The sequence below is a fragment of the Solanum verrucosum genome, unplaced genomic scaffold, assembly GCF_900185275.1.
Source record: "Solanum verrucosum unplaced genomic scaffold, falcon-dt-bn FXZP01000281.1, whole genome shotgun sequence".
Taxonomy (NCBI): domain Eukaryota; kingdom Viridiplantae; phylum Streptophyta; class Magnoliopsida; order Solanales; family Solanaceae; genus Solanum; species Solanum verrucosum.
The window spans coordinates 1782801-1854889 of record NW_026020554.1 but is presented as its reverse complement, the minus strand read 5'-3'; the positions used below and the strand labels follow the sequence as shown (position 1 = coordinate 1854889).

Here is a 72089-nt window from a genome sequence, read left to right as displayed (position 1 = left end):
AAGAAAGTGAGTTTTGGCCATTTTCAAACGGCCATAACTCCTAGCTCAGGAGAAGTTAGGAGCACCTCTTGATATGGTTGGAAAGCCCTTGGATAGATCTTTCCAACGCCGCTGAGTTTGTGCGATTTCAACATTGTATGAGTGAGTTATGCCTTTCGGAAGTTGGGTTGTTGGATTGAGGAAAGTCCCAATCCGGATTTAGGGAAGGGCAAAGTAGTCTTTTCTCTAATTTATTTCCTAATTCGTTTTTAGGGGTTTATTAGGGTAAAAACAGAACCTAAATCAATTTTGGAGAATTAAAGAACACTTAGGGCTTGGAGAAAAGAGAAAGGAAGAAAGAAAGAGAGAAAAGCTAAAATTTCGCCAAGAACGTCAAGCGTTTAGAGTGGAATTCATCGGGGGTGATACCTATTAAGGTATGTGAGATTTCTTTCGTGTTGGGTTAGTTCACCCACACACTAACTTGTTTTAATTCAGCGAAATTGGAGTTGTTTGAATGTTAAGAAAGTGAAGTTCTTGAAGAACATTGTTGAATTCTTGTTGGTTGAATTGCTAATGCTTGGAGGTTGATTTGATTCATGTTTCGGGGCTGTTTTTCGAGTTAGATTGATGGTGTATTGAGGGTACAATTGATCCTAAGTGTTTGGGGAAAGAACTAGGGAAGATTGGAAGGTTTAGAGATGAAAACGAAGAAGAAAATCGGGGATTTTCTGTGCAAGGGCTTGGGGCGTCGCGCCTGCCAGGCGCCACAAAAGTTCCTCTGAACTTTGGCCTCTGGCGCGTCGCGCCATCCAGAGTCCTCTGAAGTTTGAGGGCTGGCGCCCCGCGCCTCTCAGAGCGCCAGGGACGCCAGTTCTCCCCATTCGTTTCCCACCTTTTCGTACTTGTTCCTAAGCGATGTACCTATGTTTTCTAGTTGAATCACACTAGATACACTCTAGATACACGTATTTGTATGTATCTAGTGTGATTTGCATGTATCTGGAATACCAAGTACATAGGAAAGTGGCGAGCGAGATGTTTCATCCAAGGTAAAAGAAATGAAAAATTATATTATATGGTTTTTATATTGTGGCCTATGGGCTAACAAAAAGGGTTCTTCCTATAATAACATAAAGAAACTTCAAGCACAAAAACAATGATGTCATTAGAAAATATTAACATCACAAACTTCTTGGATACTTGTAAGCAAAAATCATATATATTGCAATTATGGGTTCTATCTTCTTCACGTGAAATATTTCCCCTTGAATCGTCCAATACTTATTAAATCATGTTACTTGTGTCTAAATTTATGATACTTTCTATTTAATTGATCTAAGAATAGTAATATTTTCTTTTATATTTTATTTTTAATAAGATAACTTATCGCTTTGGAATATTTTATGACTTTTTAAAAATCATGTATTTTAGTTTTTTTTTTTAACTTCATGCTCAATCAAACACCTTCAAATAAATTGGGACAAAGAAAATATTTCTGTAAAAAATTGTAATGATCTATCCCGGTGTTTTGAGTATTAGAACTATTTTTCCTTAAATAGGCCTTCTTAATAGTATGTAGTTATGACTTATGGAGACGAATAACACGATTTTTAATAAATTCTTGAACAAAAAAAGTATTCCAAAAAAAAAAGGGGTTGATAAAAGAAAAAGTAAAACCTATATAAAAAAAAATATGGTAGAAAAGAAAAATATTAGCAACAAAAATCAAAAGGATAGCCCAATAAGTCAAAGAAACAATTGTGTAGTAATACAATTTGAAGAATAATACAGTACTATAATAATAATGATAATGAGAAGTACAAGAGGGAGCATATAGGATGTTCTAAAGCTAGAATTGCTCTCCCATAGGAAAGAGAAAATCGCCCGATTATCGACTAACACTCTATTCTAATTCTTATCTTTCATACTTTTCTATCTAGGATCATGCCTTTGGTGAGGTCATGTCTTTGGTGAGCTGGAGATGAGTCATGTGCAATCACCTTTGTCAGTCTACATCTACCTCTCTTTAAACCTATCACTGTCAACCTCTCGCACCTATTCATTAGTGTATATGTCTCCCCTCTTTAGATGTTTGAATCATCTCAGTCTCACTTCCCGCAACTTTTTAACCATTGAGGTTACTCTCACCTTACCCCCTTTATATCTTCTTTTTCCGGGACTCCATCTTATATCTCCTAAGATTTCAACATATCCATCGATTTAAGCATCTTCATCTCCCCTATAATACTCATCTTTTGAATGTGTGAATTCTTAACTGATCAATACTATGTCCTATACAATATAATCGATCGAACAACTACTCTATAAAATTTACCTTTAAACCTCGATAACACCTTCTTAACATATTATACACCTGATACAAGCCTCCGCTTATTCACCCAATTTAAAATCCTTAACAATCTTCCCATTCCTTTTAATTATTTACTGAAAATACTTAAAATTTCCTTTCATAAATATAACGTGTGTATTAATCCTTACTTTCACATTCGCCTAATATGATACGTCACTAAACTTGCATATGTATTAACACCCCTACATAGAAGGGAAGGACAATAAATGCAAAACAAGGTAGTCGTCGTTTATGACTTCACCATTTGTTTCCTACTTCCCTTTGAAGGCCCAAGGAAAAGGACAATAGGTTCCCACCATTATTTCCGAAAAAATGATGTCTAATGCAGTTAGTAGGTCAAGTCTTTCTCTTGTTGTGTACCTCAAACATCATCACAATTTTAGGCGAAGGGTGATTCAGTATACATTTTATATCGGAGAATTATATGGCGTATAGATGTTAACTACTAATAGTACTAGCTAATATAAATGTATGTGTAGTTTTGCATGTCCTTAACATAATCAAAAAAGAAAATTTACGCATATTTCATCATATTCCTGGCTTTGCCTCTATTCATACATGTAAGTATCGACGACGGAAATTTAAAACATATGAATTTGTTACTATTTTTGAAAATAGTATTTCTACCTCTATAAAGTAAGGGTAAGATTTGTTATACTCTATTTTCTCTATATCTTACCTAAGAGATTATATTGGGTATGTCGTTGTCGATTTTGTCACTATTAATATGTTTTACATGTTCTGTTTATTACTACCAAACACCAGGAAAAAAAAGTAAAAATGTTAATTTATTATGTAAAAAATGTGTTTCTTTGTTCGAAACACATCTTAAGGGATGGTTGGAACGCGAAATGAGATAATTAAAAATATTTCATGAGATTATTTTATTGCACCTTCTACATGAGATAATAATTCATTATTTTTTAGTATAAATATAAGTTAAAAAAATTAAAATTAGCTAATACCTCAAATTAAATATGAAATAAATTGAATTATAAATTATATTCTAAAATTATTATCTTTATCCCACTGTAGACGATCTAAATAAATAAATAAAAAGAGCAGCAAAACCATATGAGGAGGTGCAACATGAGAATATACACTAGTTCACCGCGTCGCTTTACACCTCGTTTGGATGGTTGTTGTCCGTTGTATTGTATTGTAAGTTTAAATACAATATTTATTTTGATTATTATCTTAAATTTTATTGTATTGTATATTTAAATTCATCGTTAGATAACAACGAAAATATCTATTTTATTTATCAATTGGTCTGATGTGATCACATTACCTTCATATTTTCTTCTCATTTTATCTTTACTTATTATTTAATAATTTTATTTTTCATTTACTTTACCTTTTCATAGTAGCTTTATTCATATAATCATTTTATCTTATAAATTTATCATTCAAATTACAACATTATATAGTGACAGAGAACAATATAATCAATAATATATTCAAATATTATATTTATTACAATATAATACGATACATTGTGAAATAACACTTAACAAAAAGTTCGTAAAGGTGAAGTCCCCATTTTATGTTCTTTCTCTTTGCTCATGTTTCCTCGTCCTTTTCTTGCTAAATCTCTCTTCATTCATAAACCCCCCTTTATTTTGCCCCCTTTTTTGTTTACGTTAGTTGAGATTTGGGAGGATGAACACTCAATTCTCATTTTTCCCCCTATTTTTACATTAATATTTTTGTTTTTCAAATCTTAGAGATACTTTTAGAGAGAACCAAAATCATGGTTAGCTATCACGTTGTTAATAAGAAGCAATTTTCAGTGATTTTTGTAAAATTTTCTGTATGTTTTCTGTTGATGGGTCTTGCTTATCGTATCTTCTCCTCCACCTCTATACAATTTTCTCCTCTTGAGTTTTTTCACAAAGGTTTTCTACCGGAAAACACATTGCCGCCGGCGCTGGAATCTGGTAATCTTACGGCGAAGGTGATGGACCAAAGTTCACGAAATGGTTTGTTCATTAATCTTAAATACCACCAAAAAAGTTTGATTTGGGTTTTGTTGTAATCGTGCCACGATTATATTTCTTTTGAGCTGAATGTTTATCGGAAATAGAAATAAATATAGAAATAGCCTTTGTAGCTTACAAAGTTAGGGGTAAGGTCTATTCTCACGAAACCCCACTTGTGAGATTATACTATCGATTTGTTCTTGTTATTGTTATAGATATCTTGTGAGTCGATGATCTTACAAAGAACAATCTTTCAGAGGCGTATCCAAGGGGGGTCACCGGGTTCACGTGAACCCATGCTCCCCCTCTGAGATCGTGTATAGTAGTCTGTATTTTTTTAAAATGATTGAAATATAGATGTGTGAATTCACACTCGGAGTATCATATAATGCGACGATGACTAGATGCACCTTTCTACGTGAGGTTAAAAATTTGAATTATAATTTATCTTGTTTTATTTTTCTTTCTAAAATTAGATAACATCTCTAAGTGGTTATTGATAGCACTTTTGGCATTTTAACTAATTCATATATATATATATATATATATATATATATATAAGAATTAATTTCGGACCTATAATATTAAAATTTTAACGTTTTCTTTTATAATAATAACCTAAATTTTGTAGCTGATAGGATTCATTTGATCCTTCACAGGATATATTTTCATATTGGATTGAAGATATATTCGCTGACAGTGTGAAGAATTTGTATACTATAAGTGTGATTTAACTGATTATAGCAGGTTTCTATTACAATCTTTAACAGGTTACTATGCTAGGATGCTATGAATAGTTATTGACTTGATAGTGTCTATATTTTTGCAGGAAAATGTGATTTATATATAGGAGATTGGGTACCAGATACCACTGGTCCATTTTACACTAATCACACTTGCTATTCCATTGAAGCTCATCAAAATTGTATGAGAAATGGGAGGCCTGATACTGGCTATCTTTACTGGAGATGGAAGCCAAGAGATTGTGAGCTACCTAAGTTCAATCCCAAGAGGTTTCTTGATATGACGCGACACAAATCATTAGCCTTCATTGGTGATTCAATTATGCGCAAGCATGTGCAGTCATTGCTCTGTATTCTCTCTCAGGTACATTTCTAGCTTCGACCATCAGAATGACACAGTTGTACTTGAACTAGCTGCTATACTTTTACTTGTGTGGCGATTTTTCTGTTTTTTTTAGTCTATTTCTAGTTTGGGGTGAGTTTGTACTCTGTAGTGAGTTCTTGATTGCATAGGTTTTATGTGTACTAGAAGCGGTTGTGCTGTGTGTGGGTTGTGGGGTGGACAGCAAGGGAAGCTCAAAGAGAAGCTAAACACGTTCTTGATTGATCCATTGGTTAATTGGTCGATCCAAAAAAATTCACATAACTAGAGCTTTGAAAGTGAACTCAAGAAAGTAAACCAGACTAGATGAAATGAATCCATCAGGATGATCTCAAGCTAGATGAGAAGGAAGCTAACCCTCAAAGAAAAGGGTTATGCACAATTTAGACTGTTTTGTGTCTAAATGATGACGTCGTTAATAGAACAAGAAAGTGTCGTATGAGATAGAAGAAGGGTGGTGCTGACTTTGCAGCCATAGCTATTTTGGCTCTTTTAGGAGGACATCAAATAGACTGCTTTCCTTTACTTTGAGACACAACCAAACCCTCATTGTGCGTCACAAGGAAATTGATTGCTTTCCTAGTGCCCCAAGCGCCCGATCACATTGTTTATACTTATAAAAGTATGCAAGATATTTTGTTTCCTATTAAGTTCTCTTAATTTTCTTTAACTTTTAATATATTATCTACATTTTTGTGTTTTTATGCTATTTTATTAAAGTAAAAATTGAAACACTAAAGATTCATGGAACTTATACCCCATATCTCGAGGCTTGCACCTCGCCTTCATACTAAAACAAGTGAATGAAATACCTCCTACCCCAATTCTAAAACGCTATTCTTTCCTTTACAGCTTTTGTTCCGCTTAAGTCATTCTTCAAATGATGGTAAAGTCCAAAATTTGCTAGCTGGTGGAACTGTCATCGTCATGGTTTAGATGTTCTCCTTGAACTGCTTATTAACATCAATAATTGCTCTTAAATGGGTCAATATACATCTCAAAAAGGAAAAAAACAAGATTTTTGTCGCTATTAATTGTACATGCTAAAATTTGTTGGACAGTCTTGTTTCATAAGTTGGTGGTTGTGTCTCTCAGATCATAAATTCGGGGCTTTCTTAGGAGATAAGCAAACCATCTCATATTTGGTTATTGGCTCTCACTGCTTTTGTAAGTAATGACATTTCAAGTTGTTCATCAGTTAACAACCATCTTTCATACCAAACTAGTCCAACCATTCTAAATACTGCTCAAAATTTCATTGTTCCATCAGATGTCCTTTGACCGAGAAAGCCGAGGAGTTTTTGTTATTATTCTGAGTAATCTACACTTAATTCATTTACACTGATGTGATAATATAGTTTTGTGACTTAATGTGACAAACAATATTTTGTGACCATACGTGAAATTGACTCGAAAAGGTGAATTGCTATGACACTTCTTTGGTTTTAGAGAAGATTGTAATTCCATGTTGCTGATAAATCGAGTAGCTCTCTAACCCACAGAAGCAACTGCTATTTTCAGAAGTTGTTCTTTGCTTTCTTATTGTGTTGAAATTTTTGGACTATTCACGTTCTAGTTAAGCAACAGTATCTGGATTCATGTTTAAGACGTCGTGCAGGAGGAAAAAGGTGTAGAGGTTTACCATGACAAGCAATACAAAAGCAGAAGATGGTATTTTCCAGTTCATGACTTAACTCTTTCAGTTGTCTGGTCACCTTTTCTTGTAAAAGCCACTATATTTTAAGATGACAATGGAGTTTCAACGGATATAATCAAGCTCCATCTTGATAAACTTGACGATGTTTGGACTCAACAGTTTGACAATTTTGATTTTGTAGTTATTGCTGGAGGGAAATGGTACTTGAAAACTGCAGTTTACTATGAGAACAGTAAGATTGTTGGTTGCCACAACTGCAAAGGTAAGAACATAACTGAGGTGGGATTTGAATATGCATATCACAAAGCACTGAACTCGATTCTGAAACACATCACAAGATCGAAGCACAAGACATTTACTTTCTTTAGGACCACAACACCAGATCATTTCGAGAATGGTGAATGGAACAATGGAGGTTATTGTAATAGAACAGGACCCTTCAAAAAAGGTGAGATAGACATGAGAGACATCAATGAGGCAATGCGTAAAATTGAGTTGGATGAATTTGAGAGAGCATTGAGAATAAGTTCAGAAGTTGGGTTGACAGTAAAACTATTAGACACTACTTTCCTTTCGCTGCTTCGGCCAGACAGTCACCCAGGAGTCTACAGACAATACCAGCCATTTGCTGGAGGAAACAGACACAGAAAAGTTCAAAATGATTGTCTACATTGGTGCTTGCCTGGTCCAATAGACTCTTGGAATGATCTAATGATGGAAACTTTGGTCAGCAGTTGATAATATAACAGTTTTGTTCCATGTAAATATCGACGGTCCCCCAACCTGGCTCGAGTTGCCTTGATACTCGTTTGGCCTGGACACCACGGTTATACATATACGGCCCCTCATGGCTGCACATAAATTAGAGTCGACTCAATAAATCATCGCTACTTCATGTATAACGTCCCCTCTTCTCTTTTGAGATTTTTGAAAATATATTGTATACTGCAAAGTTCCCTTTTTATTTCAGGGTTCATGAAGAATGAAATATATTACAGTTGATAATTTACCATATTCTTTTTTTTTTCTTTCAGTTTGCAAACATTTTAGCCTTGTTTGTACTAATAAATTCTCAAAAGATCAAAACAGCAGGGAACAACAGACCTACAGGCAGTTATTGCAACCTCCTCATACACATCATTTCTTAATATTTTTTTAAGACTCTAGTATATATAATTTAATTTATATAGATTTCATACACAAAGTGTACCACAAATATCTCAAATCATATTTTGAGAGAAAATCACGCGTAGAAAACTAGATGTATGTATATTATTGTAACGATCCTCAAGGTTGTTTTGTGATTTTCATGTTTTTTTTCTTGTTTGACCCTCTTCATAGCGTTGGTTAAGTATTTATGACTTGCTGAAATGGGCAACATGATTTTTAAGGTGGTTGGATATTTATTATCAAATACAATTGTATCAAGTACTATATTTATTCCTTGTGTGTTCACTAAGTATGTGAGTGTATCTTCAACTGACTATAAATTTATATCACTGTAATTAATTTTATTTTGTCCTTGATATACATTTATGTCATGTGGTTTGTACTCTTTTAGAATACAATTGATACAATACTATATCTCTCTCTTGTTCAAGCATATTGAGAGTCTAAATATGAAATCAAAGAGAAAAAGAGGAAGAAGTTGTCTTCTTTGAGAAAAATATTTTATATATTGTTTCTAATCTGTTTCTGATTTTATTTTCTCTACTGGTTTTAATTTTCTAGTTTTGAAATACTCTTTAAACTTTGTTGTTTCTTATCAAGTTCTTCAAAGTTTTTGTTCTAAGTATCGTAGGAATATAGGATGAACAACATTATTAGTAATATCCCATTTGAACTCTCAGGTCCTTTGTTTCTTATTGAATTTTAATTCAAGTGAGAGATAAAGAAGGAGGAAACGATACAGAGAGTAGAAAGGAGAGCGAGAGGAGAAATTTGTTATAAAACTTTAAAATATAATTATACAATTTAATTCTTTTGAATTATAGTAATAGTCTATAATAAATACATAAAACATGATCGCTTTATTATGTAATTTTTCCATTTATTTTTAGCAACTTATTTGGCGAGTTGTAGACTCCATAAATTTCTTCCAAGTTGACCATTAATGTAGGCGCCTGCAATATTACTCAACTCTAATTTTCTTTATGTTTTTATTTTTTAGCATCACATAAATAAACTATATGAACTCCCACTCGTTTTGTGTAATATTATAACGTACGATAGAAAATAGTATAACCATTGATTTTAATATTAATGATGATCTCCAAGACTTGATGAATAAATGAAGTTATGATCAAAATATGAGAGTATTCCTCATCAATGTCTTCCAGTCGATCATAATAGAATAAATACATGATTTGCAAAACAAACTAATAGATAGCATGTCCTTATCAGTATTGACTAAGGACTTGTTTGAACTTTGATAATAGAAATTATTTACTTTTAAAAAATATAATTTTCTACTTTATTTGAAAAATTATATTTGACTATGAAAATTTTAAATTTTAAATTGAGGTTGAATTTAAAATTTGGAAATAGCTTATAGCTTGTCTTTTATTTCACTTTTTTACTTTTGGTCGTTTAGTATGAATAATATAAAGTTATTTTATGTGATTAGTTATTAATTCCTCATATATATGAGATAATTGTGGAATAAGTAATTTAAGGATTAACTAATATCCCTAATCAAATGCATAATAATCCTACATTTTATTCTGAAATTTATCTCTTCACTTTTGTACCTAACAAAATTCATTGAAGTTGTATTTAGTGCATTTGAATATGAACTTCATTCCAAATATTATTTTTTTGCAAAAAACATAACCAAACACAACATTATTTTTACCTCCAACTCCAATTCTAATTCTATTAATTTCAAATAAAGTAAAAAAAAACGCCGACGGAAACAAACATAAATTTAGACATTTTTTTATTCTTATTTTATCCGGTATTCAATATCCACATTAAAGTTCGATTAAGTTCGAAATATTCATAACAGAAAGTCTCACATTGATGGGTAAAACACTTTCTAACAAAAACTACTCTTTGTCCAGAGAAACTCCAACTCAAAACATCTAATTAAAGATGAAAGAATACTTACAACTCTACCACAACGGATTCGATACATAAATTTAGACATTTCATGACATCATTGTATACTATTTTATTATGTGAAGCAAGGCACAACTACCAAGAGTTTTCTAATCTTAGTTATCCGTTAAAACAACGGTCACCTTCAAGAAAAACTTTCACCAATATTATTGGCATTTATCAGTACAAATATGACCAATATTTCAGTTTATTATTTAATTCACCTAACTAAAATTAGAACATGATATCATGTATATTTCATATTTGCATAAACTTTTACTAAATTTCTCAAAATATTTTACTGTTTAAAAGGTGATGAGTTAAAATATAATCATAATAGAGATATTCTACTATTTACAGTAGTGTAAAATAAATTAAACAAAGATAGATTAAAATCACATAAATGAAAAGATATTAATTAAGAAGTGAATCTACTAAGATTAAATTCAGAAGTTGAGATTTTCAACGTTAATTATGTGTTTGCTTGTAGCTCTTTCAATCAAATTGGTCCAAGATGAAATATTTTATGCTATATTATTTTTAGGGATAAGGGTTTGAAAAATACCTCAATTTTGGTCGGATTTTCTATTGCGATACTAAACTTTCATGAGGACCTATTACCTCCCTAGACTATTTAATACCGTATTTTAAACATATATATTTGCCCACATGGACATAAAAAATAATGCAAAATTATAAATAGTAATGTGTCCACGTGGGCACATATATACCTTTAAAATACATTATTAAATAGTTCAGGGGGTAAAAAATACGGTATTAAATAGTCTAGGGAGGTAATAGGTACTCCTTATGAAAGTTTAGTATCGCAACAACAAATCCGACCAAAGTTGAGGTATTTTTCAAACTCTTATCCCTTATTTTTATATTTAATATATAAATATATTTTCAAGACAATTACATTTCAATCATTTGGGACAAAATGATAGTCTGAACCTAATTACTTGTCAACTTTTGAATTGACACACATATTAAGAAAACAATTATTAATATAGTAAGTTTACCATTTTACCCTTATTAATTATGAAGTGAATGAATTAAAAATTTAAAATTTTCAAAAAGTTCTACATTTTTCAAAATAATTAATTGAGGATATAATAGGTAAGAAAAAATTTGTCCTTTCTCAATTTGTCAAAATAGACAAGTAATTAAGGACAATAAAAAAATTAACAAATAATTAAGACAGATAAAGTATTAAAAATGATATGATTCATGTTTTACTTTCTTATCTAATAATTGGGTCCACTTTCTATGTGAATTGAAACTTATTTGTCATCTATTAGTTAGTCCATTAATTACACTTTAGTCTCTATCAATTGGGGCAATACTGCTACTAATAAAATGGGTTAATAGTTTACTTTCGTACCTAATTTGACCCCACTTTTTTTTTTAATTGTAGATTGAGATTTAGAATTCGTTTGAATTATCTTTATGGCATATGTATGATTTAAAAATAAATGTTTATAAATATTTTCTTATTTTATTCAAATCATATAATACTACAAAAACAAATTATTTTGGCTTAAAACATCTAAAACAAGTCAATTCAAAAGAAGCTCTTAATTACTTTTCATCTATTAATCCAACAACTCAAAAATCGATATCTTCACACTACTAAAACAATGGAACAAAACCAACTGAGTGTTTTTTTTATTTATACTCTTCAACTGTAATTTTAATTTGCACTTTAAAAACTGACCATGCCTTTCAGTTTTTGTAAATAATTTCTTTTTGAAGAACTGTGTCAATTTTCTTTTAAAAAATTAAAATACACATAAAAAAAAACTGACGGATACCCGTTGGTTTTCTATTAAAAATAAATAAATTGACGGACGATTTTCCCTGGATTTTTTGGACCGAGAGTCTATCTTTTTTTGTATTTTTTTTAGTAGTGTCTGTAGGTCTTATTTATTCCAAGGCATAGGATTCTTATAATGTTTTTGAATTGCACAAACCCCATCCTCTTTGTTTAGCAACAAGACAAAGTTCCACAGGTCTTTTCTATAATTTAGCCAAAAAAACTTCTGTCAATTGTCTTATTGTCTTTCATTTGGAGAATTTATTTTTTTTAATACCTTTTAGGGCTGCTAATTGATATGACCGAAATAATTAGGTGTCATGCGAAAGTTGACAAAACTTGGATAGACCCTGAGTAAGAACACAAACGAGAAATATATCTAAAGACACAAACATTTAACTTGGTTCAGTCAACCAACCTACATCCACAAAAGGAGATGATCAGTATAAAAATATGAGAGTAGAAAATATCGAGAAAAATAACCTCACACAACTCACCCTACCGTACTTGTCTTGTCTATATATATATTCTCATTACTACAAGTTCCTTCATCTCTTCAACAATGGCAAATACTCAAACCCTAGCACAATCACAAAATCCCCATATAGTCATGCTACCAACACCCGGCATGGGTCACTTAATCCCTCTCGTTGAATTCGCCAAACAACTCATTTTACAACACGACTTCTCTATAACACTCATCCTCCCTACTGATGGCCCCATCTCGAAATCTCAAAACACTTTCCTCAACACCCTTCCCTCAGGCATCAATTATCTCCTTCTCCCTCCTGTTAACTTCGATGATTTATCAGATGATGTTCTTATGGAAACGCGTATTTCCCTTACTATAACTCGTTCTCTTTCATCTCTACGTGAGGTTTTTAAGTCTGTAGTCGAATCTCACAGAGTAGTGGCCTTTGTGGTTGATTTATTTGGTACTGATGCATTTGATTTAGCAAATGAGCTCAATGTGTCACCTTATATGTTCTACACTACCACGGCTACGATGTTGTCTCTAGATTTGTTTTTTCCGGAGCTTGATGAAATTGTTTGTTGTGAGTATAAAGATTTACAAGAGCCTGTTCGTATTCCAGGTCAGAGACGAATCTAAATTTTTAATTTTAGTTTGTTGTTTTGATATGATACATCCTTTTAACCTGTTAATAGAAAAAAACAGTATTTTTATAACTCTTTAATATTCACTCTATTTCATTTTAGTCATAAAAAAACTTTTTTTTTAAAAAAGATTTTATGTCTAGTGAAACAATATCATATAAAGGGAAAGGAAGGAAGTATCAAACACAATATTTATTTTAGGGAAAAAGCTCAAATATACCATCGAACTTTGAGAAAGACTCGTTTAGGTCATCTGTTTTAAGTTTGATTCATCTATGTCATTTTCGTTTGAGAAAAATGCTCATAATTCATGCCATTTTTCTGATGGGCCTAAAATCAGCAAGCCCAATCCATAGAAATGGCATAACATGCTAGCTTTTATATTCGTAAGTATTATACTCTGTTACAATTTACATGACACATTTCGTATTTCGAGATTTAAACAAGTCTCTCTTTGACCGCAGGATGCAGACCTATACATGGGAAGGATCTTCCGGACCCACTTCACAATAGAAAAGATGATGCATACAAATGGGTTCTTCACCATACTAAGAGGTTCAAAATGGCTCATGGCATTATCTTAAACAGCTTCATTGATTTGGAACCTGAAACAATTAAATATCTACAAGAGGCATATAACAATAAGCCAAAAATTTACTCAATTGGACCACTTATATTAATGGATAAAAAAATTGATGATGACGTGTCACAATGTTTGACATGGCTTGATAAGCAGCCACGTGGATCAGTAATCTACATTTCATTTGGGAGTGGTGGGACCCTCTCACATGAACAAATAATTGAACTGGCAATAGGATTAGAAATGAGTGGACAAAGATTTTTATTGGTAATTAGATGTCCAAATGATAGAATTCCAAATGGCACTTATTTCAATAACCAAAATTCAACTAACCCTCTTGATTTTTTACCTATTGGGTTCTTCGAAAGAACCAAAGGGTTAGGTCTTGTGTTGCCTAATTGGGCACCACAAGTTCAAGTTCTTAGCCATGTGTCGGTTGGTGGATTTCTGACTCATTGTGGGTGGAACTCGATTCTGGAGAGTGTGGTTTGTGGCGTTCCACTTATTGCTTGGCCTCTCTTTGCAGAACAAAGAACGAACGCGGTGATGTTAACTGAGGATTTAAAAGTTGCCTAAGGCCGAAAATTCGTGACAATGGTATCGTTGGGCGATCGGAAATTAGTGAAGTGGTGAAAGAATTGATGGAAGGTGAAGAGGGAAAAGAAGTGTGTATTAGAATGAAAGAGCTAAAAGATGCAGCAAAAAAGGTGTTGAGTGAAGATGGCTCTTCAACTAAAGCACTAGATGAACTTGCTTTTGAGTTGAAAAAATGTGTCACATGATTAATTAGATCACTGATTATATTATCCCTAAATTATTACGAGTGTTTTAGTTCTAGTTCTTGAGACATTTGTTGGAAAACTGAAGTCATAATTTTCTATTATATGAGTATATGTAAGTTGAAATCAAAAGAACTATCCCATGGGATAAGTTATCTCGCGATTTTATCCCAACCAAACATGAGATAAGTTCATCTTAAAATTTATCCCGAAATTGTTATTCTACCCTCAATGTGAATGAAAATAACACTACAATTTCGAAATAAATTATCTCACAGTTTTATTCCATTTAAACACGAAATAAGTTCATCCTAAAATTAATCTCAAAATAAATTATCATTTATCCGTCGCACCAAACTAGCCCTATATGTATGTGGTATAAAACAACATTTAACTTATAAACTTTATGTTTAACTTTTTTTTTTTAAATGACTACTCCTAAATCCTAGTTGATAAAACCTTGACAATACATTATAGTGTCATTGATTGAACAGTCATCTATGGCAATTTCACACAAGGCAAAATGTCTACAAATAGACACAATCAAGGGGAAAAAAGAGTTGAGAGTCTGTCAGACAGCCATTAGACCATCCCAGCACCATAGTTGGAGCTGAGAACGATCCTCTACAGCTCCATGACCCATTGAGCCACGAAGATTGCTAATCACGCTCTAGTCTAATGGCCACATCTCATCAACCAGACTTGGTTTCCTGTCTCCTTAGAAATCAAGAATACAGTGGTACGAGCCTATAGAACAGATCCTGTTCAAGTAAGGTCGTGATATTATATCTCCATACTCAACATTAAGAACAGTTCCTCACTGCAGTGTCTAACCGATGTGGGATAAACGGACAGCATAGTTGTTTTTAAAGAATTAATTTGCGCCCATGGAGAAAACTAAGCACAAAATTAAATAAGAGAAAAATCTTTATTTGAATTCAACTCTTAAATGTTGTACCGTAAAAATTGCACTTTTATTTTCTCTTTGCAAATCCATATTTTTGTCGAAAAATTATCCTATATAGTTAATAATTTAATTTTATGTATATATGCAATAGGTTGACTCCCCTAATTTTTTGTTTTACTCGTATCTTTCTTTTAATTAATATTTTGATGCGTCCTTCATGATGAAAAGATTTGAGAGGGAAGAAAGTTTGTGTTAAATGAGTTGTCGAAACTGCAGACCAGCTGTTTGATAAAACGCCCAACAGAACAATATTTTTTCTCCTATGATGCCTGTATTTTTCATTTTGGTTTCTGCTTGGTACTTGTTGCTCGATGGGAGGTGATAAATATTCCTAGATATTAGTCAAGGTACTCGCAAGATAGCCCGGACACTACACTTACACTGAGTTTGATGGTAAATATTTTTCACCGGACAACAAATTTTTAGACACATTCTCAAGAAAAAACATTTTCTGTTGCTTAACTTAAGCCAATGAGGAAGCTCATTCTGTGTCAGCAATAAAAGTACAGTGTACTGCAAATGAAGCAAAAGTTGAAGTGGGTAGCACTGAAAAATGTAGAGTTCCATAAAAGATTTCCTTTGGCAATTCTTGGCCACTCAAAAATGCCAAATCACACACACAAAAAAAGCTATTCATCTACAAAATTGGCCCACTTAATCATCAGCCCCATGATCCTTCCACATATCTACAACTTTTCACTAGGGGATATCAAGATTTTGCTAAAATTTCAAAAAAAAGTCCTCTTGCTATGGAGGCTCTCAATGCAGCAAGATTAAACCCTGTTTCAGTTTTTTCTGATAGAAGAAATGAACCCAAAAAAATCCCATCTTTCCAATTCAAGAACCTTCAAAATTCATCCAATTTTAGCACCAACTTGTCAAGATCAGTAGAGGGTATATCAAGAAATGTTCAAGGGGGTTTAGTTTTACTTTCCTCTGTTTTCACTACAGGTTTAGCTAAAGCATTGACATACGAGGAAGCACTTCAGCAATCAACTACTAGTACTAGTACTAATGATTTTGATGCAAATGCATTTGTTGAAACCTTAACCGATTTCGTATCAGATAATCCTTTAGTTATAGCTGGTGGTTTTGCTGTTTTGGGTTTACCATTTATTGTGTCTCAGGTGTTTGGTAAAATGCCTAAGCCATCTTGGGGTGTTGAGTCTGCTAAGAAAGCTTATGCAAAATTGGCAGATGATGTGAGTTCAGAGTTAGTTGATATAAGAGCCACTGTTGAATTGAAGCAAGAGGGGAGTCCAGATATAAGTGGTTTCAAGAAGAAGCCAGTTACAATTGTATATAAAGGTGAAGATAAGACAGGGTTCTTGAATAAGCTAGCTTTGAAGTTTAAGGAGCCAGAGAATACCACATTGTTCATTCTAGACAAGTAAGATTTCAAAATTATTCTAATGTTGATTGTGTACATAGAGTTTTGTGTTTTTGAAGGCATAATTAAGTAAATAAAAGTGTGTGCTCTCTGACAACTTAAACTTTTAGTTAGAGTGATCACACACTTCAACATGGTTTCATAGCAAAAAGAGGTCCTTTGTTCAAGTCTCACTATACCCATTATCAAAAAAAAAAAAAAAAAAAAAATGAAAGACAAGGAATTTGGTCTAAGAAAGAGAGTAACACCCGCACGTGAAGGGGCGTGTTGAAGATGTAATTAAGTAACTAAAGGTGTGATCATTCTAACCGTTTAGGTTTTTAGATGAGATGGTCGCACACTTCAACATATGTTTATCTTTTTGGAATCTTAGTGAAACCTGGCGCATATTGTCCCTTAAACTGAACTAGACAAAGAATCACGTGCTTACATTCTTTAACCAATCAGGGGTCGTTTGGTAGAGTGTATAAGGATAGTGATGGTGTATTAGTAATGCTGGTATTAGTTATGCTTGCATTAGTTTTACTGAGATTATTTCTTATGTAGTGTTTAGTGTGGTATATTAAAAATAACATGCATTGCATAATTTCTAAAAAAAATAATTTGTTTACAAAAATAGCCTCCACAAATATGCTTGTATCGGCCAACTAGTTGAACAAATTAACTCTAATCCTTTTTCTTTCTGGATTGTAATGAAGCCAGATTTGATGGAAACTCTGAACTGGTTGCAGAGCTTGTCACAGCAAATGGTTTTAAATCTGCATATGCAATTAAAGATGGTGCTGAAGGTCCCCGAGGATGGAAGGTTATACTCAAAAATATTGTTATCTTTCTGAATTTCCTAGAATGTTGGTGGCGTGAAGCATACTGAATTCCAATTTCTGCAGAATAGTGGCCTCCCTTGGATACTTCCTAAGAAAACATTTAGTCTTGATCTGGGCCTGTCTGATGCTCTTGATGGTCTTTTTGGGGTATGTTTTTCTCTCTTAAAGCACTGTTACTTTGCATTTGACCTCCCAAATACAGATATGGTTATGCCATTTGAGTCCAAGAAGTTTATGGGGTTTCTGCAACTGCAAATTGGTAAAATGTAATGTTTGTAGTCTATAAACTCATCGAAGGAAAAGGCATGGTAAATATGCATGCAATAGGAGTGACGTTGATTTAGGATGTCACGGCAGAATTTAATGAGTTGATATCTCACTTCCTGGGATTTTCAATGCATACAACTTCTGTTTTTCCTAATTGCACAAAAAATGCCAAAAGTTCATGGTCGTATTGACTATAACCCGGCCTCTTAGCTATGGTTTTCTATAGAAGTCCTACCATATAGTAGGAGTGGACAAATCAAGATTTTCTTTTTCTATTTTAAAATGCAAGGAACAGTTGTACATTTCTGTTTTGTAGATTTTCTGCACTTTAACTCCTCAATCCTTATATAACAATTCCTAGGTGAATGGTTTTGTGATGACAGATACAGGTAACACCTAACATCCCTTTAAAACAAATGATAGATATAAGTGATATTTCACATTTTTATTTAAGAGACTACTCAACTTGCATTTTATCAAAATCCATTTGGCTATATGGTGAAAACTACTAGTCTACTGCTACTATTGGCGTAACATTTTGACTTAACTGAGATAACTTTGGTGGAATGTGGATATGCAGGACAGTTCTGATTCTGTCGCTGTAGGTTTGGGTGTTGCCGCAGCTGCTGCGTTTGGACTCTTGGTGTTCTCAGAGGTCAGGCTCCAATATATCTTATCTTGAACATTATATTGAGCACAATTTGTTAGAAAGCTCACCATTGGTCCTTTTTATCAGGCGGAAACATTACTTCAACTGTTAGGTTCAGCTGGACTTATCCAACTAGTCAGCACAAAACTTCTATTTGCAGAGGTACGTCAGCACCATTTACAATGTATCCTTTTCTTGCCTCGAAAGGGATGTCAGAAATGTAGTCCTGCCGAACTGGCCATTACCTGCACTCATCTATCTTGCATTGCTCATTTCTTTTACCTGATGAGTTTCTTATCCTTTTTTCAGTAACAAATATATCCTTCAACTGTAATAAGATCTTGAATCTAAAATTGTGTATTCTGAAGACCACTTGAAGGCTCAAATTATAACATGTAAAAGAAATATCAACAACAGCAACAACGACATACCCAGTAAAATCCCATGGATGGGGTCTGGGTAGGGTGGAGTGTACGTAGACCTTACCCCTACCTCGTGGTGGTAAAGAGGCCGTTTCCAAAAGACCCTAAGCCAGGTAACACATATCAAAGCAGATATAAAAAGAGAAAAAAGAAGCGGCTCAGGTAACACATATCAAAGCAGATTTCAAAGGAGAAAACAGAATTAATGAAGACATCGCAAATAATAGGGGAAGTATTCTAAAACATACAGAGAAAAGGAACAGTAGCAGGTAGCCACAACAAAATAAAATGACAGCCAAAACACAATAAACTACACGTAGTAATAGAAATTGAGTGACAAGAAACAACAAGAATGGTGCTAATACTACCGGTATGCAAGGAGAAGCCTATCTCGCTAGATAACGAGATGACACTCAACTACCTACTAACCTACCACCCTAATTTGTGACCTCCGTAACTTCCATGAAAGATTTGATTTATTAATTTTACTTCTAAAACTGCTTTGTTTTATGATAGAAGGTGAATCCAATTTTACTAGAGACTGGCCTCTATGGTTTCCACAAGTTACTTAGCATTGATACTGATCACTGTAGAAACTTTTTGAACTTGAGAGGTCCACTAATATGTTGGACATTTTCACTTTCCAGGACAGAAAGCAAAGTCTGCAACAAGTTGATGAATTCCTCACCAAAGAGATTGCTCCAAAGGAGCTTGTAGGTGACATTAAGGTAATGTGCTCATACGTTCAGAACTTACTAAAGTGTTTTGCTTGCCATATCAGAGAACTGTAACGCTTTCGACAAGACATATACTTCATAGTCACAGTTTCATTAATCATGTAACTAAGCCTCTCACCTTGAAACTTCAGCAAATAGGGCTGGCTCTTCTTCCTGTTCCAGTGGCTAGAAAAAATCTGCCTGAATCTGCAGAGACAAGTGAATCAGTTCCCGAGGTGGATGCTGCATCATCTAAAGTAGAAGCATCCGTCGAGACACTTTCACCATATCCTAATGTAAGTTTCCTTTTCATCCTGAATAGTTAGTTTGATCATTTCATTATGATTTGTGTAGTGGCCTGTCCATAACACGAGTCACTAGCTCGTCCTTACCAACCTTCACCGTATAAACCTCATGCCTAGACCTATCTACGTTATACGATCCACTTCAAGGCTCATAGCAAAAGAATGTTAGTTGTTCACACCGAGCCATCATCTCTTTCTAATGTGTTGATGCAGTATCCTGATCTCAAGCCTCCAACGTCACCGATACCTTCACAACCTAGTGGCAGTGTGGAGAAAGCTGAAACAGTTTCCAAGGTAGAAGTATCTGCCGAGTCTACTCCAGAAATCAGTTCAGCTCCAAAACCAGAAGTAACAGCAGAAGCACTAACTGGAATTACAAGGTCACTTTCTCCATATCCCAATGTAAGTTTCTCTTTATCGCAATAGTTGGTCCCATCATTTCACTATATCAGGATCAATCGAGAATGATCCTCGTTTAAATTCTGAGATTGTGGTATTATATTGCTGAATGGACTAATTCAATTACTTGTGATTTGTCTCTGGGACATCCACATCCCGTGCTGTTGTCATCTCATTCATATTAACATCTGTACACTGGTCATCTAAAAGATAACTTCATGTAACCGTTCATTAAAGTTGGGAGTAACGACCTAAAAACTAAGCAGGCTACCTGCTGCAACACGATAAAACGTACACTGATAATGTAAAAAAAGTTTATACTGTTAGTATATATAAGTTAAATCATTTCTTTATTTATGGTTGCAGTATCCTGATCTCAAGCCTCCGACTTCACCAATGCCTGCGCAAGCATAATGTTGGACTTGCAGATTTCCATATCCAAGGTGTATCAGCTCCACAATTGCCAATTTTTGTAAAAAATTGAAGGAAAGTTTGTAACAATATTTCCATTCTTTGTAATTTATTGATGAATGTCATCATGTTTTGTAGATAGATATGGTGTAGAAGCTTTGTGTGACTTAAGCAATACAATCACTTCTAAGCAAAACCATAGCAATATATTAATAGGAATGAAAAACATTAGAATCATTAAACATTGAATTTCTTTTAATCCCTCAAACATCTGAAGTTTACTCACCTGACTAATTTAGATCCATGTCACATAAGTCCACTAAAGGGTTCAAAGTGTGTTCCCAATTGAATTCTCCATTCCTAAGGTTTTGACCTAACACCTTTGGTTTAGAACGGAAAACTCTCTGTCATTTCACCACACTCCTTTATACAAAACTCTAAACCTTAAACTAGTTTATTTTTTGCATATGTGTATATAACGCACTATAGTCCAATTAACGAAACTAAGTAAACGGAAATAGGAATTGTTTAACATAGGGTTATTAATTCTAAAGTCACTTTTATATATAATTAATTAAGGATAAAAATGTGCAGATCCTTTTGCGATAGGTAGATTAAAGAAACAATTAGAAAATTGTTAAATCAATAACCTGACACTAATATTTGTTTTGATTTTTTATTTATCAGTTAAATTGAAATTTGCACACCCTAGTACAAATAATGAAACACCTTATGTAACATAAAAAGATCGTTAGACTAATAAATTTAGTTATCTAGAATCTGTAAAAAAAAAATAGAGAGGGTGGAGAAGGGGTGGTGGCAAGTAGGATCAAAGGAGTTCATTCGAATTTTTTTCTGAAAATATTTACCCTTTTATACATGTTTTTTTTAAAAAAAAATTATATATATAAAATAAATGTTGAACCTCTCTCAATTTTTTTTTTTACTTTTTCATATTTTGAACCTCTTAATAAAATATTTGACTATGCAAAGGGCATTAAAAACTAATTTGAGATACAATTGGGAGTAGGGGTACGTAAAAATCGACTTAACCAATAAATCAAATTAAAAAATACTATTAGTTTATTAGTATTAGATTATTGGGTTAACGATTTTTAAACGAATTTGTAAATTTTTTTAATGGGTTGATTGGTTTTATAATTTTGGTTAATGGTTAAATCAATAACCAAAATTATAGTGAATACCAATGCTATTTCTTAAATTTTAGTATTACTTTCCGCCGTATGCAACACATATTAGACTCTTTACTTCTCTATTATGTCACATTTTTTCTTTTTGACACAAAATAGTATTACCTTCTCTTTTCTCAGTTTAGTTTTGATTGTGAAAAATGACAGACACTCAATGTTGTTTTCGTAATTTTTTGTATGAGACTTTAGAAGGAATTCGAACAATTATGTCTTAACCAAAAGAGATAAGTGTATTTTTGTGTTGCACTTATATTCTTGTTATCATTTCTATGATTATATGAGCATTTTTTTATCGGTTAAATTGAAAGCCAAATCATTAAAAACCAAAACTAATTAATCAAAATTCGATAAGAAATATCTTATTGATTTAGTTATTAATCAATTTAACGTGTTTACAAACTATAAATTAATAAATTAAATTAATAATATTTAAAATCGAATCGAACCGACTAACGACATCCTAATTGGAAGTACAATTAATTTGCCACTATGATGGACTAAATTTTTTCCGCCTCTATAAGTAAAAAGTGTCAAAATGACATAACATAACCTTATATAAAGTGTCTAAAATAAATATCACATAATTAATATGTCTAAGTGAAATATGATGGCAATTTTAGGGCTCGCCGATGAGCTAGACCCTTTTTTATGAATAAATTATAAGAAAGAACGCAAGAACTCCATTTATTCCATATATCCCCTTTAATTTAGGTGAAAAGGTGACATGAGAATAATAGGATAAAGTGAACCAATCAAGTGGAATCTTCCTCGTGATTTCTAACCTTTGAAATAAATGGAATTATTATTTATTTTATAGGATAAAAGCTGAAATGTTTGTTAATCTGGGTGCACACAAAGTGCTTATATCCGAAGGATAAAGGCTATGACAGAAATTATAGTGTCGTGGGTTATTTTGAAATTTATCACTTAATTTCTAGTTTATTTTTATTATTAACTAAAGTCCTCTTTCAATGCATTGAAGTTATTATATTCAATAAGTGATATAATAAAATTGTCATTCTATTTTATTTATTTATTTAAAAAATGTGTCAAATTAATACTGAACAAGTAACAATAAAGAAAGAAAATAAATAAAAAGCTATCTTTTTAGGGGGATGGGGATGGAGGAGATAAAAAAAAAAAAATGTCACAGAAAATGTGAGAAATTGATGATTTTTTTTGAAACTTCCGTGCAATTATCCCAAGTCACACTAATTGATAATTCAAATTATTTAAAAGATGCATGAAAAATTATGATTAAAAATAAAGGATAATGTTAAATGGCCAAAAATTGGCCAGAAAATTAAAAAGTCTATAATATCCTTTTTATTTTAAAATAAACTGTTCTTTTTTCCATTTTTTAATTAAAATGTATGAAAGTTAAAAGGGTAAAAATGTTCAAAAAGGTAAAATAAAAAGTGTGAAATATGTTATTCTACCATTCTAGCCAAATTTTCTGGCCAAAAAGATTTTTTCAAAAATAAACTTATTTAAATTTCAAAATTTAAAAGGTGACTCATAGATTAAAACGGAGTGAGTATTATTTGTTTCCTATTTCATATTCATGTTGACAATATAAAACTAAATGAAACAAGTTAGAATGACTATATGTTGAATTGGACATATGAGGATCTCATTGTTTCATAAATGAGAAACGTGGTTAGCAAGACCTTTTATAATTGATTTAAATTTCTTTTGATAAACAGTGTGTATAACGAATGAATTATTTTCTGCATTTAAGTGATGAGACTTTTGGGAATTATATTTTGTCCTCAAGTGATCTCGAGTGATGTGCTATACATGAGCAGAAATTATCAGTTTTGTTCACTTTTACTTGTTTATTTTATAATTTGTATGCTTTTTATGAAATAATTATCAATATGTGTATTTAATCATAATATTTATACTCATTGATGTATAGTCTAGAATCTTGAAAAATGAATTAGAGAATACGTAAATACTACTAAGAATTAAATAGATTTTTTTAGTATATATTAAAAATGACAAATAAAAAAAATATATATTTTCAAAATAATGTACAAGTGAATAGAGGGAGTGTTTCATGACCTTGGGTGCAACTTCTAGGAAACAATTAAAAAATCAGTATATATTTCCTTTAAATTCTAATGCTCTGTTGATAAATGTCACCTACATCATTTTTTAGATTTTTGACAATTTCCTTATTACATTGATGAAAAAGTTTTTTTTGGACCCAAACTCATATTTTTTTGTACCAACTTATGTTTATAAGCATTTTAAATGACTTAATATAGGGGAATATGATAGACGAATTTCCTCCATTAATATAAAATAGTCAGTTAAATGTTTAAATTATACGAAAGTTTTATTATTTTTATTAATTATTTTTTTCGTATTATTTAATTTATATTTTTACATTATGCGAGGGTTTTAGTTAGAGCTGTCAATATGGGTTGACCTACCCATCCGGGCTAATCCATACAGATTTTGAAATTTAACGGGTCAGGCCGGGCTAGCCCATTTTTTGAGTGGGCAAGAAAATGGTTGGCCCAGCCCACAAGTACGTGGGCTACGGCTTTGCCGGGCCAACCCTTTTTTTCTTAAAAATATATATTTTATATATTTTTTAAATTAAATTATAATTTAAAAATATTATTATAAATATCGACAAGACAATATTACATGGTGTTAATGTTACTACTTGTTAATCAAATACACAAATAAAATTATTTTTATAATATTTATTAAGTTTGATTTCAAGTAAAAGCATAAATAGCTAAATATAAATATCAAAATAATTGTTTTCCAATGATTATAATAAAACACAAAAGCTTTGACAATATTCCATAGGCTATGGCCTATGTAGTGATTTCCTAGAAATTTTAGGGAATTTTTTTTATGTAGTACATATTTTATAAACATTGTTTGTATTTAAATTATAATATTTCAAACTTTAAACAGATTATGAGTTTAGACTCTTGTTATTTTTAATACTCTATTTTATTTTTATTTGGCCTACGGGCTGGCCCTATCCATATTTCTCAAACCCCACAAAAATCGACAGACTTATTCAGGCCGGGCTAAAAAGCCCTTTTCTTAAATGGGCTCCAAAAATCGTTGTCCATCTCTATTAAATCACGGGTTAGGCCAGATCGATCTAACGGGCCTAGCCCATATTGACGACTCTAGTTTGGGTGAGGTGCCGTCATTTCAATTTTCAAGAGAGAATTGAAAAAGAAAAAGAGTTTTTCCTTTGTTAAGAAAAATTTGTGTGATTAGTATTAGAGTCAAAATTTAAAGACTTTCATTTAAAAAAAAAAAAAGGAGTCCAAAAATAATAATTTAACACCATTTTGTTTTATCTTTTACAAGGTGTTTGTTTTTAAAGTTTTCTCATATTTAATTGATCAATATATTTTCTCCAACAAAGTGTTAAAAAAATAAGTTTTATAAATCACACTTCATGTTGATTTCTTTTTTTTCATCCCAACAATCTACATCCAGCCCATTCCACACTAGCCTTCCCTTGTCCTTGTTCCCCGGTCCCCATCCCCCTATACTCTTGGACACATCCTCCTCCGTTAATATTCATCGTATTTATTAAAATTATATTAAATATTTTTGAAATAATATTGTTTTAACATATTTATCAAATATCAAAAAAATAAGTAACAAGATTATACACTAACCTATCATCAACGTCATATCACTCTTCCCTTTGTCAAAGGCAACAACGTGGAACCATGTGTGAAGAGTGTTCCTTTCTTCCTATTCCTTTTCTTCACTTAAATAATACATTCTCCACCTCATTTCTATGTGTTTTCTATTTTTGCCAACATTTTTTGACATCATAAAATTTCATCTTACTAACAAATAAGCACTATAAGTTTTAATCATCCTTTTCTCTTGAAGAGACTCTTTGAAAATATTTTCTCCATTTCAATTTGTTTGTCCTATTGTTCTTTTTAATATGCTTCAAAAAGAATGTCTTTTCCCCTTTTGATAATTTTTTAATTTTAACTTTTCACATGATATGTTTAAGACTACAAGAATAAATAATATTTTGGTACATTTGATGTATCTTTAGTTTAAGGCCACAAGATTTAAAAGTCTTTTGTACTTTCTTAAACTCTGTATCAAATAAAAACTAGACTAAGAAATTAAAAAGGAGGGAATAATTTATAACTAGTGAATGGGATCTGCTTCGCACAATTATGAAAGAAACCAATAAATTTAGTAATATTCTTTTATAAAAATTGCTCCCGATTGGATATGAGGTTTAAGAAGGAAGGAAAATCTATTGAAATTTATATAATCTAAATAAGTCATAGATACTTATAGGACTATATAACTTATCTCATTAGAAATAAAATAAGAAGTTTAAATTAGTCAATTTGCAACCTTATGGTTTTGGATTTAGTCTCAATTCTTTCTGATAAGATCTAAGTAAAGTCCATTTAAAAGGACATTCTAGGTATGACATAAGGTATGACATAATAACATAGATCTTTTATAACATTCTACTAGTCATTTAGATCAATAAACACAACTCAATTAGCTGTTCAAAAAAATTTTGGCAGGTAGCAAATATAAAGGCCATAAAATTTTAGTAGTACTTCTAACAACAATTAATGATAAAATAAAATAAAATGGACATACTAATCAATCAAGGGACAAATAGAAAGACAAAATTGGAAGAAAAAAAAGTGAAAGTTAAATGTAATTGATGGTGGTGGCCAAAAAATTGGCCCACATTAGAAATTTTCTTGAATTATTCTTGAAATCTTTGTTCACATTACAAATTCTACTTTCCCACTTTCCACATATTTTCCTCCTTTATATCCCCCCTATCCTTTCTTACTGGTTTTGCAATTCATAAAGAAACCTCTTAGTAGTTACATAGCACCTTCACTTTCTCTCTTTAGTCCTTATTTCTTGAAAAAATTTAGTGATCAATTTGTCATCTTTATATATAGTTTTCAGTGATTTTAAATACTCATTTTTAAACTTGTTTTCTTGTTTTGAAACATCCCATTTAGTGCTTTGGCTCAACTCTTTCCAATTCACAAAAAAATTGATTCTCTTTTGCATTTTTGTCATTGAGGATTGAATATTCTTGCTCTTTTGTCATTCAAGATTGAATCTTTTATGCATTTTTGTCACTAAAGATTGAATCTTTTTGGTCTTTTGTCACTGAAGATTGAATGTTTTTGCTCTTTTGTCATTGAAGTTTAAATCTTTTTACATTTTGTCACTAAAGATTGAATCTTTTTGCTATTTTGTCACTAAAGATTGCTCCCCAAATGGAGAAAGTTAAAGCTTGGGATAAAGAAAGTCTAATTACTGAGCTTACTCAAGGGAAAGAGTTTGTAAACCAGTTTGATCCTCTGGCTTCACCAAAGGAATGTGATTTACTTCTTGAGAAAATACTTTCCTCTCTAGACAAATCATTGTCAATTTTGAATTGTGAAGTTCTTAATGGAACAAATGATCCTTTTCCTTTGAGGGATCAAGGCCAAAATAAGAAAAGGTGAATTAATTTTAGTCCTCAATTAAATCATTTTCTATGGTTTCTTGAAATTGAGGTATTGGAATTTTTTCTAATTTTTTTTTTGGTTGGATTTGTAGAAAGAAAATGCAGCAATGGAGCAAACAAGTTAAAGTATATGGGACAGAGCTTGAAAGTTTTAATCATGATGATGGTTATAGTTGGAGAAAATATGGGCAGAAAAACATTTTAGGAGCTATTAATCCAAGGTAAAAGAAACTCCTTTTCTTCTTTTTCTTTTTTTTCCTTTCTTTTTTTGGTTGTTAAACTATTTTCATATTATGACAACCACCCCTTTTCACTTTTGTTTGCTAGTTGATAGTTTTGAAGTTAAAGAATATTCAATGCAAAAATGTCATTAAATTCACAACAATTCAACTTTTGGGCTTGAAGGGTGTCCAAAAATATAGACAACCCACTAAAGTAGTTACACTTCTATTTCCATTTAGACAAACCTATTACTCTATTAGATACTTGAAGTATGTTTGCTTATTGAACAAGAACAAATTTGTTTCTTGAATAAAATTAAGATTTGTTCTAAGTATTTACTTGGGAGAAGGGCAGTCTGACGTAACTGATAAAGTTATTGCCATGTGATTAGGAACTATGTAAATAGCGGAAACTTAGTGCATTGAATCATCTGGATTTGTATCTAAGATGAAAGTTACATTTGAAATTGCAGGGCTTATTATAGGTGCACTCACAGGAATACAAAAGGCTGTTTTGCAACAAAACAAGTTCAAAAATCAAAAGAAGACCCTTTAGTCTTTGAAGTGACATATAAAGGAATGCATAGTTGCAAAACCTCACAATCATCAATATTCCTTTCATATGAAAACCAAAAGCCAAATCAGTGTCAAATAAAGAAACAAAGAGTTGAAAAGTTGAATACTATCAAAGAAGAAAATGTTCCTTTCACTCCACCAAAATGTGAAAGTCAAAATGCCCAATTTTTTGCCAATTCAATAGAGCCATTTACATCAGAATCCATGTACTTGTCATTGTTGCCAAATCAAGAAGAGGAGTTTGAGATGGACAAGATTTTTCAGAGCTCAGAATCGGATCGTATTGTGTTTAGCTCAACGCCAACTTCAATAATTGAATCGCCTTTTTGCAGAGACTGGGATTCATCAGTGGATGATCAACTTGATGTTCATGATCCTAACTTGATGATCGACATTTCTGAATATTTCAACTAATTTAAGAGTAGTAACAACGTCAGGAATTCATAAGATGCCAAAGAGTCACATCTAGGATTTGAACCTCTGACCTAGAATTGGGTCATATCGAGTGTTTTTTTGATCGACACTAACTTGAGAGCCAACTCTTTGGAAAAGTCTACTTTTTGTACTATTTTGTTTTTTCTCCTGTGCCAATTATAAAAGAACTTTTTTTTGGAGTAATTTCCCTAGATAGTCATTTATGTTTGAAAAATTACCTAATAATATCACTTATGTTTGTTTTAGGACTACAATATTATCCAACTTTACATATTTTTCTCAAAATATACTTGGCACGAAAAAAAATATCATCTCTCTCCTAATGGGATGCCATATCACATTATTCTTTTTTTATTATTAACAATTTTTTAAATTTTATTTAGACAACCCATATATTATACCCAGTAAAAAAAAATTACAACGCCAAAATTTTGAACCTTCTGGGGGATTCAGAGGCAAATCCAATTTTTTAAAAATATATAGCTAAAATTATCTGGATTAAGATAATTAATTATTTTTGTATTAACCTAATTGAGACTTTGTAAGTATCCGGCTATAAATGCTACGTGTATAAAAACAAACTACCTAATACAAATTATATATATTTTATTTTTGTCTTCACCTATATGGAAATTCTTTTACTAATATCTGTTACAATTATCCATGTTTACGTCCAGATCAGATTAATTAAAATAAACTTTATGCCACAAAAACATAAAACACACATAGACACACTTTATTCTCAATCACATATCCGAATCATAATTTTATTTTATTTTTCAAAATATTAAACTTAAAAATTTAATAATTTATATATATTTAATGAATTTTAATTATAAAATTAAAATTTGAATTAAAATTATTAAGTTTGATCGAATTCATAATCAAAGTCTTAGCTCCGTCCATGCTCCCACATAGAGCTACAATGATTTTCTCCTCCCCTCTATAAAACTTTTCCTTTTAATTTTCAATGATATATATATATATTTATTTATTTTCTCTTTTAATTTTGATAAAGAAATTTAAATCTCGAAAGTCAGATGAATTATTTTTTAACTGAAGTTTTTATATATGTCTACTGAAAATTCTAAATTATTAATTCACGACACTAATAGACAATTATTCATATTTGGATTTGCCTCCGAATCCCCCAAAACTAGGGTAGAAAATTTTGGCGCTATGTAATTTTTTTTTTTACTGAGTATCATATATGGGTTGTCTAAATAAATTTTAAAAAATTGTTAATAATAAAAAAAGAATAATGTGACATGGCATCCCATTAGGAAAGATGATGTTTTTTTTGTGTCAAGTATATTTTGAGGAAAATATATAAAGTTGGGTGATATTATAGTCCTAAAACAAACATAAGTGATATTACTAGGTAATTTCCCAAACATGGGTGACTATCTAGGGATATTACTCCTTTTTTTGGCAATGTACTTTACCATAAATTTTGACACCACTTGTAACAAACGATAAAAAATAAAATAATGTCAAGTGGCTCTAAGATTTGTCTAAAATATATAAGGTCATGTAACAAATTAAAATTTTGATTCAGAAACTAGTTAATTAAGTTGCCTTGGGAAGCCTAATAATAGATTGATATCCTTTTTTTCTTTAATTTGAGTCAATTCAAGTTGATCCAAGTTTTTTTTTATTGATTGATTGTTATAGTATTTGCCGATTTTTTTTCTTTTTTCTTTTAATTTTTTTCTGATTGATTAATATATTTACTGGCCGAAATTTCTTTTCCTTTTGACATTTAGCGCCATTATATTGAAAAATGGCAACCGTATTACCTACAAGTGTAGCAACAATTAATTTTTTTTCGAAAAAGACATCATAGTCCAAGTTTATTAGCTATATAATAAATTCAAAGGTCTGGCCACAAATTTTAAAACACAAAAACACAACATAAATCAAATTGTTCATTGTGGCTATAAAATGCCATTCTTCCTAGCAGAAGTAACACAATCATCAAGTAGCTCCTTCATTCCATATTTGTACACAAAACCTTTTTCAACCAACTTTTTTGATCCCCACTTGATTTCTCTCTTGGGGTCATTCAAGTACCTGAGATTGACAAGTTTTATGAAAGGAAACTAAAAATCACATTTGACAAAAATATCACCATATTCATGACAGGAAATTTTACTCCATGTGACCAATTGATCAAATTTCTATATTGGGGGGGTGGGGTGGGGGTGGTCAAGGGGTGCGTGTTGAGATACCAGCTTAAATTTTTGAATGAGATGGTCACACACATCAACATGGTATCAAAGTAAGCAAAGGTCCTGAGATCGAATCTCACCGCCACCTATATTAAAAAGAATTCTCACGTGATTGGCTCATGAAAAAGAATCAGGTCCGCACATGAAAAGGCCTTAAAAACGAAGAAAATGACTTCCTTAATAGATATATTCTATGTATATTTTATCCTCCTTACCCACCCCATTCCCCCGACCCTACCCCTTGACCATCCCAAAACCTTTGATTAAGTGTGAAAGGAAACTCAACCATCCCACCACAATCCAAGTCAGTTATCAAGGAAGTAATGTAATGTAGAATGCAAGATTGATAATAATATCTTACTCTTGGTTGACCTTAAATTCGGGATAATTGTGTTGATAGTAATTGCCAATCTCTGCAGTAGAAACAAATGAGCTAGCACACAAGAAACGCCCATTGAGAGAACCAACATTATTCATGAAGAACATATGAGCTTCAGACACATCTTCAATATGCACTATTGGAACTTTTCCATTAAGTTCCTCTAAAAACTTGATTATATTACACAATTTCTCCTCTTGAGTGAACACTGACAAGAACATAGCAGAAGTTGATGGGATATAAGGCAAAAAAGTGTGTCCACCCACAAGGCCACAACATAATGTAACCACATCCAAACCTTCCTTCTCAAACTTCAACACCTCTTTCTCAGCTAACATCTTTGACTCTACATAATCCTATAATAATATATAAGAGAATTTAAGTTATATATGCCGACTATGTAAAAGTTATTTACATAACTATATTCATAATAAATAAAAAAATTGCACACTTCTGTTTATAACAACTAAATGAGATATAAATGTTATATATTTATATATATAACAACACCTCATTATAACTCAATAATACATAAATATGTCCTTTAACTTGGCCTCATTTCACATTTATACTCTCCAACTTTGGGTGTGCACAAGTTGACACTTAAACTTGTATAAAGTTGAACAAGTAGACACACGAGTCCTACTTGGCATAATACACATAAGACACCACATATGATGAAAATTTCCATGTATGATATCACATAGGACGTGTGTGTCTATTTGTTTAACTTTATACAAGTTTAAGTGTCTACCCGTGCACACTCAAAGTTGGAGAACATAATGTTAGGGTTTTGCGCTGATTTTCTTGCCATATTTGAGTTTTACTTTTTCCTTAAAGAAAAGTCAAAACATTAACATAAATGTTTTTACTTTTTCTGAAAGAAAAATATAATTCTCTTCCATATTTGATTTATTCTTTCCTTATATGAAAGATTTGGAACTCAATAAATTGAAGATTCCTCTTCTCATAGCATAATACAATAGATTCCACAATATAGTCGTTTAAAGACTTTTGTTTATGGGGAGATTTTATATCTACAGTTTCTATGTTTTTAATTATGTAGGCCAATTGGTCATATCATATAATAATATTATGTCGTTTAGTATAGTTTTATGTGTCGTCTAATTTATCGTCTTATGATTTACAATTGTAAGCTTCTGCATGATGTCCCAATCACTTTCGAACCCAACACATAAATATGAGATGTGACCAAGTTAAAGAACATATTTATGTATTATGCCCATTATAACAACCTAGAAACTTTTCGACAAACTTTGTCACTATAGAGAGGTTTGGTTGTATTTATAAATCAAAATAGTAAAATAGTGCTAACGCAAATCAAATTTCATTTCATGTAAATTGAAGTCGAACAGACTACTATTATCCACTTATAATACCACATTTTGCCAAAATCAAAATCATATCAAATTAATATAGGATGATAGTAATATAATGCAGCATATAGAAAGGTAAATAAATACATTAATTAAGCTCACCCAAAGCCACTGTTGGTTGTAAGGATTTGAGAAATTAAGAGGTGTCCAACATGTTTCATCCATTAATTGTTTGAAAGTAATTCCATCTTCCTTCAATGGGGAGGCAGCTACAATAGAGGCAGTATAAATAACTCTTAACTGTCCCACTTCTAAGGCAAATCCTTCCAATTTTCTTCACTCCATCAACTGTTGCCTCTGTTCTATCTCTGTACTGTTTCATATATTAAGGTCAAGATTACAAATAAAAGAAACAAGATTTATTTAAAAATAAAATTTATATATATGAAACTAACTAAAAAGTGTTGACCATAACAAATATGAGTATATAATAACATATTATTATAAATCAATTTCATTTGATGATAAAAATAAATAAATATCAATGCACATAATTCAAACTCAATTATAATTTGGGACGAGAGGCAGTGATGGATCCAAAATTTTCACCGAATTCAAATAATATCTACGATTTGAACTTGGAACTTCAAGATAAATTCTGAAGCCCTATATAAAATTGTTATCGAGTGAACAACCTCGCCCCTCCTAGATCCGATCCTGAAAAGAGGGATTGATGAGTATCATCAGTGGAATTCCATACCTGAGATCCTTGAGAATGCAATAAAGGAGTAGCAACATGGAAAACAAATTCACAGCCTTGAATAGCTTCCGCAAATTCCTCAGCTCTATAAATGTCAGCTTCAAATAACTTTAATCTTTCATCTGCACCACTTAAGCTCTTCAATAGTCCCACCTTTGACTCATCCTCTACATTTAAATCAACTTAACTAATCATTTTAAAAAACATCCACACACACACTATGGAAACATACATGGAAAACAGATTTTCATTGAAATACTGGAAAAAAAAATTCTGTGTAAAAACACTAGTCTTTTTTTTTTTTTTCTGTTCTCGTTGATTCAATCAAAATATCTATGAAAATACCCACTCAACATACCTAAGTTTCTTAGTGTAGCATGAACAATGTAACCTTTGTCCAAAAGTTTTTTAACAAGAGAAGAACCTATGTACCCTGCACCTCCTGTAACACAAACCTTGCAAGTGCTTTTCTCCTCCATTTGTTGGGCCTTTTGCTTTATCTCTTCCTCCTCAGCCATTTCTATATTTGAGATATATATGATCTTTAAGTGATTGATAAATGGAGTTTGTGGACTATATAAAACTAGACCCCATGTGTTTTTTTTGCCCTATTTTATTATTATCTGTTAAAAGTTTATTTTGGCACTATATCTCTATATGGAAATTAAAATCTTAGTTATGTTGACATTGTAACGAAATATTTAAGTGTCAATGCAACTTGACATGTGTTTATTTCTTATTATTATGCTATGTACCAAAAAATTGAGTATCACTATTCAAATTCAAGATACTCCCTTTGTCTCTAATTATTTGTCCAATTTTTCATTTTTACTTGTCCATTTTTACAAATCAAGAAATGACAATTTTTTTTATGTATTATATTCTCAATTAATTAATTTTGAAAAAGGTAGAACTTCTTGAAAATCTTAAATTTTTTTACCTTAAAGATTGAATCTTTTTGCTCTTTTGTCACTAAAGATTGAATCATTTTGCTCTTTTGTCCCTGAAAATTGAATCTTTTTGCTTGTTTGTCACTAAAGATTGAATCGTTTTGCTATTTTGTCACTAAAGATTGATCCCCAAATGGAGAAAGTTAAAGCTTGGGATAAAGAAAGTGTAAGTACTCAAGGGAAAGAGTTTGTAAACCAGTTTGATCCTCTGGCTTCACCAGAGGAATGTGATTTACTTCTTGAGAAAATACTTTCCTCTCTAGACAAATCATTGTCAATTGAGGGATCAAGGACAACATAAGAAAAGGTGAATTAATTTTAGTCCTCAATTAAATAATTTTCTATAGTTTCTTGAAATTGAGGTATTGAATTTTTTTCTAATTTTTTTTTTTTTGTTAGATTTGTAGAAAGAAAATGCAGCAATGGAGCAAATAAGTTAAGAGTATGTGGAACAGAGGTTGAAAGTTTTAATTATGATGATGGTTATTGTCACGCCCCGAGCCTATACCTTGAACGTGGCCGGCACTCGAGAACCATTGTTGGTCCCCAATCTAACCCTTGGTCTGCAGAAAAACATTTTAGGAGCTATTCATCCAAGGTAAATAAAAAAAAAAACCCCTTTTTTATTTTTCTTTTCTCCCTTATCTTTTTTGGTTGGTAAACCATTTTTCATATTATGACAACCACACTTTTCACTTTTATTAGCTAGTGATAATTTTGAAAAATATAGACAACCCCCTGAAGTAGTTACCATTTTATATCCATTTAGACAAACCTATTACTCTATTAGATACCTCATGAAGTATGTTTGCCTATTGAACAAGAACAAGTGTGTTTATTTAATAAAATTAAGATTGGTTCTAAGTATTTAGTTGGGAGAAGGGGAGCCTTGACGTAACTGATAAAGTTATTGTCATGTGATCAGAAGGTTAAAAGTTTGAACTTTATAAATAGCGCCTTGCAGATATACAAGATGAGTATAGTGAAAGATTAGTGCACTGAATTATTTGGATTTGTATCTAAGATGAATGTTACATTTGAAATTGCAGGGCTTATAAAGGAATGCATAGTTGCAAAACCTCACAATCATCAATATTCATTTCATATGAAAACCAAAAGCCAAATCAGTGTCAAATAAAGAAACAAAAAGTTAGAAAGTTGAATACTATCAAAGAAGAAACTGTTCCTTTCACTCCACTAAAATGTGAAAGTCAAAATGCTCGATTCTTTGTCAATTCAATAGAGCCATTTACATCAGAATACATGCACTTGTCATTGTTGCCAAATCAAGAAGACATTTTGCGCCTTTATATATATTGAAAAATGGTAATGGGATTTCCCATAAGTGTAGCAACTGTTGTAAAATATAAGCAATATACTACAAACAATATAATATAGACAAGATATATGGGGAGTGGAATGTAGAGATCATCTTATTCAAATGTTTTCATGTCTCTTACAATGGTGAATGAACAACCCTATTTATAGGTTGAAAAATCACTCCAGAAGTCATCATATTAAGTGTCATCATAATAAATAGATATATTCTTATCCAAATTACAAAGGTTCATAGAACCTAGGGAATATACAGAGATGATAAGTATAAGTTTATGGAAAAACTCAATGGACAATCCTCTTAGTTCAATGGATTTATAACACTTCCACTTGGATGTCCATAGATAATGTATCTCGTTAAAATCTTACTAGGAAAAATTCAATGGGAAAAAGCCTAGTGAAGGAAAAAGAGTACACATATCTCATAATACGTTTCGAGTGCTGCCTCATTAAAAACCTTACCAGGAAAACCCAATTGAGACAAAACCATGGCTAAGGAAAAGAGTACAATGTGTATTTCACTCCCCCTGATGAAAGCTTTACTTGATATCTTTGAGGTGACACATTCCAATCTTATATCTCAACTTCTCAAATGTTGATGTTGGCAATGTCTTAGTGAATAAATCTGTAAGATTATCACTTGAATAGATCTTTTAAGCTTCTATCTCACCATTTTATCGAGGATCATGTGTGGAGAAGAACTTTGGTGAAATGTACTTTGTCCAGTCTCCTTTGACGTATCTTTCCTTCAATCGAGCTATACATGCACCATTATTTTCATACATGGTGGCTGGAATATCTACTTTCAAAGAAAAATTACACAGTTTCCGGCATCTGTAAAATCAATAATTTGTATGTGCACCCATCGCACTAATACATGATATTTTTCAATCATTTTTATGAGATCAAAATTGATCTTTCTTTAAGTTAAGCAATCTCACAACCATTGGGGTACTCAATGGAATTGCATTAAGACCTTTTAAATCCTTCAAGGATTTTCATATAACCTTCATCGTCTAGCTAGACATAACAATCATTCATTACACATATTCAAGTATGTAAGATCCCGTACTTTTTCTCAATTCTTGCATAATATATGTGGCGTAGTATGGCATGGTTATATGAGGTGTATGTGACTTGGTATTGTATATAGAGAAAAGACATAAAGTAGCCATTAAAGTTGTCCCGAATTTTCAAAAAGACACTTTAACTTTGCGAATGTCCTATTACCCCATTGAACAACTTCAAAATAGTATGTATACTCCATTTTTCACCCAATACCACTTATACCAAAATATTTGTAAGTCACGCACTAATAGTCACTTGACACGTGTTAAAAGTAATTTTTAATTATTTTTATTTGATTTCTTTGCTTTTCTTTTTCTTTTTTTTTTCTTTTTCTCTTTCTTCTTCGCCTCAATTTGTGTTCTTCAAGTAGCCATTCCTTCATCATCGTTGCAACAATCATCAATCCCGTTGTGGCGGGACTGATTTCACAGTAACACTACCAATTATTTGTTAACTACCACCAATTAATTTATTTATGAAAATAAACACCGTCAAATCATCAAAATTCAAATACTCAAAATATCACCAAGTCAAAATTTGAAATTGAAACCACCACCTTCTCCAACTCCTTACTCTCAAATCAAGTTTTTCATAGTTTCATTGCTCCAAAATCCCAATCTTGATTTGTAGGAGGAAAAAATTACTAAACTAATTTGTTTTTAAAAAAAACAAAAAAAAAACAAGAATGAACACAACAACATTAGTTTTTTTTTAAAAACAATGACCATAAAATGAAAAAGAAAAAAAGGAAAAAAAAATGAAGGAAGACATGGATGCCCAAGAAATATGGATAAGCTAGTGATGGTATGGAAGATGAGAAAAAAGATTTGAAAAAATAAAACTATTCCTAATAAAGGTAAAAAAAATTAATACATGGATTTTTATGGGGTTTTTTCAAAATAAGTCAAATTGGGAGTGCCACTTGGCAATTTTGCGTTGGCCTGAAGCTTATCACGCGCCCATCTTTCGTGACAATATGAGTGGTGTTAAAATTAATCAAAATGGTATATTTATTGAGGATTTAGATGGTTTCGTGGGATAATAGGACACCCGCAAAGTTAAGGTGTCTTTTCAAAAATTCGGGACAACTTCAATGTCGACTTTATATCTTTTCTCTTGTATATATTGGAGATTAAGATTTCAAATGGGTGGCAATATCAAGGAACTAAACTGAAGTTTTAGGTCAAAGGTACCCCTCAAATAAAGTTCAGGATTAAAAAAATGGCTCGGGTAGCACTTCGCCCGTTTGAAAGGTTTAAATTATTACATACCTTGGGGATAAGCCTATGAGTGCCTAACATGATAAGAATAATCTGTTACGAGGTATTATACTAGCACAATGGTCATATGTTAAGTTTTAAAGTTAAGAAAATTTGCAAAACTAAGGTCGGCAAAAATTATCGAAGTTTCTCTAATAAAATTTTCTTAACTTTGGGTCAACTGTCTTGGATATTTTCTCCCAATATATAAAGAGTTACAAGGACCATGACCTATCAAATCTAAGGCCTACGAGTCTAGTTTGCAACGCACAAAATCCCGTATCCAACCGACATCAGTGTAAAAATTTATGAGGATTTTACTGCGGACTGCCTAGGTAGAATTCGAGTCGCGAATAGGGTCGGATAAAAAAATGTGGTATGTCGGCTACCCGACATTTTAACCCATAAAAACATTTATTTTCACTTCCTAAGCAGAAAGAAAGTTGAATAGAGGGTTCTAATGGAGTTCTTTCATGATGAAGGTTAATTTTTAGTGATTTCTACCATTAAAGGTTGCCCCCGTGCCTAGAAACGTAATCTCTACACATGACAATCATTTTCCCCTTCTATTAGTTGCGTTTGGAGCTAGTTTTTGAAGACATAAATTTATAGTTATTGGTGTTTCTTCAAGGTTTACACTTGGTTTGCTAAGATAATCATCTCAGAACTCTTTTATGATTATTTTTACGAAGTTCTATGGACGTTTCGCCAAGTTGAGGCCATATGGAAAATCTGTTGATTTAAGCTCAATAATAGATTTTTTATAGGTGTGTACCAGTTGTGTGTATATATATATATATATATATATATATATATATATATATAGTGTTTGCAAAGCTTAGGACGTAAGGAAAAACTTTTCTGAAGAAACTGCGGGCATTCGAGCGTTCATTGGAAAAGTATGTTAAGGCTAAGCTCTGTCCTTCATTTTAGCACGATTCCTAGGAAATTCCTAAAACGCCAAATGTGATATTTTGCTATTCTCTTTCTTAGAAAAAGACCTTCTATGAAAGGCATTGGGATCTCAGCTGAATTATTTACATAATTCTAGTATTTTGATATTCCACTCGTTCGAGTAAATAGGGTATTCGACATCTACATGTTATTTTATCGGTTTCGGTGATTATATGTCCATTTGTATGAATTCTTATTCTTCTTTCGGTGGTGTGACTTAAAAATATTACTTGATACCTTTATTATTTGTAATCAACCCTCTTTCCCCACTAAAGTTTATTATGAAAAATCTTTAAAGTAACACACGATTTTCAAAACTCTCAAATATAACTTAAATGTTTAAATTATTAGAACACTTGATTTTTAAAATACTTTTTTTATATATATTATCTAGGAACCAAGTATAGGAAAGAGTAAATCACCTTAAACTTGTTATGAACATCTTCAAGGTTAGGTTATCTTTCTAAAAGTCGAGTTAAGCTTTCAAGCTTATTTGGAAGAATATATGAGATTCCATGAGATGGTTACATGTCATATGAAGTGATTATGAGGTTATGAGAACAAGAGTACAAACGGGCCAAGATTGACAGTATGACAACGAAAACATATATGTGTTATGAATCCATAACATGCTATGCATTCTACTCTCGAGCTATAATCAAAAGGTATGAGGCCTATTGCCTATATTTATACTTATGAGATACCGATGACCACAAGTTGGTGAATATGATGTCGGTTTGCTATCGGGAAGCACCACCATTACTAGCATTTGGTTTGGTATGCATGCATTTGTATCAATATATATGTATTCACGACATACAATTATACGAGTGTATACATGCATATTTAAATAGTAGGAGGTCAAATGTCACCCATGAGGGTTATTTGAGTTTCAGTTTCAGGTAGTATCTCTATTACCCTTTTACAGTAGCTACTTATGATTCTACTTTCCGCGTTACATACAGTACATTTTTATTCGTACTGACGTCCCATTGCCTAGGGACACTGCTTTTGTTTCATGCGAGCCGGTTTAGGCAGAGATTCTAATCGACCCACCCACTAGGATTTGGGTTCAACTATGAGTTGGTAAGCTCCATTTTATCATGGGGCTATCAGAGAATGTTTACTTTTGTTGTACAGTTTGGGTATAGTCAGGGCCTTGTACCAACATTGCTTATGTCACTTGTAGAGGCTATTGTGGACACAATATTCTGAATTTTCTTTTGTAAGTTTCAATCTCCAGCCCATAGGCTTGACATGTATATATATGTGTGTGTAAGTAGGTATGTCTTCAGTTGCGGCCTCGTCGGCTAGCTAGTACATCTTTATTTTTTGGCTTGTCTACCATTGTTTGTATGGGTTATTGTCATACAGGTCATGACCTTTATGGTCCAGGCTTCATATTTCAGATGTTGTGCTGCTTGATTTTTTTGTCTCACAGTTTGGTTAGCTAGTATGTTTCAGTTGCTAACTCGATTAACTAGGTTATCGAGTGTCAGTTACGCCTCCCTTTTTTTGAGGTGTGACAAAGTACTTCATCTATTGTCAAGACTTTTGCAAAAATTCTTTATGCCACAAGGCACAAATCGTATTTTATATCTTACGGTTATACTTTCACACAATAATTTATTTGTTTCCCACTAACATTATATCTTGATCCATGGACTATAAGTCCAAAACATCACTTTTCAAAGTGAAACATAATATACTTGAATTGTGCATTTTATTTGGCCAATCAATTATTTGGTCATATTATATGACTGATTTAAATTCAAGATCCTTGTTATCATCTGTAGCATTGAGCGTTACTTCATATCAAAGATACCATCGATGGTATTTTTACTCGATTCCAATACGACATAACTTATCAAAATCTCTTCATATTTCATTATTTTAGGTACCTGAATCTTTGTCAAGGTTTTATGAAATGTTATGCCATCGTGCTCATTATAAAGAATTTGTCTCATTATTATGTCCGTCTTGATCATTTGCTCCTATCCTTTCTTAAGAAGTTTTTCATTTGGAATCGCTTGGTCTATCACGCTCTAGGCGTACTATAGACTCTATCCTTCAAGGACATCTCATTGAAGCATTTATAGCTAAATTATAACATAGGGTCAGTAAATTCATTTGGCAATTATTTTACGACAATGGGTATAGACCTCTTCCCTCCGCAGCTTACCCAATAGACCACTTAGAATAAATCAAATCGAAGACGGTAAGCATTCTATAATCATTCCAAGTTTTTAAGGATGTCCATTCTCTTTATGAAAAGTAGTAACATTATGCAAATAAATTATCTTTGAACTTTAAGTTCACATTTTTTTACAGGATCTAGATAATTCATCTCATAATTTCCAGCTGCCAATCATCTCTCCTTCTAGTGTTAGAAAATCTAACATTCACCCCAACCTCATTTGGGGGTCCATCTTGTGCGTAGTGGAGCAATTAAATCAAATACCGCACATTCAAACTTTAGATAAAAATTATTTGGTGTAGCTATAATTGAGGCATACAATTTTTGTTAAACCAACCAGTATTATCAATATAATTTCATAGTTTGAAACCGTGCTCTTAATTTAACAATTCGAGCAAACAATCTTATAGAAACCAATTTGTAAGTTGACAACAAAGTACATGTGACCAGCCCATAGATGTAACTATCATTTAGTTGTAAACGATCCACATGGTAGATGAACATGCCCATATTCACCTTTCTATATATTTCAAAAACCTCATGGAATACAATCCGAACATTACCTGGTATAATGATACAATTATCATTTTATCATGAGAACAAGCAACACAAGAGAATTCTTGAAGAATATTTTATTTCTTCATCATATATGCCACATGAATTCTCAATTATTTTTGCATCACGTTGGACCGGAATGACCAACCGGTCATGCCAACTGATCTTTATTTTTCTCAAGCCTTTCGTAGATGTGGGTTGTGGCATATATTCAACCCATAATGATTTTATCATATCTTGACCCATTATCTTTCGAAATGGTCAAGCATTCACGATACTTATCACAAGTCACATTCTCTTCAAGGAATGGACTAATCATTTATATGTGCTTCATAGATTTGCATTATAAGCACATTGTCATGCCTTTGGAATTCATCATATTTGCATGACCCACCTCAACATCACTTTGAAAGGTCAAATGTGCCACCCCTTTATTTTCCTTTCTTCTGATGGGGGATTTTTATATCATTAGGTCGCACAACGACCACGAGTCCAATGACCTTTCATACCATTATGATGATAAAAATTACCTTCACATTTTGAAGGATTATTTCGAGAACCCGTAATGTTCTTCATTTTATAATTAACACAATGATGAAAATTAATTATGTCTCTATTTATACATTCAATCACTTGTCTTCTTTCAGACTTATTATTCACTGCTACCACATTCATATGATAGAATGGAGCAATTGAGCGGATTTCAAACTTATCATGTACTGTTATCACATTCGCTTCAAGGAATGAATCAAATTCAATGGGACGAATTCCATGGCTTATCATCAAAGCCTTAGTCATCATTATATCATCACTATGGTGCATTGAGACTCAAACTCAATGTCTTACCCATATAAGGTGTGTTAGGCCATAATTCTATGGGACTTGAACCCAATCATTATCATCATGGTGCATCAAAAGTCAAATTGATGTCTTACCATCTTGTTGTGATAGAACTTAAATCTACTGTCTTACCCTTAAACATTTTTTTATTATGGTGCATCCAGACTTTAACCTGATGTCTTACCCTTTTGGTGCGATGGGATTTGAATCCACTGTCTTACCCTCAACCAACGGTATAATAGACCGAACTACAATATGACTCACCCTTTGAGTCTTTCAAAATAATATTCGAACTCATGCTACTAAAACTTCATACCTTCTTCCATTTAAGAAATTTTGTAGAGCAAAGAATATTCAACTAGTAGTAGTATATGCCTTTGGTTCTTGGTCAATGTTAGTGACCAAACACTATTGTATATTAAATCATAAAAAGATTCTAGAAAATACATACATGATTTTATGCATATAATAACTTGATTGCAATAGTTATCATTTTTCCTTCTTGATTCTCATAACGAAATCAACCAGAACACGAGCTAATGAAAAACTAATTAAAATTCAATCTCAATTGACTAGAGTCCCGTGCTGATAAGTTGTTAAACATATCTAATATACTATAAACAATATAGACAAGATATATGGAGAGTACAATGTAGAGATCATCTTATTCAAATGTTTTCATGTCTCATGCGTCTCTTACAATGGTGAATGAACAACCCTATTTATAGGTTGAGAAGTCACTCCAAAAGTCTCCGTATTAAGTGTCATAATAAATATATACATTCTTATCCAAAAATGTTCATAGAACTTTGGGAATACACATAGCTGATAAGTATAAGTTTATGGAAAAACTCAATGGACAATCCACTTAGTTTAATGGATTTATAACATCAACAATTAAAAAAAAATTCGAAAAAGACACCATTGTCCAAATTTATTAGCTATAATAAATTCAAAGGTTTGGCCACAAATTTTAAAATACAAAAACACAACATAAATCAAATTGTTCTTCTTCTTTTGCATATTTTCGGAAAATAAACCTATAGAAGTAAGTGTCACTAATATAAAATTGTTTATTCATTGTTGCTAGCAAATGCCATTAATCTTCCTAGCAGAAGTAACACAATCATCAAGTATCTCCTTTATTCCATATTTGTACACAAAACCTTTTTCAACCAACTTTTTTTATCCCCACTTGATTTCTCTCTTGGGGTCATTCAAGTACCTGAGATTGACAAGTTTAAGGAAAGGAAACTAAAAATCACATTTGACAAAAACTATCACATATATATTTAGGGGTGGGATGGTCAAGGGATGTGTTAAGAATATAATTAAATAATAAAAGTGTTGTTATCTCTAACAACTTAAGTTTTTAAGTGAGATGGTCACACACTTCAACATGTATCAGAGTAGGCAAAGGGCCTTAAAACGAAGAAAATGACTTCCTTAATAGAAATAGGGAAAATTGTGCATTATAGCAAACTATTAATTCAAATTAAATGCTTTAGCTACATTTTCATTTAATTCTAATTCGTAACAAACACATTGTCATTCTCGCCTCACTCCCCTGAATTTCGCTCGCCACTCTCAATTCTCTCCCTCACTTCTCACTTTTATACAAACACAAATGTATAAATTGTGTTTGTGTTTGTATAAAGCGAGAGAGACTGTATATACAAATACAAATACATATCTCTCTGTCCTATACACTTATAATTATACTAATACAACTCTCCCCCTGCGCAGTTCTCTTTTGCCTTTCTCTCTCTCGCTTTATACCACAAATTATACAAATACAATGCACAATTTATGTTTGTATAAAGCGAGATAGATTTGATATACAAATACAAATGTTTTAACTCGATTCAATTGTATACAAATTCAAATTTTATGTTGATACATATACATAATAGTTACATATATACAATTATCTAACTGATATACATATACAATTCACCTCTCTCCACTCTCTGCCCTGCAAACTTGTAGTTATAGAGCGCTAATATGATTTATGATTGTTACTCCTAAAATTTACTCATAGAAATGTAGAAAATAAGTTCTATAAGTGACATTCTGTTTATTCTATCCTCCTTACCCATCCATTTCCCCTTGACCATCCCATCCCTGCCATCCCAAGGCCCCAATCCCCAATCCCCTTCCCCCCTCCCCCCTCATCCTTATAGGGTTTTATTAGATTATATAAATATATATATATATATATATATGCTTTTAAGGTACATTTTACTCTCTTACATATCAAATACTAAAATATAAGTAACAAACCAACTTACTTTCTAAGAAAATATTTTCCATGAAAAATATTCTCCTTCGTACCAGACACACATGACTTATTTTCCTAAAAAAAAACCTTTTTCAACAATTCCAAAACATTTTCCCGGGAACCAACCACAACCTAATAATCAAATACACATTTAGTTTGTGATTAATGCTATCTATTTTTGTCCTTTTTTTAAATTTTCCACTCAATAATTGATATATTTGTTGGAGTCCGACAAATTCGGATTCACACATTGTCGGTCCCATTTCTAGGATGTATGCTCCTAATTGAATCATTTTCATTCCCAAGATTTGAACCCAAAACATTTGATTGAATATGAAGGAAACTCAACCATCCCACCACAACCCAAGTCGGTTATCAAGGATGTAATGTAATGTACAATGCAAGATTGATAATAACATCTTACTCTTGGTTGACCTTAAACTCTGGATATTTGTGTTGATAGTAAGTGCCAATCTCTGCAGTAGAAACAAATGAGCTAGCACACAAGAAACGGCCATTCAGAGAACCAACATTATTCATGAAGAACAAATGAGCTTCACATACATCTTCAATATGCACTATTGGAACTTTTCCAATAAGTTCCTCTAAAAACTTGAGTTTATTGTACAAATTCTCCTCTTGAGTGAACACTGACAAGAACATAGCAAAAGTTGTTGGGATAGAAGGTAAGTAAGTGTGTCCACCTACAAGGCCACAACATAATGTAACCACCTCCAAACCTTCCTTCTAAGACTTCAATATCTCTTTCTCTACTAGCATTTTTGACTCTGTATTGCCCTATAAATAAATAACCAAAATTTATGTTTTATGCAAGTTTCACACTGTAACTATATATCGGTTGTTCATTTTCTCTACCTGAATTATCACTACTTACGTATTAGTAAAATATACTTTGAAGCTGACTAGGATAATAATTTGTTCCATTTTCCTACCTGAACTATCAAGATCTACTCAACTAGGTGTGTTTTAGTATATATATATATATATATATATATATATATATATGGATGGTAATATACTCTTATATATTTATTAGTATTAATTAACTTTGGAATAAATGGTAAGTAATCTAGTATATCCACTTATATTATTAGAGTTTTTTACTAAAATCATCCCTGAAGTGTGACTTAAACCTAAAATACATCCTTGTGTATATAAGTGAACAAAACATCCTTGCATTATCCAAAAAATTGCAAGATATCCTTCTGTCTATTTTTTTTTAAGAAACTCATGTCACCAACAAAAAAATGTGTCAAGTTGAATGAATATATGTACACATGGTTAAGCTAGTCAGTCGGGTGATTTTTCTAATTTTTACAAATTGAGGATTTAAATCATAATCATACATTCAAATTCTTAATATTCTTTGTAAAAAGTATGGCCAATAATACAACCTCAGCTTCAAAAATTTCAAATAAAGTAATTATTTTTTTTATTTTCATAACTAAACGCCTATGTAATTTTTCACTAAATTTCCAGCATTTCTGTACATTGTATAAAATGTGAATTGCATTGTGCATATAACGTACATACGTACTAAATATTTATTAAAGAAAATATTTAAATAGTTGGACGTAATATTTTTAAAATGATTTTTTTTACATAATCTTTCTAACCATCGGAACCTACTGTATAAATATTTCAAAACTTACGTATTGTTGCAAGTCAATTTAATTGATGATGCAAAAAATATATAAACTAACAACACACAAAATTTAAATTGTGAGAAAGAAAGATTCATTTCCTATCTATATCCTTATTCTTTTTAGGTAATTTTGATCTTCTCGTCGTGGCTAAGACATGATGTAACGACCTAATTTCCTTCGTTAGGGAAAAGTCAATGGAGAAAGAATTGGGGTCATAAAACTTTTGGTAGTAACTTGGAATTTCCTAATCTAGTCCAGATTTGGACGAAATCGGAGTTAGTAAAGTCTAGGGAAATATGGTAACAACTGGGTGATTTAATTATAATTTTGATTACATGAATAGATAGCTAAGATGTTAAGGAAGTCGTACGACTTTACGAAATTGAATTCGGGCGAGTAGAGCTCTCGAAAATGATCTTACCTTGAATGAGTGGTTTTTGAATGTCAAGGGTTGAAGGTGTGTTGTGAAATGGTGGCTTGGAATTCAAATTCCAGCATTCTGTCTCTGTGCATGCCGCTATAGCGGGATGGGTCACGCCGTAGCGGGACAAACGCGACTTAAATCGAAAATAAAACCCCAAAAATGTTTATTCTGCACTTTTCAACTTTGAGAGCTAAGGAACGACCCCAGGGGATTTCTTGACAGTTTTCCACCATTCTTGAGGCTAAAGGTAAGGTTTTCACTCCCCGAATCAATTTTTTGATCTGTAGAACTTAGTTTCTTGGGGGATTATTGTTTAGGAAAGGTTTTGGAACTATTTGGATGGTGGGAAAAAACCTTAATCTGGGTATGGGGATCAAGGTTTGACATAGGGTTAATATTATTGATTATGATCCAGGTAATTGGGTCTTGATTGTTGATCCTTGTGTATAAATTGTTGTTTGTAGACTTAGAACAATCGGAAAGAATCCTGAAAGGGAAGATTTAAGTGCCTTAGGGGATTCAAGATTGGATTCGAGGTAGGTGATGGTTGTGATTTCATGTTGGTGTGATATATGTTTGTAATTGTTCATTATAATGCATGTATGTATGCGAATGTTGCATTATTGATCACCCTAATCGTAAATGAGGATAATTGAATAATTGTATGTCATGAATCACCTCTTGTTGTATGATTGTGAGAATATAAATGGTGATTGTAATTGTGGTTTGTTGATTGGATCGGTTGCCACGTTCCGGCATAAATATGGGATCGGTTGCCACGTTCCGGCATAAATATGAGATCGATTGCCACATTCTGGCATAAACATTGGATCGGGTACCACATTTCGGTATGCTAACAGTTTAAGTGTGGGTTCCATGAGAGCACCATTGAAGTGGGTTCTGTGAGAGGACCATTGAATTGTGTTGTGTATCTACTTGTGATGATTACATTCATATCTAATGATGATTGATATTGGAAGACTGTATGTTGCTCTAAATTGATAACTAATGTGTATTATTGAGAATGTGGGATGCTACATTGATCTTGAAAAGATGACTAATATTTTGTATATGTTCGGTATATGCATGTTTTATAATGTTGTGGTTACTTACATGCGTTTCACTTATTGGTATAGCCGCGTGATTCTACCAATACACTATGGTTATGTACTGATACTTCACTTGCTTGTTCTTTGTTGAGTACAAGGCATCTTTAGGCGGCTATTGATAGACCTCAGCTAGGTGACTATTGAGCATGACCGGTTTCAATGGTGAGTCATTTCTTTCGGGCTGTCATGGATCTTTCTTGTTTAAGTCCACTCTTTTCGGACTCAGACTATTGTTTAAGGTGTTTGTTTAGTTTTGGGGTTGTACCTCTTGTTCTTAGACTTGTTGTTAGTAGAGTTTTGGTACAATGACTTTCAGGTTCTAGGGGTAGTTCTTCCGCATTAGTTTGGTTAGTTGTTTGTTAAAACCTTGGAGTTTATGGGGACTCCATTTTTATTGTCTTTTAAACATGCTTCCGTATATTTAAATGCCTTAGTTTTCATAAATTTTGTTAGTTTGGGTTGTAGTAATGGTTCTCCCATCGGAGGGTTAGTGTGGGTGTCAATCACGATGGTCTGGATCGTGACACATGACCAAATAAAAAAAAAAAAAAATTTATTGGTTCTATTAGTTTCTTAACAAAAAATAGACTGAAGGATGTTTCTTGTTATTTTTTGGATAGTATAAGGATATATTTTGCTCACTTAGATAATATAAGGATGTAAGTTAGATTTGAGTCATAGTTAATGGATGATTTTAGCCAAAAACTTATATTATTACATGAAAGTTTAAAACAAATGAGAAAAATGGGTTTAAAAGTGAAACAGTGACCTCAAGAAATTGGAGATTACTTGGATTCATTGTAGGAGGGTAATGGAAATACTTTCTCCATTTTAATTTGTTTGGCCTATTTTGAATTTAATATCGAATTTTAAGAAAATAATTTTTTTTTGAATCTTGCGATATTAAATTAAACATATGTCAATATTAATTATCTTTTAATTTTGTAGTCGTAAACATGTCACCTAGAAAATTAGAATTAAAGATTGATAAGACGGTAAAAATCATTTTTAAAAAAAACATACTTAAACATAAAATTAAACAAATTGAAACAGAGAGTAAAATTATTAGGCTCACCCAAAGCCACTGCTGAGAGTAAGGATTTGAGAAATTAAGAGGTGTTCAACATGTTTCATCTATTAATTGTTTGAAAGTAATTCCATCTTCCTTCAATGGGGAGGCAGCTACAATAGAGGCAGTATAGATAAGTCTCTTAACTGTCCCACTTTTAAGGCAAATCCTTCCAATTTTCTTCACTCCATCAACTGTTGCTTCTGTTCTGTCTTTATACTGTTTCATATATCAAGGTCAAAGTTACTTATAAAAGAAATAAAAATAAAAAGATATGGCTCATATTGTGTTAGACATAGTGTTAAAATCATGCTTATAATTATAAATCTTTGTGAATAAATAATTTTTAATTTATCAATTCTTTAACATGGTATCAAAGTTCATAGAATATTTAAAAGAAATATAAAAAAAATCAAAGAAAATTTTGATTGACTCTCGAAATTTCGAAGTCTCATATATTAAAACAAATACATATTATTATAAATCAATTTATTTGATGATGAAAAAAATAATACTAATTATAATGTCAATGCATAGAAATCAAACTCAATCCGAATTGGGGTAAGTGTCACGAATTTGAACTTGGAAAGTTAAGGTAAATCTTGAATGCCTAAATCACTACGCCAACCTCTAGTCTTGTATTCCATACCTGAGATCCTTGAGAATGCAATATATGTATGTAATATATTTTTTTATCAAAAAAGTTTGAACGAACACCCTCGCCCCCTTCTAAATCCGTCCCTCATAATTCCATACCTGAGATCCTTGAGAATGCAATAAAGGGGTAGCAACATGGAAAACAAATTCACAGCCTTGAATAGCTTTCTCAAATTCCTCTGCTCTATAAATGTCAGCTTCAAATAACTTTAATCTTTCATCTGCACCACTTAAGCTCTTCAACAGTCCCACTTTTGACTCATCCTCTACATTTAAATCAACTTAACAAATCATTTTAACAAAACATCCACACACTACAAAAACATGCGTGGAAAACAAATTTTCATTGAAACACTGGAAAAAAAAATGTGTAAAAGTCTTTTTTTTTTCTGTTCTCGTTGATTCGTTCAAAATATCTATGAAAATACCACTGAACATTTTAAAATAATTATTTTTTGAGGAATTCGAGCGACGTAACTTAGGAATAAAGGAAATTAAAAACATACCTAAGTTTCTTAGTGTAGCATGAACAATGTAACCTTTATCCAAAAGTTTTTTAACAAGAGAAGAACCTATGTACCCTGCACCTCCTGTAACACAAACTTTGTAAGTGCTTTTCTCCTCCATTTGTTGGGTCTTTTGCTTTATCTCTTCCTCCTCAGCCATTTCTATAATTGGGATATGATCTTTAAGTGATTGATAAATGGAGCTTGTGGGCTATATAAAACTAGGGGACCCCATATTTTGGTACTATATCTCTATATGGAAATTAAAATCTTAGGTATGTTGACATTGTAATGAAATATTTATAGTACCATGGTCCATGAATGAAACTTAACATGTGTTTATATCTCATTATTATGCTAAGTACCAAAAAATTGAGTATCACTATTCAAATTCATGATACTCTCCCTGTCTCTAATTACTTGTCAAATTTTCCTTTTTTTATATGTCCCTTTTTACTTGTCTATTTTGACAAATCAAGAAAGGACAATTTTTTTTACCTATTATAATTTCAGTTAATTAATTTTGAAAAAGATAAAACTTCTTGAATATCTTAAATTTTTAATCCATCCACTTCATAATTAATAGGGGTAAAATGGTTAACTCAATATGTCAATTATTGTTTTCTTAATAGGTGTGTCAATTCAAAAGTGGATAAATAATTAGGGACAGAGGGAGTATTAAAATTACAAAATATTAAAGTATATTCTATCTTGTCATGTCAACAGGAGCGGACCCATGTGGAGGTCAGGGGGTTCACCCGAACCTCCTCGTCGAAAAATTACATTGTATATATAAGGTCTATTTTTGATTTTATGTGTACATATATTAAAATGAACCCTCTCAAAACAAAAGAGAAGCATGGCTTAGCGGCAAAGGGGTTCAACTTTGAGTCTTTGACCGAGAATGTTTGGGGTTCAATTCTCACTTGTAACATTTTCCCACTTTTTTTTTTTTTTTTGCTTTGAAAGGATGAATGAGCTCTTGTTTTGGGCTCAAATCCAACTCAATGAAATGCCTCATTGTTTTTTGTTCAATGTAAAACTTTATTATTTTTGTTATCATTATTTTTATCTCTATGCTATTTTTTTTCTCAATTTATCTTTGTTTAAATTTATTAGACATATTTTAGATACTTTTGTCTACTAATCTTCTTATTTATACTTCTCATTTTATTTCTACATAAATCTTTTTCATGTACTAACGATGATTATTATAAAATTTGAAATTGATTTACAAAAAATATTATATAAAATAAATTAGATAAAAGTTAATCGAATGAAGAAATTTAAAAGTCGTGAATAATCTTTTAATAAAATCTAATTAATTGATTACCCCCCCCCCCCCCCTTTAATTTTATAGTATTTCTTTCTTCTTCTTTTTTCAGTTCGATTTTAAAAAGATGAAAACTAAACTAAACGTATTTGTTCTATTTATCATTTGTCTTTTTCACGAATGACTAACCTAGTAAATTGAATTAAATGAAATAAAAAATCGACGATGTCAATTATTTATCTTATGAATATTTATTATAATATCTTAGTGGTTGAATTAAAAAAAAAAAAAAAAGAGTAGAACACTGGAATATAAAAGAGAAAAAAAGCACAAGAAATATTTAAAAAAAAAGCTCGATGAAATAGGATAAAAGTAAAAAAAAAAACTTAACGCGGCATGACAAGGCAAGTTAAACTTATTGGATTCAGATTACTAGTTTCCTCCTATCTCACTCAGTTTTTCATCTTGTAATTTTTACATGTTTTCTTTTTTATATTTCAAACCCCCTTCACAGAAATCCTGGATCCGCCACTGCATGTCAATAATCATAAATTTACAAAAAACAATGGTGGTATAACTCATGTATTGATTTTTGGGATTGAGTTAGATCCAAAACTCATTTTTTATAAAATTTATATGAATCTTTTTTATTAACTACCTATGTGAAACTTTTTCATTCTTCAACAAATTCTTCTTCCCCTCTTGTTATGCATTGTTTCGAAAAATAAAACAAAGTGTCACATAGTGTGGTTTTCACCATTATTTGAGTTCGTTGAAACTCTGTAATTTAAAGTATCGCTATTACTGAATTATTTATTCCGTTCTATCCCGGAATTATTAATTAAGGATACGTACATAAAGATTACAACTTCAAATATGGAATTTTGACTTTCATCATGAGATGTTTATTCATTGTTACTATAAAATGTCATTCTTCCTTGCACAAATAACACAATCATCCAATATCTCCTTCATCCCATATTTGTACACAAAACCTTTCTCAACCAACTTTTTCGATCCACACTTGATTTCTCTCTTGGGATCATACAAGTACCTGGGAAAAACATATTCCCGGGGAAAATAATTAGTTACTTAAAATAAGGAAAATGACTTAGTTTAGTAGCATAAACAAGTCTCATAAACAACATTATAAGTTCATTGTCTCATCTCCACCTTCTAATGACCCTAACGCCCACCCCTTGACCACCCCAGCCATGTGGCATCCCACCCCATAATATAGTTTTAGGACAATATGTTTTTGCTTTTTTTACCAAAAAACACAAATAAATAAATAAGTAAGAACTACTTTTTTTCCTTAAGAACCCTTTCAAGAATTGGAAAACGTTTTCCATAGAACCAAACACAAGTCAAATTCTCCTTTAATTTGTGATTAATGCTATCAAATTATTTATTTTTTCTTATTTTGGCTTTCCACCTGATTCGATATTCGTATTGTAGTTAGACTAATAATTCAAATTCACGTATTGCAGGATTCATTTTTAGAGCACTCCCAACATGATATTTTCTCTACCAAGAGCTCAAACCCGAGACATATGATTAAATATGGAGAAACTTCAACCATCCCACCAGACCACAAGTCAGTAATCAGTAATAAGGTTGATATAATGTCTTACTCTTGGTTGACCTTAAACTCTGGATAATTGTGTTGATAGTAAGTGCCAATCTCTGCAGTAGAAACAAATGAGCTAGCACACAAGAAACGCCCATTGAGAGAACCAACATCAACAACATTATTCATGAAGAACAAATGAGCTTCACACACATCTTCAATATGCACAATTGGAACTTTTCCAATAAGTTCCTCTAAAAACTTGAGTGAATTGTAGAGAATCTCCTCTTGAGTTAACATTGACAAGAACATAGCACCACTTTTTGGGATATAAGGTAAGTAAGTGTTTCCACCTACAAGGCCACAACATAATGTAACCACTTCCAAACCTTCCTTCTCAAACTTCAACATCTCTTTCTCAGCTAGCATCTTTGACTCTACATAATCCTATAAATAATAAATAAATTACAAAATTTAAGTTTTATGCCATGTTTGTGAAAAGAACATGCAATGTCAATAATACACCTGAATTGTCACTTTTTTGCGAATTTCACACCCTAACTATTAGTTGTTCACTTTTTCTACCTGGATTATCAGTATTTGTATAAAACACACATTGAAGCTGACTAGGACAATAATTATCATTTGTTCTTTTTTCCGCCTAAACTATCACCATCTACTCAACTAGGTGTGTGTTGATACATATATAGATGAATTTAGGGGTGTACATGGCCGGGTTAGTTCGGATTTTTCAAATATCAAACCAAACTATTTGTGTCGGATTTTTAAATTTATAAACCAAACCAAACCAATAAAACTCAGATTTTTCAACCTCGGGTTTTTCGGATTTTTTTGGGTTTTTCCGATAAAGTATTCATACAAACATATAATTTACTTGTACTTCAAATATTTCTTTAGTCCTACCAAAATACAACTATCTAAGGTGTTTCTTAAGAAAATAACACAAAATATGATATGATTAATGACACTAAAATATCCAACAAAAAATAATAATGATGAAATCGCATAAAACAAATATTGCAAATTAACAAGTCATAATGAAAATGATCATAATTTAAAAGTACTAAATCATGCTAAAATAAGTTTAATAAGTATTAGTTACATGACTAAATATTAAAGGAAATTAAAATTAGATTATGTATTTTAATTGTCTAAACCAATTGAAAACTAAAGAACAAATATTCAATATTATTGTCATTCTTGGTGTTGAATTGATTTTCTTTTTGTATTAGTATTAATTTGATTTTGATTTAAGCTTTATTATAATTACCAACATCTATGGACTATAATCTTTATTGAACCATTCAGAATTCTAAGTTTCAAACTTGAAATAATATATTAAAAGATAAAAACTATGAAAAAGTATAAGAAATATTTAAAAATTATATCAAAGTGAAGATTTTTATGTATAAAATAAAATTTTAAAATTATATATATAATGTCGGGTTGGTTTTTTTAGTTAACACCAAACCAACCCAAATATAGTCGGGCTTTTTTTTTCAATACCAAACCAAGTCAAACCAAATCACTAGTCGGATTTTTTTTCGGTTTTCGATTCGGTATAATTGATAGTTAAAGACGTGAAACCCGAGAAAAAAATTATAAAAATTCAGATATATTTTTAACCATTAACTCTTATATATTTTATTAGTATTAACATAGAATAAATGGTAAGTCATCTAATATATTACTATAATATTAAGTATAAAACAAATGAAAAAATGGATTCAAAAGAGAAACATCAAGAAATTGGAGATTCATTGTATATCTCTTAGCATGACACAATGATATAAAAAGCTTTATTAATGCATCATATTTATAGGAGCATAAATGAAATACTTCCTCCATTTTAAGTTTTGAATTGGACATATAACTTAAGAAAATAAAGAAGATTTTTCAATTTTGTAATGTTAAATTAAAGATATGTCAAATGTATCAAAATAATTTTGTATCTTGTAATCTTAAACATGTCATGTGAACATTTGAAATTAAAGGTTGCTAAAACGAGAAAGAATCATTTTTAAAAAATAAATTTTAAAAAATCAAACAAATTGAAACGAAGAGATCAAAAACATTAAGCTCACCCAAAGCCACTGTTTGGTGTAAGGATTTGAGAAATTAAGAGGTGTCCAACATGTTTCATCCATTAATTGTTTGAAAGTAATTCTATCTTCCTTCAATGGGGAGGCAGCTACAACAGAAGCAGTATAGATAAGTCTCTTAACTCTCCCACTTTTAAGACAAATCATTCCAATTTTCTTCACTCCATCAACTGTTGCCTCTGTTATATCTTTGTACTGTTTCAAATATTAAGGTCAAAATTACTTATAAAAGAAAACAAAAATAAAAAGAAATAATAATCTTTTCTTTTTTAATTTATATGATACAGTTGAAATTTTGATATTTAAACTTTTAAATTTATCGTGAACTCAAACATAAGAGTTTTAATTATTTTTTTAAAAAAAAACATATTAAAACTATGCTAAAAAAAAGTGTTAACCATAACATAAATGATTCAAAAAGATCAGGTAGAATATTCTATTTCAACTATGCAGAATTACACCATTAATATTTGCGTAAGATATGACTTCATATTGTGCGAGACATAGTGCTAAAATCATGTTTGTAATTATAGATTTTTGTATATAAGTAGTCTCTAGCTTATCTATAGTAAATAAGAAAATATAAAATACTTTTTTCAACTATTTTAATTCTTGATTTATCAATAGTTATCATAATATCATAGCTTATAAAATATTTTTAAAACATGTAAAGAAACTTCAGTCAAAGAAATCTTAATTGACTCTCGAAATTTCAATTATGACACATAAATTAAAATGAAGAGAGTACATAACTACATATTATAATAAATCAATTTTGCTGATTAAAAAATAATAATTTATAATGTCAATCCACAAAACTCAAACTCAAACAGAATTGGAGATAAGAAACACAGTACGTAGTGGATTCGGAATTTTTACTAAAGGTGTTTGAAAAATAAAAAATATAGTGTTTAATCTTTTGTTCAAGGGATTCAATATCAAAATATATACACTAAAATAAATAAATAAATGTTATATATTATAATGTAAATTTTTGATAAGTGTCATCAGTGGAAAAGGGGATGAAATTCCATACCTGAGAACCTTCAGAATGCAACAAAGGTGTGGCAACATGAAAAACAAATTCACAGCCTCGAATAGCCTCCTCAAATTCCTCTGCTTTATAAATGTCAGCTTCAAATAACTTTAATCTTTTATCTGCACCACTTAAACTCTTCAATAGCCCCACCTTTGACTCATCCTCTGCATTTAAATCAACTTAACTAATCATTTTTAAAAACATCCATATATATTGGAGTTATGTTGTTCGAATTCTTCAAAAATATCGTCCGTTGACCCTCAAATCATTCAAAACATAAAGGATCTGATATAAAGTATAATCACTACTAGAAATAGAGATTTTTAATCAATGAGAAATTTATGTTATAAAAACATCCATATATATTGGAGTTATGTTGTTCGAATTCTTCAAAAATATCGTCCGTTGACCCTCAAATCATTCAAAACATAAAGGATCTGATATAAGTATAATCACTACTAGAAATAGAGATTTTTAATCAATGAGAAATTTATGTTATAAAAACATCCATATATATTGGAGTTATGTTGTTCGAATTCTTCAAAAATATCGTCCGTTGACTCTCAAATCATTCAAAACATAAAGGATCTGATATAAGTATAATCACTACTAGAAATAGAGATTTTTAATCAATGAGAAATTTATGTTATAAAAACATCCATATATATTGGAGTTATGTTGTTCGAATTCTTCAAAAATATCGTCCGTTGACTCTCAAATAATTCAAAATATAAAGGATCTGATATAAGTATAACCACTACTAGAAATAGAGGTTTTTAATCAATGAGAAATTTATGTTATAAAAACATGATTTTTCCGTTCATTTTCTATCAAACCAGCTTACTACGAAAACACATGATGTTAAACAGATTCTCATTGAAATATTACTTGAAAACTTTCTAATTTTTTGTGTGAAGACACAACTATTTTTTTCTTTTCTCACTTATTCAATTAAAATATTTATGAAAATACCCACTAAACATACCTAAGTTTCTTAGGGTAGCATGAACAATGTAACCTTTATCCAAAAGCTTTTTTACAAGAGAAGAACCTATGTACCCTGCACCTCCTGTAACACAAACCTTGCAAGTGCTTTTCTCCTCCATTTGTTGGGACTTTTGTTTTATCTCTTCTTCCTCAAGCCAATTCTATAGTTGGGATATGATGCAAGTGATTGATAAATGGAGCTAGTTGATGATATAATACTAAAGCCCATGTGTTTTGTTTTTTTGTCCAATTGTACTATTATAGGTTAAAAGTCTAGTTTGGTGTATCTATATATATAGAATTAAAAGGCTTTGTTACATTGACATTGTATAATATAATAAACTATTTATTGTATCAATGCAACCTAACATGTTAGTTGAAAGTCATACCCATTATATTGCATGTTTTAAGATCCCATTATTATGCTTAGTACTAATAATTGAGTTTTGCGATTCAAATTCATGATATTGAAGTTAGAAAATATTAAAATGCATTATATCTTGTTATATTTTCCTCCCTTTTCTGTTAGGATTGAGATTTCAAGTTCAAATCCCACATGATGGTGTGCTAACGCATGTCATAATCATAACTTCTATCATATATATGTTCTACCACACTTAATATCCCACTACTCTAATTTACTCTATGAAAGAATTTATATACCTATATATAGAATTGTTTCTTAATTCCATCATGAATTGCGAGATGAGAAATTTACTCAAATTCTCTCTTAGAAATCGCCTTCAATGATTTCTCAAAATGTTGAAAAATGGAGAAGAACCCCAAAATTTGGAAATAAACACTACCAGGGGTCCACCGTGAACGCGGACCCTCGGCTCATTAACTCTCCGCGAATGCAAAGCTCTGACATCTAACCCTCCATGAACGTGGGAGCTTCTCCACAAACGTGGAGTTCTAGCCTCCTACTCTCCGCGAACGCGATCCAAACCTCGCAAACCAAATATGCTACCTAACTAAAATCGAAGTTCCGAACTCAATGGAACCATTGAATCACGAATATGAGGTCTCCTTCACCCGAAACCTATATAAGTCACAAGAAACTAACATAACTCCTAAAAGGTCAAACTAAGCTCGGGACCTCTAAAAATCTAACCAAGACATATCATAGGCCTAAAATCATCCCATGTATTCAAGGGAACTGTCGGAAATCCGATCCGAGCATCGAAACCCTGAATGTTGACCAAAGTCAATCCAAAGACTAAAATCTCAACAATTTCCAACTTAAGACATCAATTCCACAAAAAGACCCCGAAGTTGAATCAGGACACTCTCTTAGACAAAATTTCACAATTTGGAAATGATGGAATCAACGAAATTTCATTCTGAGACTCAAAACTCCATGCCAAAAGACATTGAAATTCACATTTTAACAACTTTAGCCTTTCAAAACTGTAAAATTACCATAATTCACTACTTTTTACTCAAAACTTGAAACCAATTTCACAAACCAATAAGAAATGACTCAGAGCAACAATTGGCACGGGTAAAATAGTAATTATACAAAAAATTCTAAATATGACATTCCGGGTCATTACAGAAACCCCTCTATTATAGCCAATAAAGGATAGTATATACATGTGTCTATTGTGCCTTATCAAAAAAGTTATAACCCTATTGAAAAGTCACAATCTTTCGAATAGGGGTGTACAAAACCAAATCGAACCGAAAACCAAACCAAATCGCAAATCAAGTCAAACCAAACAAAAAACCCGACTAGTGGTTTGGTTTGACTTGGTTTGGTATTGGAAAAAAAAACCCGACTATATTTGGGTTGGTTTGGTTTTAACTAAAAAAAATCAACCCGAGACCAAACCAACCCGACATTATATATGTAATTTTAAAATTTTATTTTATACATAAAAATATTTACCTTGATATAATTATAAAGTATTTCTTATACTATTTCATAGTTTTTATCTTTTAATATATTATTTCAAGTTTAAAACTTAGAATTCGGAATGGTCCAATAAAGATTATAGTTCATAGATGTTGATAATTATAATAAAACTTAAATCAAAATCAAATTAATACTAATGCAAAAAGAAAATCAATTCAACACTAAGAATGACATTAATATTGAATATTTGTTCTTTAGTTTTACATTGGTTTAGACAATTAAAATATACATAATCTAATTTTAATTTTCCTTAAATATTTAGTAATGTAACTAATACTTATTAAACTTATTTTAGCATGATTTAGTACTTTTAAATTATGATCATTTTCATTATGACTTTGCAATATTTATTTATATGATGATTTCATTATTATTTTTTATTGAATATTTTAGTGTCATCACTCATCTCATATTTTGTGTTATTTTCTTAAGAAACCCCTTAGATAATTGTATTTTGGTTGGACTAAAGAAATATTTGGAGCACGAGTTAATTATATGTTTGTATGCAAACTTTATCGAAAAACTCTGAGGTTTATTAGTTTGGTTTGATTTATAAATTAAAAAATTCGACACAATGGTTTGGTTTGGTAATTGAAAAACCCGAACCAACCCGAGGTTGAAAAACTCGAAAAAATCCGAATTTTATTAGTTTAGTTTAGTTTATAAATTTAAATTTTTTACACAAATAGTTTGATTTGATATTTGAAAAACCCGAATCAACACGATCATGTACCCCTACTTTCGAATGTGAAAATGTGCTACTCAAATCTTTTCTCTTAGTGCTCTTTAAAAAAAAAATACTCTCATTTTTCATTCACACTTTTCAAAACTCAAACACTTCTTGCCATATGTTAATTGATTGATTGTTTCTTTAGGAAAAAGTAGTTTTATCGGAATATAATGTCTGGTTAATTCCTAATTTGATATTAATCTTCACCAAGTCTAAGCAAGCATAGCTATAGCCGCCACCTGTATGATTATTGTTTGGTTAGTGGATTCAATTCAAGAATCAAGACAATATCTATGAACTTTATCAATAATTAACAATATAGTAATACTAATACTATAATAAAGATTATAGATGAATTTTGTTATTTAACTATAAATTGACATGTTGGTAATGGGATGTGGCAAATATCTCGAAAAATTAGTCAAGATACATGTTAACTTATCTAAACACGACAATTTATTATTATAAAAAAAAAATGAAAACTCACTTACCCAAATGCATTGATTTCTTTCTCACAAAATTTCTAATCCAAAATCTTTTGTCCAAAAAAGTCTCATAAAAGATGTGAATCTGATTCTATTTAATTTATTAATATAATATAATATAAGATGAATAATTTCCTCATCAAAGAGCCAAGTTATGAGATGTGGCGTGGTGGCTGGTTATAAGTTGTAAGGATTCTCAAATAAATGGAATATATCATGTTTTATTGATTGAATAAAATAAAGAAATTCTATTAATTACTATAATTAAATAATTGTTATTATTATTGTCCAAGTATATGTTATACATTATGAATTAAATAAAAATATTCGATGCATATAATTTTTTATCGTTATGATCTATGTGATTTTCTTTTAAAATTAATAACGTGCCGATATATATTCAATCCAACAATTAGAGACCAAAATTGTTCGTACAAGGAATCCTATATGATTAAATTAATAAAATGATTCGTATGGGATGAGAATAAGATACTTTTATTTTTTATTCTCAAGGGTTGACTTCTATCTTCTGCGGATAAAATTTGTTGTCTACTTTAATTTAAGATTTCAACTTTATAGATTTGATTTTAAAATACATTATTGAACTCTTCAAACTTTTAAAATTATAAATATTATATAATTAGTATAAAAATACTTAATTTAAATGAAAATTTGTGCCAAGTGACAAAGATGTTAAGGTCCTATTGATTTTTTTTTTATTCCCTTTGATAGATCGTGCATTGTTGCTAATAAATAGACTGCTCTATTTTATTTTTAAGAGTTCATTTAGATTGACTTTTGACAATTGACATGATGATATTTGTTCACTCTCCCTCAAAGGTTTCCGACATTATTTTCTTATTTTTTGTTTATATTGTAGCTAGCACCTGAGGCCTTTGAGGAAAGTGAACAAAATTTGTCATTCCATATAAATAACGTATATTCATAAGCATATTAAAATCTAATTATCAAAGAAATTTTTTTGAAGCTTATTATAAAAATAATGTGATAGCGAAATATGAAGCAAATAAAACAATTAACAGACAACTACATGATTTATACCTATAACGTATGAATTTCAAGGTTATATAAGAATAGGGAACCAAGTGATTACTAAACAATAGTATAATATTATAATTTAATTGTGAATAGCTTCTGTAGATCTCTATACACTACGACAAACATATTTTTAGTGGCAATAAATTTTTAATTGTCGATAAATATATTCTTTTAACGGTAATTAATACTCTTTGTATATGTCCCTAAAGCCTTTAGCGATATTGAATCTAGTGACACTTAATTAATATCGGTAAAGACTTTAGCACTCTTTATTAACATATTTATTTATTACCATTAAAAATTATTTTTGTTGTAGTGATAATTTCTTTTTCTCCATCACGTGTTGTTATCCCATGAAGATAAGGAAATAGTAGAAAACAATAATTCAGGCAGGAATAATTTCTACAAAGAAATAGGTTAAAACAAGATAAATTAATAATAGGGTGAGGATGCATGAGATGCTTAATTTTATTCTTAATTATATTCACTATGGTTGACAAAAATAATTATCTACTCTCCTTTAGCTCTATTACCAGAGACAGGTGCCGGTGCTAGCACGAGTCTAATATTTATTATTTTTTTATTTTAATTTATGTGATATAGATATAATTTAAAAGGTTAGTTAAATTTTAATATGTTTTTTAGTTATTTTAAGTTGTTAATTACTTTTTGTTTGTGCAAATTTAATGCGAAGAGGTCCATTAAAATGTTCATAATTAAAGTATTTTTCATCATCGATCGTTGATTTTTCACTCAAAGTAGTTACAAGATACAAACAAATATTACCAACATTCAAAATAATAAAGCTTTAACTAAAAAATAATAATTTTAAACTAAAAGTCATAGCTAAATCGGATCCCATAATTTCAAAAAAATTAAACACTAATCAAATTAAAGTAGAACAAAAGAAATATTTTTAATTTTTTTTTCGAAACACGCTGAAGTAGGCACGTTGATGGGGATGTGACTGCTTCAGCACGTTGAAATATATATATATATATATATATATATATATATTGTTCTCTTTGTTTTAATTTATAAAGTGTACTCTTTTTTATTTGCTTAAAAAAGAATAATGCTATACTTTTCATTTTAAAATAATTTACTTTGAACTTCGAGATATACTGAGATAATTTATAATTATATATGTATTAATATTATATTTTAAAACCACAAGGTTTTTTGGTCTTCATCTTTTAAATTTTGTTGATTAATTAAATACAGTCACATAAATTTGGGTAAATTATCTTTCAATTTATTTGACTTATTTTTTCTTTTAGTGTATTTCAAAAAGAGTGGCTCTTTCTCTTCTCTTTAATTTTAATTTTAATAAAATCACAAGTTTAAGAGCATTTTGATACATTTCATATATATTTAATTTAAAATTATAAAATTCATAAATTTTCTTACAAATTAAAGTAGAACAAAAGAAATATTTTTAATATTTTTTTCGAAACACGCTGAAGTAGGCACGTTAATGGGGAAGTGCCTGCTTCAGCACAAAGTCTCTCTTATATATATATATATATATATATATATATATATATATATATTATTTTTTTTATTTATTTTTTGTTCTCTTTGTTTTAATTTATAAAGTGTACTCTCCTTTTTATTTGCTTAAAAAAGAATAATGTTATACTTTTTATTTTAAAATAATTTACTTTGAACTTTGAGATATACTGAGACAATTTATAATTATATATGTATTAATATTATATTTTAAAACCACAAGGTTTTTTGGTCTTCATTTTTAAAATTTTGTTGATTAATTAAATACAGTCACATAAATTAGAATAAATTCTCTTTCAATTTATTTGACTTATTTTTCCTTTTAGTGTATTTCAAAAAGAGTGGCTCTTCCTCTTCTCTTTAATTTTAATTTCAATAAAATCACAAGTTTAAGAGCATTTTGATACATTTCATATATATTTAATTTAAAATTATTAGATTCATAAATTTTCTTACAAATTAAAATGGAAAAGTATAAAACTTTTCCACTCATGTCAAGTGGCATGGTTCCTTTTTAACACCCCTTTGATTGATCTCTCATTGCTGCCTATAAATAAGCTACTCTATTCCACTTCTAAAAACATATAAAAGCTCATCATTATTATTAGAAGATTTTCAAGCTAGGCATTGCTTGTTGTCTCTCCCTCAAGGGCTTCTCTTCAAGATCCTTATAAACATGAAAGCATGAGGGAGAGGAGTTCTTGTAGGGTGAGACAACAAGAAATTCCTTGCTCACTTCACATGGCAACATACTATATATATTTTATTTTAATTATATTTTCGACACATTTCTTCATGTGTGGATTTTGATGGTTGTGGTGAGATTTAGGATTACTATTTATTCTAATAATATGTTGAAGTGTGTGATATATCATGTTATCTAAAAACTTAAGCTAATTGTTTAAAAAGGCACTTATATTTATTTTACGGTATTATTTTAGAGAAATTGGACTGATATTTTACATAATTTGTTCATTTGGATCATTTTTATAAATTAGGCTAAAAGATGATATGTAAAATTTATAAGCTGATATTTTACGCAATTTGTCTGACAATATTTTTTCAGGAAATTTATATATATATATATATATATATAAGAAAACAATTTTCATTTACAACAATAACAAACGGAACATCTATAATACAGTTTAATACATATAGAACAATTTACAAAACACATATAATACAAATTTATTCTAGAATAATACATTTGTAATACGATGTGGATTTGTTGGAGACAGCAGCAGATCTGAAAAAGATGAAGATGAAGAAGAAGCGTAAACAATACGTACCAATGCCTTTCAGATCATGAGTTCATCGGCGCACGAATTATAGCCTGTGATTTATGCAAGTCTCTTACTGGTATATATACACAGAGTTGTATTTTTACTAAATTAATCTTATTATAATTGTAAAACTTATTGATCATCAATTAATTCTGGTATTAGCAATTAAATGACATCAAATTAATTACAAGTCATAACTCTTGTTAACAAATATCTTTCATTCAAGCATGATAAAAAAACATTAAGAAAGATTTAAACAGAAAAATTATGAAGAGGAAGATGTTTATGAGGTTTGAACAATAATTGATAAGGATGATGATATATATATCTCTACTCAAATTACATCATTTTGTTCTATTTGTATAGATATTTTAGAGAAAATGGCCAAATACCTCCCTAATCTATTTTCAAATTTTCAACTACACACTTTAAATTTACGGGAATCCTATCACCCCCTTGAACTGTTTAAAATTGAAATTGTTAAACATGGGTCAGAGTAATTGAGGTACAATTAACTGGCTTATACATTTGGCATGTGTTGAAGAAATCCTTCACTGATCTCCTCCCCATAATGGACCAACCTCTCTTAAAGAAGCACGCCTTAAACCCATCATATATATTCAGGGCTCTTAGTGTCCTTAATTCTTGATAAAGTCTTCCATATTTATTCCTTCTTCACTAGCCTCATGAGTTGCATTTGTTGATCCCTTGATAGTATATTTCCACCACCAATGGCATTGATATCCACCGCCGGAAGAACAGGTAATGCAGTACCTAGTAGTTGTTGATAAAACTTAATAATTTCCTCTTGTACCTGGCTCTGAAAAGACAACATTAAGACTCATCAGTGATTCTGAGCTTATCTTTGTTAGTAAATAGCATACACAGCATTCCAGAATCATACATCTTGCATGAGTATAGACAACAATCACAAATACATATCACATACAAGATATGCTGAAAATTAACTCAGGATTACCTCTTGAAGCATGTGCAGATATCTTGAAGCAAATTTAAGAGTGTGCAAATATCTTGAAGCAAATCCAACTCCAGCACTACAGTCTTCTACAGTAATCCCAAATAATAATTGAACTCTCTCAATACTTGGGTGGCCAAGTATTGTATAGAATACTGAATTGTCTTTCTAGATTAGAAGAATCCCTACTTATAGAGATGTCTTCCTAGTCTAAGGAGGAGAAGAAAGTATAATTCCTTTTTCTTCAAGAAAACCCAAAACTCACGGTTCTTTCTTGGAAGAAATATACATGTTACTTTTCCTTCTTCTACCAGAAACTATGATTCTGTTCTAGTTAAATTGGGCACTGGAGGGACCACAAAATTTATTACTGAGGCTTCCTATTATGAAAAATAATTCCAAATAATTAATTTGAATTATTCTTACCATAATAAATTACAAATCATTCCACTAAAAATTCGTAATTGCACTCCTCTATTTATATTTCGAAATTCACCATTAAACACTTATGTAATTCCCCATGTTAAGATTCCAGATACTAATCAATAAATTAAATTACTGACGAATTTAATTCAATGATTAATATCCTTTAGAGCAATACTTAACTTATTTCATGTGCCAGATTCATAGATCTACCGGTCGGGTTTACACATGAAAACTTATAAGTTTCTCATAAAAAAGTGTATCATCAATCTCTATACTGAGACTTGGATTCCATCAACTAACTAATTATTTCACCAATACATATTATTATCATCCAATCTACCAGGCATATTGACCCATCTCAGAATCTCACATTTTAATAAATCAAAACGATAATTAATATATACGATCATAATCGTTATATCAAGATTAAGAATATAAGTACATTTAACAGTTTAGAGAATATGTTTTTATCAATCAGTCTAAAATATCTATCTCTGCTCAGTTCCGTTCAATACATGCAAAATGCACTGGCACGAGAAGTTAGAACTATACCATTCTCATATCAAGATAAATTACATTTAATCTCGTGCTACAATCTTTCTGATGATTTTGTCCAAATTTCCATCTACGATTGTGAACTATAACTTTTAACTTATAAGAACCGATGATTTAATCTTTTGTGTATAAGCTTAAACTCTATACACCAAATCATCTACTATATAAGTTAAGGACACATATATGACAATTGATCTATTTAATGTAACAATTTATTGAATTGAATAAATGAATAAACAATTGTTCAATAATAATACTATATCAAAACGCATGGTTAATAGTATATCCTAACAATCTCCCACTTAGACTCATAACCATGCACCTACAACACTAACACCCATTCCTTCAACATGTCTATCAAAAGACTTTTGCGGTAAAGCTTTATTGAAAGGGTCTGCCAGGTTGTTCTCTGATGCAATCTTCGCAACCATCACATCTCCACTCTGTACTATGTCTCGAATCAAATGGTACTTTCACTCAATGTGCTTTGCCTTCTTATGACTTCGTGGTTCTTTTGAATTTGCAACCGCTCCACTATTATCACAAAACATTGTGAGTGGCGTTTCTATCGCAGGAACAACCGCCAAGTCCTTAGCTGCCTCAAAGGCTGCTACATATTCGGCTTCCATGGTAGAATCAGCAACACAAGTTTGTTTGATACTTCTCCAAACAATGGCTCCATCTCCCAAAGTAAACACATTTCCTAAGGTTGACTTTCTAGAGTCCATATCAGACTGAAAATCCTAGTCTGTGTATCCTATGGGCACACCAACTCATCCGAATGATAGACTAACATGTAATCCCTAGTCCTTTTCAGGTACTTGATTATATGCTTAACTGTTGTCCAGTGTTCTCGTCCAAGATTAAACTGATATCTGCTAACCATGCCTACGACAAAACAGATATCAGGTCTAGTGTACAACATTGCATACATGAGACTTCCTACAGCTGACGCATAAGGAACTGTCTTCATGCTTTCTGTTTCCTCATCTGTCTTAGGACATTGATCCTTAGATAGAGAAATTCCATGTCTGACGGAAGAAATCCTTTCTTGGAATCATGCATGCTAAACCTGGTAAGAATTGTATCAATATTTTAGCTTAAGATAAACCTAACATCCTTTTCTTGCGATCACGTAGAACCTTAATCCTAAGGATGTGAGCAGCTTCTCCCAAATCTTTCATATCAAAATTAGTGGACAACCATTCCTTAACTGAATTCATCAAGACCACATTATTTCCTATGAGCAAGATATCATCTACATATAATACCAAAAATACCACTTTATCCCCATTCCACTTTTTGTACACACAAGACTCATCAAAACATTGCTCAAAACCAAAAAGTCTTGACTGCATTGTCAAAGCAAGTGTTCCATGCCCTAGAAGTTTGATTTAATCCATAAATGGATCTTTTAATCTTGCACAACATGTGTTCTTTTCCTTTTTCTATGAAACCATCTGGTTGTCGCATAAATATGCTTTCATCAAGACTTCCATTAAGGAAAGTTGTCTTGACATCCATTTGCCAAATTTCATAATCATAATGAGAAGCAATGGATAAGAGAATTCTAATAGACTTAAGCATGACTACTGGAGAAAAAGTTTCCTCATAATCGATCCCTTCTTTTTTAGTAAACCCTTTTGCAACAAGTCTAGCTTTGTAAGTTTGCACTTTTCCTTCTTTTTCTTATAGATCCACTTGCATCCAATGGGTTTAACTTCATCTATAGGTGGTTCTACAAGATCTCATACTTTATTGGAGTACATGGACTCTATTTCTGATTTCATAGCAATAATCCATTTTTCTACATCTTCATCTTGTAGTGCTTCGTCGTAATTCATAGGTTCGGTATTCGACTCTTCAGAGATTCTGTCAAAAGACTCTCCCAAGAGTGCATACCGAAGTGGTTTTCTTATCACTCTCCCACTACGACGAGACACTACAGTTGCAGGATTAGGTTCAGAGAGATTTGCATTATTATGATCTTGTGGTGGAACCACATCATTTGTAGGATCTTGAGTGTCCATGTTATCTTCAGCAGCTTGTGGTGAAGAGATATCAACAACTTCTTCCTCTAATACAATCTGCTCATTATTACTCCCACTACTTTGATGCAATGAATTTTCAGGAACTTGTACTTGTGGAATTATATGTTTATTAACATCTCTCCCACTACTACAATATAATGGTATGTTAACTCCAACATATGGGGTTTGAATTTGGTTTCCATTATTTTTAGTAAACTGATTTGTTATCTCTTTGCTTAATTCCTGTAAAACTAGTTTACTTCTAAGAATATGGTTTGCTAAAAAATCCTTTTCCAGAAACTTGGCATTAGTAGTCATGCACAATGACCTTCTTTTCTTTAGGATTATAAAACATACCACCTTTCGTTCCTTTAGGGTATCCAATAAAAACACATACTTCTGTTTTAGGTTCTAATTTTTCTGCCTTTCCTTTCAGCACATGTGTTGGACATCCCCAAACTTGAACATGTTTCAAACTAGGTTTGTGCCCAGTCCACAATTCAATGGGTGTCAAAGGAACATATTTAGAAGGAACTAAGTTCAGAATGTAATTTGCAGTTTCTAATGGATATCCCCAAAACGAATAAGGCAAATCAGAGTAACTCATCATTAATCTAACAATTTCTAAAAGAGTTCTGTTTCTTCTTTCTGCTACACCATTCTGTTGTGGCGTTCTAGGTGCAGACATTTGAGATGTAATATTTTGTTCTGATAACTAATGAACTCATTAGAGAGGTATTCGCCACCACAATCAGATCGCAATGACTTGATATATATTTCATGTCGTTTCTCCGTTTCAACCTTAAACTCTTTGAATTTCTCAAAGCATTCAGACTTACGATGCAACAAATAAATATATCCATATTTTGAGTAGTCATCAATGAAAGTCACGAAGTACCCATACCCACTTCTCGCTTGAATGTTCATTGGGCCACACAAATCAGAATGAATTAACTCTAGTTTATCATTGACTCTATTTCCTTTTGAGGGGAAAGGTCTCTTAGTCATTTTTCCTTCTAAACAAGATTCACATGTTGGTAGTGCTTCCACTTTTAATGAACCTAAAGGTCCATCTCGAACCAACCTTGAAATCCTATCTAGGTTTATATGACATAGACGTAAGTGTCATAGATAAGTATCATTAAAATCAGAAGAACGCTTTCTTTTACTTGAAAGGTTAACATTATTCAGTTCTATGGTTTGTTGTAGTTCTGGAGAGACATTAATAATAAAAAGACCATTAATCAATGTACCAGCAAAGACAAGATGTTTATTATAGCTAATAACACAACCGTTATCAGAAAAATTAACATCATAACCATCTCTCAAAACTTTAGAAACTGAAATTAAATTTCTTCTAACAACAGGTGCATATAAAACGTCTTTTAAAATTAAAACTCTACCACTATCAAAGGAAAAAGTAATATTTCCTAATGCTAAAACTGGAGCTGCTGAACCATCCGCTTGAAAAACACTAACTTCACCTCTAATCAACTTGCGCGTTTCTTGAAACCCCTGCAAAGTAGTGCATATATGATCAATGGCTCCTGAATCTACACACCATGAAGTGGTAGAAACAGCCGCTAAAAATGTTTCAACGACAAGTGAAAGTGAGTTACATGGGTTGTTTTTCTTCTTGGCTAAGAAAACTGGACAATGTGCCTTCCAATGGCCTAACATCTTGCAATGAAAACACTTGCCCTTAGACTTTTTCACGCCCCTAGTTGGAGGTGCAATTGCCTTAGCTTTGTGAGCCTTTTTCTTCTTCTGTCCACCTTACAGTTTAGAAGTAGAACCTTTCTCAACATTTAGTGCCATGGATGGTGCCTTTTTGACAAGTGTCTCTGCCGCCTGCAGCTCATTCAACAATTGAGCCAAAGATAGACTCATCTTATTCATATTATAATTTAGGCAAAACTGTTGAAAATTGTCATGCAGAGACTGCAATATCATCTCAACTTAGGAGTCATTGTCAATTTCAGCCCCCAAGACCTCTAGTTCATTCAGAAGACCTATCATCTTCATAACATGGTCTCCAACAGGAGTGCTTTCAACCATCTTAGTGTTCATGAGAGTTCTCATGGCAGTTTGCTTAGTTGATCGACCCTGGTCTCCAAACATTTGTTTGAGATTCTCTAGAATTTCAAAAGAAGATAACATATCTTGATGTTGATGTTGCAACACATTTGATGTTGAAGCCAAAATGTAACATCGGCCATCTCATCAGCTTTGCGCCATTTCTGATAAGCAAGCTTATCCTCATCACTAGATTGTTCATTTGGTTTCAGTGGACATTCCTCATTGAGTACAAACTTGTATTCTTTAGAAGTTAGCACAATGTCGAGATTTCTCCTCCAGTCAACATAGTTAGAACCCTCTAGTGTGTTTTGACCCAAAATAGTACTAAGGGGATTAAAAGGAGACATGTTGAATCTGAGATTGTAGAAAAAATTACAATAGATCAATCAAACAGTCATATAAACATTGAATATTTACATTCAAACTCATCGTATACATATACATTCATGCATCTTGAATAGCCAATCGATGGGATTGGAGAACTACTCATACAATATACATATATAATGACGATTATTCACTCCATAAACTTATACAGACCTAACTCAGATGGAGAGTCTACTGTTAGTTTAAGTCAAGTGAAAATCCTCTAGTTACATTGATCCAATCATATATTACACAGTTTAGGAGAGTTAATACAGATTATCAAACTAGCGATTAAATATGTAGTGACTTGTATTAAATTCATCAGATGGGGAGGAAGGTCTAAGCCAACACATAAATTTAATACTTCATTACTATTTAATCTTGGTAATTAAAGAAAAGAATCCTCATCACCATTTTATTTTCTTCAAAATTTATACAGAAAATTTCCAGAAAGAAAATTTTGCAAACAAAAAGTTCCAGTTCATACAACATATAGTCTCATACTCATATTGTCAAAACTATCACTGTAAAAAAAATATTACACATTAATGTTGCAAAAAATTTCCATAGTACGGTTCAAACTGATTCCAATAGACATGGACCATTAATTCATTATTACCAAGTCAATGTAATTTCCTTTTTAAAAAAATTCACAAGTGGTCACTGCCATCCACTCAACTTTAACTTTCTTCACATAAACAAAAAGTATTCAACCAATACTAGATATACTTTCCGTTTTCTTAAAACATTGAGAAGTATTAAACTTTAGTTCATAAGGAAACAAGAAACAGTACCATTATGAAAAAAATTTAAAGCAATACTCACAAAAACTACCGCCTCAACCTCATATACAATTCTTTTGCTTCATTAATCAATAAGAAACAACCAGCAGTATCATTATGAGAAAAAATATTCCAGGTGATACAATACATGAGATCAAAAATAAAAAATTTCCTCACGTCAAAACTGCCGCCACTCACGAAAAAATTACATCCCGTAAGCCATTATTACCGTATGTACCCAACAAAACAAACCAGTTCAAGTTTTATCAATTTTGTTCTTTTCGTGATAAAATTAAAATTACTAACCACAAATCATACATATAATCGCATACGCATATTTTAGGTTATCTATAAAGATACAAGTATGGCTCTTGATGTCAATTGTTAACAAATAGCATACACAGCTGAAGCATTCCAGAATCATACATCTTGCATGAGTATAGACAACAATCACAAATACGTATGACATACAAGGTATGCTGAAAATTAACTCAGGATTA

General features: G+C 31.3%; 4 protein-coding genes, 1 non-coding gene and 2 pseudogenes across 7 annotated transcripts; 4 read left to right on the top strand and 3 right to left on the bottom strand.

Moving 5' to 3' along the window:
* The window catches only part of LOC125810140 (protein trichome birefringence-like 24), a 16323-nt pseudogene extending 8468 nt beyond the window's left edge, over positions 1-7855 (top strand).
* A 4739-nt stretch (positions 7856-12594) lies between these two features.
* Positions 12595-14513, top strand: LOC125810095 (hydroquinone glucosyltransferase-like; annotated as a pseudogene). The gene is made up of 2 exons (XR_007441845.1): positions 12595-13126; positions 13613-14513. The product of XR_007441845.1 is annotated as a hydroquinone glucosyltransferase-like (transcript).
* A 559-nt stretch (positions 14514-15072) lies between these two features.
* LOC125810195 (small nucleolar RNA U3) lies at positions 15073-15286 on the bottom strand. The gene has a single exon (XR_007441852.1). It is a non-coding gene; the product is annotated as a small nucleolar RNA U3 (small nucleolar RNA).
* A 904-nt stretch (positions 15287-16190) lies between these two features.
* LOC125810094 (rhodanese-like domain-containing protein 4, chloroplastic) lies at positions 16191-21053 on the top strand. 2 transcript variants are annotated; one of them, XM_049489614.1, is made up of 9 exons: positions 16191-16864; positions 17567-17669; positions 17752-17835; positions 18536-18610; positions 18692-18766; positions 19674-19754; positions 19895-20038; positions 20261-20449; positions 20813-21053. In XM_049489614.1, the coding sequence occupies exons 1-9, from the start codon at positions 16224-16226 to the stop codon at positions 20858-20860; spliced, it is 1440 nt and encodes a 479-aa protein (XP_049345571.1). In that variant the 5' UTR covers positions 16191-16223; the 3' UTR covers positions 20861-21053. The 2 variants fall into 2 exon arrangements, with proteins under 2 accessions (XP_049345571.1, XP_049345572.1); XM_049489615.1 differs by lacking the exon at positions 20261-20449 and having other exon boundaries at positions 20813-21006.
* A 6248-nt stretch (positions 21054-27301) lies between these two features.
* On the top strand, positions 27302-28805 carry LOC125810147 (probable WRKY transcription factor 30). The gene is made up of 3 exons (XM_049489668.1): positions 27302-27577; positions 27676-27804; positions 28278-28805. The coding sequence occupies exons 1-3, from the start codon at positions 27351-27353 to the stop codon at positions 28792-28794; spliced, it is 873 nt and encodes a 290-aa protein (XP_049345625.1). The 5' UTR covers positions 27302-27350; the 3' UTR covers positions 28795-28805.
* A 1940-nt stretch (positions 28806-30745) lies between these two features.
* Positions 30746-57567, bottom strand: LOC125810146 (putative anthocyanidin reductase). The gene is made up of 6 exons (XM_049489667.1): positions 57384-57567; positions 56396-56562; positions 55342-55554; positions 53626-53683; positions 31408-31723; positions 30746-30888 (listed from the first exon to the last, which is right to left on the bottom strand). Exons 1-6 carry the CDS (start codon positions 57502-57504, stop codon positions 30753-30755), a joined length of 1011 nt encoding a protein of 336 aa, XP_049345624.1. The 5' UTR covers positions 57505-57567; the 3' UTR covers positions 30746-30752.
* On the bottom strand, positions 49219-50567 carry LOC125810148 (dihydroflavonol 4-reductase-like). The gene is made up of 3 exons (XM_049489669.1): positions 50394-50567; positions 49987-50153; positions 49219-49449 (listed from the first exon to the last, which is right to left on the bottom strand). The coding sequence occupies exons 1-3, from the start codon at positions 50551-50553 to the stop codon at positions 49282-49284; spliced, it is 495 nt and encodes a 164-aa protein (XP_049345626.1). The 5' UTR covers positions 50554-50567; the 3' UTR covers positions 49219-49281.
* Positions 57568-72089: the final 14522 nt, after the last annotated feature.

What these genes read in the sequence shown, in the direction of transcription:
- LOC125810146 (XM_049489667.1), bottom strand. Translation starts at nt 57,504, where the DNA reads ATGGAGGAGAAAAGCACTTGCAAGGTTTGTGTTACAGGAGGTGCAGGG. An exon ending in ACACCAAACAGTGGCTTTGG is followed by an intron (nt 53,684 to 55,341) that starts GTGAGCTTAATG and finishes TATTATTTATAG; the next exon opens with GATTATGTAGAGTCAAAGAT. An exon ending in GTTGAAGTTTGAGAAGGAAG is followed by an intron (nt 31,724 to 53,625) that starts GTTTGGAAGTGG and finishes TTGAGAAGGAAG; the next exon opens with GTTTGGATGTGGTTACATTA.
- LOC125810148 (XM_049489669.1), bottom strand. Translation starts at nt 50,553, where the DNA reads ATGGCTGAGGAGGAAGAGATAAAGCAAAAGACCCAACAAATGGAGGAG. An exon ending in TGCTACACTAAGAAACTTAG is followed by an intron (nt 50,154 to 50,393) that starts GTATGTTTTTAA and finishes ATTTAAATGTAG; the next exon opens with AGGATGAGTCAAAAGTGGGA. An exon ending in TGCATTCTCAAGGATCTCAG is followed by an intron (nt 49,450 to 49,986) that starts GTATGGAATTAT and finishes TATATGAAACAG; the next exon opens with TATAAAGACAGAACAGAAGC.
- LOC125810094 (XM_049489614.1), top strand. Translation starts at nt 16,224, where the DNA reads ATGGAGGCTCTCAATGCAGCAAGATTAAACCCTGTTTCAGTTTTTTCT. An exon ending in AAGGTCCCCGAGGATGGAAG is followed by an intron (nt 17,670 to 17,751) that starts GTTATACTCAAA and finishes CAATTTCTGCAG; the next exon opens with AATAGTGGCCTCCCTTGGAT. An exon ending in CACTTTCACCATATCCTAAT is followed by an intron (nt 20,039 to 20,260) that starts GTAAGTTTCCTT and finishes GTGTTGATGCAG; the next exon opens with TATCCTGATCTCAAGCCTCC.
- LOC125810147 (XM_049489668.1), top strand. Translation starts at nt 27,351, where the DNA reads ATGGAGAAAGTTAAAGCTTGGGATAAAGAAAGTCTAATTACTGAGCTT. An exon ending in CAAGGCCAAAATAAGAAAAG is followed by an intron (nt 27,578 to 27,675) that starts GTGAATTAATTT and finishes TTGGATTTGTAG; the next exon opens with AAAGAAAATGCAGCAATGGA. An exon ending in TTAGGAGCTATTAATCCAAG is followed by an intron (nt 27,805 to 28,277) that starts GTAAAAGAAACT and finishes TTGAAATTGCAG; the next exon opens with GGCTTATTATAGGTGCACTC.